This window comes from Ipomoea nil, unplaced genomic scaffold (assembly GCF_001879475.1).
Source record: "Ipomoea nil cultivar Tokyo-kokei standard unplaced genomic scaffold, Asagao_1.1 scaffold1074, whole genome shotgun sequence".
Classification (NCBI taxonomy): Eukaryota; Viridiplantae; Streptophyta; class Magnoliopsida; order Solanales; family Convolvulaceae; genus Ipomoea; species Ipomoea nil.
Genome location: NW_017617502.1, coordinates 1,821,814 through 1,872,587, shown reverse-complemented (window position 1 = coordinate 1,872,587; position 50,774 = coordinate 1,821,814). Strand labels below are relative to the sequence as shown.

At 35.8% G+C, this 50,774-nt stretch overlaps 3 protein-coding genes and 2 long non-coding RNA genes across 7 annotated transcripts; 4 read left to right on the top strand and 1 right to left on the bottom strand.

The window, feature by feature from the left end:
• Positions 1-633: 633 nt before the first annotated feature.
• Positions 634-6,400, top strand: LOC109182619 (TMV resistance protein N-like). The gene is made up of 4 exons (XM_019332768.1): positions 634-1,115; positions 5,021-6,143; positions 6,276-6,329; positions 6,371-6,400. The coding sequence occupies exons 1-4, from the start codon at positions 634-636 to the stop codon at positions 6,398-6,400; spliced, it is 1,689 nt and encodes a 562-aa protein (XP_019188313.1).
• A 1,429-nt stretch (positions 6,401-7,829) lies between these two features.
• LOC109182932 lies at positions 7,830-33,889 on the top strand. The gene is made up of 3 exons (XR_002054468.1): positions 7,830-7,840; positions 12,023-12,028; positions 33,631-33,889. It is a non-coding gene; the product is annotated as an uncharacterized LOC109182932 (long non-coding RNA).
• Positions 16,356-19,142, top strand: LOC109182931. Of its 2 annotated transcripts, XR_002054467.1 has the most exons (6): positions 16,356-16,634; positions 16,805-16,875; positions 17,048-17,100; positions 18,128-18,267; positions 18,617-18,711; positions 18,849-19,142. It is a non-coding gene; the product is annotated as an uncharacterized LOC109182931 (long non-coding RNA). The 2 variants fall into 2 exon arrangements; XR_002054466.1 differs by lacking the exon at positions 16,805-16,875.
• Positions 33,890-33,906: 17 nt separating the features above from the next.
• Positions 33,907-37,772, bottom strand: LOC109182930 (protein root UVB sensitive 2, chloroplastic). 2 transcript variants are annotated; one of them, XM_019333187.1, is made up of 10 exons: positions 37,636-37,772; positions 37,389-37,520; positions 36,781-36,869; positions 36,595-36,679; positions 36,395-36,454; positions 36,205-36,298; positions 35,948-36,045; positions 35,489-35,668; positions 35,210-35,332; positions 33,907-34,497 (listed from the first exon to the last, which is right to left on the bottom strand). In XM_019333187.1, exons 1-10 carry the CDS (start codon positions 37,645-37,647, stop codon positions 34,072-34,074), a joined length of 1,299 nt encoding a protein of 432 aa, XP_019188732.1. In that variant the 5' UTR covers positions 37,648-37,772; the 3' UTR covers positions 33,907-34,071. The 2 variants fall into 2 exon arrangements, with proteins under 2 accessions (XP_019188732.1, XP_019188734.1); XM_019333189.1 differs by lacking the exons at positions 37,389-37,520; positions 37,636-37,772 and having other exon boundaries at positions 36,595-36,701; positions 36,781-36,867.
• A 7,433-nt stretch (positions 37,773-45,205) lies between these two features.
• On the top strand, positions 45,206-46,200 carry LOC109182669 (ethylene-responsive transcription factor ERF098-like). The gene is made up of 2 exons (XM_019332819.1): positions 45,206-45,841; positions 46,051-46,200. Exon 1 carries the CDS (start codon positions 45,358-45,360, stop codon positions 45,829-45,831), a length of 474 nt encoding a protein of 157 aa, XP_019188364.1. The 5' UTR covers positions 45,206-45,357; the 3' UTR covers positions 45,832-45,841; positions 46,051-46,200.
• The last annotated feature ends 4,574 nt before the right edge of the window (positions 46,201-50,774 follow it).

Here is a 50,774-nt window from a genome sequence, read left to right as displayed (position 1 = left end):
TGAAAAATAAATAAATATATAACATATATATGTGTCTTGTGTTGTGATTTTTAATATCTTGTATTATAAAATTTTGTATCTTACAAATTTGAATTTTGTACCTCATAATTTTGATTTAAGTTTCACAATACTATATGAACCCATGTACATGATATAAATTGTCCATTTTCCAAGGGTGGACTTTTTCCATAGAATTCTACTCATGTGAAATATAGTAGAGAGAGGAGAGATGAAGACAGTATAATGAGAATATTATTGATATTTTCCTAGTGATCTTTGTTACACGAAAATTAATGTAGTGTATAATATTCTGTTTTAAATAAAAGACAAAAATTACATTTGAATGGTCGGAGTAAGATTGAACTTGGATTTCTTAATTAAAATAAAAAGGTTAATGATGTTACGGTTCAGGTTAATTATTAACTAAGAAATTTGCTTTAAGTTTGGGAATGGCTGGGAGGTATTTTCCTATATTGACTTTGAAATGTCTAAGTCACTGCTCTTTAATTTAAATATTTAGTTATTATTAGATAGGCAATTAAGCTGCTACATACACGCTGGAATTTTGCTGCTCACTAGCTAAATCTTTAGTGCAAGAAATCGAGAGAGAAGATAGTGTACTCCGCTTCAAGAATGGCATCATCATCGTCTTCATCGCATCCATGCAAGACATATGATGTTTTCTTGAGTTTTAGAGGTGAGACACGAAGATTCTTTACTGATCATCTTTATGCAGATTTGAGGAGGGCTGGAATTAACACTTTTCTTGATGATGAATCAATTCGGAGAGGTGAGGATATTTCAGTTGAGTTGTCTAGGGCTATAGAGGAGTCACGGATATCCATCATTGTATTCTCCAAAGACTATGCTGGATCCAAGTGGTGTCTAGATGAGCTTGTGAAGATCATGGAGTGTAAACAAAAGTTGAATCAAATTGTTTTTCCAATATTTTATGATGTTGATCCTTCAGAGGTTCGCAAACAGACAGGCATGTTTAGTGACGCATTGACTCTACACAGAGAACGATTTGGGGATCAAAAAGTTAATGAGTGGATAGTTGCGCTCACTGCTGCTGCTAATTTATCCGGATGGGATTTGCAAACCATGGCAAACAAGTAATCCTAACTCTTAAATTTCCTTTTACTTTTGGATATTTGTAACAATATTATATACTTACTAACATAGTCAATTCATATTTGTGGTAATTTTTTAAAAAATTTGGGTGACGAGCAGGGACGGAGTCAGAAAATATGTTGAGGGGGGGCAAAGAAGTAGGGATGGATTCAATGGCGGATTCAGAATTTTTTTTAGTGAGGGAAAAAAATTAAAACAAAAGAGAAAGTTTAAAAAAAATTTGAAATACTTAAGTATAACACTAAATATTGTTGGACATAGCGAAAAATAAAACATATTAAAACTTTATAAAAATATTTATAACAAAATATGAAACATAATTAATTTGATAAAACAATTCGAATATAAAACACATTATAAATTACACATTCCATTATTAATATAAAGAAAGTTATAATGGAAGTTATATATATCATGCCAAAATTTAATTGCATGTGTTAATAAAAAAAGTGAAGAAGACTGTAACATTGCCAATACAAAGACTCAAACCCAAGTCATTCTGAAACTCATATACATTAGCTACCACCTTGTCTATCACAACTTTTGTTTACACAATCTGTTTTATAATACTTATATGAATAATGTCCTATATATACATATTATATATAATATAGGGTAGGGGGTGGGGTGGGGTGGGGTGAGGGGGGGGGGGGGCAGCTGACCCCCCTGCCCCCCATCTGGCTCCGTCTATGGTGACGAGATAACCCGCAACCACTACTCGAAGATGTACACTGAGTTAATTATGCCTTGTGATTCTAATCGACAAAGGATCACAAGAAGGTAAACCATCCTAGATTGTCATAGTAGAAAAGTTTAAATCAAGAAGGTTAATAAGTTGCTCTCACAATGAGTCTGAACATGAAACCTTGTGGTAATCTTTTAAATAATTCAAGTATAACTAAGGAAGGAGAAGAGTAGAAATTTTATATTGATTATTCATAAATACGTAGTAGTGTTTTACCTATACAATCCACTATATAAAGCTATTATGAATTTAAGTAAAACAATTAGAAAAATATAAAGATGTTAAAGTATAATACAATAATATAGTTGGTCGTATGGTGCATGTATTTTAATTTCATAGCAAACAAAATTAAAATTAAAATTTTACATGGTTAATGTAGTCTCTAATCATGTACATATTAAAGTGATAGATCCATCTATCTAGAGATGAGACATCATTCTTAAATATGTGGGTTTAAATTAATTTAATAATATTATATTTAACTGTGAGACAACATTACCCAATAATATTGGGTTTATTCAAGCTCCCCAAATGTAAGTTAGTTCAGTTATTTTTTTTTCTTTATGCTAGTTTTTATCTAATTATGCTATTAACATAAATAATCAATTTGTTTTGAGCTAGTGATATTTAACTAATTTAGATTATTATTTTAGATTTTTAAAATTTATAATTTGTCATACTTTATAAATTTATTTACACCATTTGTATAATAATTTTCTTTAAATCAACACAATAATACTTAAATTTGTCATTAATAGCAGAATGTTAAAATCATAATATTTATATATTTAAAATAATTGCTAGATTAATATGTATTTATAATAAGACTCCTAATATTTGAAAACTCATAACAAAATGAGAAAATAAATTAACAGTTACGTTCAACAATATGATATAGATTTAAAATTAGTAAATAAAGTAATAATTGTCTCACTTGAAACTCAAAAATTAAAATGATATACAATTTTTAATATATATGTCTAGTAATGAGTACAACTCAAAAAATTTACAATTGCCATAAGCTAGAAATATAGTAAAATAGATTTTAAAATAAAATTAAAAATTTTAAATTTATGAAAATAGACAAATATATGCATGAAACCTCACTAATGAACTAATGTAAATTGCAATATTTTGTTGGTATCTCACATGTTAACACAAAGTGAATTATCAAGACGCAAAAACATCTATAATCTATACATACTTAATTATCGTGTGTGTGTGTATATATATATATATATATATATATATATATATATATATATATATATATATATATATATATATATATAGGGTCAGGTTCCTGTGAGGTCAGGTCTTCCCGTGCGGTCAGTGCGGCATACACCATTATGTATGCATAAATGCACCACACAGTGTTCGTAAATACACCATTATGTGTGGTGTATTTTTTGGCATTTCATTTTGGTGTATTTTCGAACACTGTATGGTGCATTTATGCATACTTAATGGTGTATGCCGCACTGACCGCACCGGAAGACATTACCTCACAGGAATCAATATATATATATATATATATATATATATATATATATATATATATATATTGTTGAGTCCGTTGGTAGAAAACACAAATAATAATCAAAAATAAGATTATTATTTTCTGGAAAGAAGGGAAGAAAAGATGAAGAAATTTGGCTAGTGTTTGGTGTTGGGTTTTTGCAAGAGTCAAGTGAGCACTCTTTCCTTAAAACCTTATTTGCCACCTCCCAAAGATGCTAGGAGCGTTGTGGCCTAGGCTTCCCAGGATAAAACTTGCTAGTGATTCAATGTTTGAGCACTCAAACAAGGAATCCGGCGAGCAAGACACGGTTATGAACACAGTATGGCTAAGAAGAGGAGTAGAAGCAGAATTTTGAGGTTGGAAAACAAAAGTTTCGTGCAGTGTTCTTGCTGTTCTCACTGTGTGTAAAACTCTACTGCCTCTACCCTCTCTTATATAGGGTTGAAGGAGCCAATAGCCTTTATTATGGCAATTAAAAATGACATTAAAGCTGCCTTCCAACAGCTATAACAGCATGCCACTACCTGGGAATTGAATTCAGAATTCAAAATTGGAATTAATAGACAATTAATTATGTAACAGATGAATTCAATCCCCTCAACAGTCAGAACTTTCGGGTTCCAGACCGTTAGCGTACAGGGTTCGGTCTCAACTTTCGACCTCATCCAGTTTCGGCCCTTGCACCTCTCGTGGACTCTGTTGCACGAGAGTTGTGCTCTCGGTGCACCACAACCTCTCGTGCTCTTTGGCTGTTGCACGAGAGTTGTGCTCTCGTGTGCACCAGTTGGAAAAAGATACCGAAGTTTGGCATAACTTAGCCCAACCAATTTTCGGACGACATTCGTGCCCCCAGGTGCCGGCGCACACGAGCTCGGGCTTGAATCAAGCCTTTTTCAATCTTTGCGAGTTGGAATTTGCCCAAGTGCCGGCGCACACGAGCTCAAATCAAGCCTTTTTCAATATCTGCTAGTTGGAATTTGATTTGCACACCACCCCGCGCGAGAGAGCCTCTATGCTATACAATTCTACAAGCTTCAAAAGAACTCTTGTATATAAGGGGGGAAAATCTTCATTCCAAAGCAATGTGGGACAAAAGCCACTTTTTCCCTTCATTTTCCAACTCAAATGGGTCTACTTTGAGAATCAATATCTCATTCACCCATTATCCGTTTTGAGCGTACAATATATCGATCTCTTCGTCTCACTACGAAGAATCCGAATCCACTTTAACCCGACCCAAATCGGAAGTGAACCCCACTGATAATTGTACCACAAAATAGTCACTTAACATGTCATTTTATGCCATTTAAGCTATTTTTTCCAACATATATATATATATATATATATATATATATATATATATATATATATATATATATATATATATATATATATATATATATATATATATATATATATATATAGTTACAAATTGTATACATTGGCAACAAAATTTAATTAATAGAAAAACTAAATTTGTCTGCAAAATATATTAAATTGTTTCAATCTTTTAGCCTACAAGTATGCATGCATCGTACTTACATCTTGAATCACGTAATTCTTAAATCGGTCGTATAGCCTACTTTGTTTTTAATACAAACAATGTAAAACTTCATCAGGTATGAGTCAAAATTCATTGAGGCCATTACTAAAGATGTGCTAGGGGTGCTGAATATTATGCCCATGAATGTTGCAAAGCATCATATTGGAATTGATTCCCGTGTTAGAGCTGTACTTGATTTATTACAAATTGAAACAAATGGTAGTGTTCAGATGATTGGAATTTTTGGCATGGGTGGTGTAGGGAAATCAACCCTTGCTAAAGCCATATACAATCACTTTACCATGAATTTCCAAGGGTTTGAAGGTAGTTGCTTTGTTGCAAATATTAGACAAGAAGTTTCTAATAAGGGACACAATGGTCTGGTTTGTTTACAAGAAAAACTTCTTCGGAAAATACTGAAGAAAAATTTTGAAATTGATAACGTTGATGAAGGAATAAGTTTGATCAAAACAAGATTGCAATCAAAAAGGGTTCTTATTGTTCTTGATGACATAGACCACATAAGTCAACTAGAATCATTAGCCGGACAACGGAATTGGTTTGGTTCAGGTACTACAATTATAATAACAACTAGAGATGTTCATTTGTTGAGTGACCTTGGAACACGAGAGAAGTACATGGTTAAAACATTAAACATTGATGATTCTTTGCAACTCTTAAGTTGGCATGCTTTTGGTGTTCCAATACCATTAGAGGAGTATACCGAACTATCCAAAAGGATAGCAAGTTATATTGGTGGACTTCCATTAGCCCTTACAGTTATAGGTTCTCATTTGCGTGGAAGATCAGTGCAAGAGTGGATCGAAGATGTTGAGAAATTAAAAAGAAATTCTCATGATGATATTCACAAAATTCTTAAAATAAGCTATGATGCACTTGATGGTGATACTCAAAACATCTTTCTTGATATTGCTTGTTTTTTCGTTGGGCATGGCAAAAAGGACACTGCTATGATATTGGAAGCTTGTGGTTTTTATGCTGAAAGTGGAATCAGAAGTTTGATAGAAAAATGTTTGTTAACAATACATGGAGGTGGAGAATTTGGTAGGCTTGAGATGCATGATTTAGTACGGGATATGGGAAGAGAAGTTGTTCGAAAAGAATCTCCAGGAGATCCTAGCAAACGAAGTAGATTGATGGACCCAAAGGATGTGTTTGATGTTCTTCAAGGTAACAAGGTAATTAAAGCATTTCTTTTGTACTTGAGTTATTAATCTAGTTAATTCATTTGGTTGCAATACTTTGCTTTATTAAAATATGAATGATTTTAGAGTATCTAAAATATTTCTATCTAAAATTCTTTGTTTTAGGGCACAGGAAGAATTGAAGGGGTGTTTGTAAATTCAAATATCTTAAAGAATGTGGTTTTGAGTACCAAAGTATTCAAAAGGATGGTAAATTTAAGAATACTTATATTGGATGGTGTACTTCTTAAAGGACCCTTTAAATATTTGTCCAATAAACTTAGGCTATTTAGATTGCATAATTGCAATTTGAGCCGCATACCATCTGATTTTAGCTTTGAGAAACTTGCTGTGTTAGACTTGAACGGTTGCAATATCGAAGAATTTCAACCTAACATGCAGGTTAGTATGTCTATTGCTTCTTTTAAGTTTGCATATTTCATAAGAAGTTTGACTAAAAAAATAGAAATTGATTAAAATTCTCTAGTTACTTTAATTAACATACAACACTTTGTTTTTTTTTTTTGTTTTTTTTTTTGTTTTTTGTTTTTTTTTTTTGTTTTGTTTTTTTTTGTTTTTTTTTTCTTTTTAAATATGAGAATATCTAAAATATTGCTATATGAAATAAATTTTTAGGCCACATAAGCAGTTAAAGCGAAGATTGTAAATTCTATCTAACATGCATGCATTTCAAAGTATATTATTTTGAGTACCAAAATATTTACAAGGATGGTAATGAAATTTATGAATATTCAAATTGGATGGTGTGTTTATCTTTTAAATATTTGTCCAATGAACTTAAATTGTTTAGGATGCAAGATAGAAATATCAATGAATTTCTTCCAATATGCAGGTTTAATTTATATTGTCTAATCCTTCTTTTAAAATTACATATTCCCTATGTACTGTGAATATAAAAATAGAAACTGATTAAAGTCTACTTTATTACACAGCATTTGAGGTGCTTGAAGATCTTAAAGTTTGTTAGTTGTAAACAACTTAAGAAAATGTCGGAGTTCAGTGGGGCGGAGAGTCTTCAGATATTATTATTTGAATTTTGTTCAAATTTGGTCAAGGTGCACTCATCAATTGGAAGTTTGCAGAAACTTGTTGAGTTATATTTTGAAGAATGCACGAAACTGAAGGAACTTCCGAATAGCATTTGTAATTTAAAATCACTTGAAGTTTTAAGTTTACGTGGTTGCAAGAAACTGAAACAGCTTCCAATTGAGTTGGGGAAATTAGAGCAACTAAGAGAATTAGATGCTTTTAGAACTGGCATCTCACATATACCCTTTTCTTTGGGATGTTTGAGAAATCTAAAGACATTGTACCTGTGGTCACACAAGGAGTTAGTAGCGTCAAAATCAAGACCTCATCAACTTCTTGACACTTTATCACCTCAGTTTTTATCAAGAAGAGTTCGCAATCCTAATCCTGATGGTTTTCTACCTTCATTTGCGAATTTATGCTCCTTGGAATATCTAAGAGTGTCTTACAACTATCTGCATGGAGTAGATCTTAGGACCTCTATTGGGTGTTTGACCTCATTGGAATCTTTAGATTTATTGGGAAGTTGTTATCTTCAAAGCTTACCCTTCGACCATTGTCATCTTTCCAATTTGAGAAGCCTCTGCTTGGACGATTGGCGGAATCTTAGAGCACTTCTAGACCTTCCTCCAAGTTTAGAAGTACTCTCCACAAAAAATTGTGTCTCATTGGAAAAAATAACAGATTTATCAACCTTGAAAAGACTTGAACACTTGAATATTGAGAATTGCAAAAGTTTAGTTGAGCTCCCGGGCCTCGAGAGTCTTGAATCCTTACAAAATCTTGCGGTAGCGAATTGTAGTTCTTTGAGTATTCCTTTGATCGAGAACTGGTACCAGGTTAGTTATATATCCTCCCCGGCCTGATTTATGATGATTTAAGGTCCGTTTGAATTGGAAAATATTTTTTAGAAAGAGTAATATGCTAGATACCCCTCCTATTTTTCCTTCCAAGTTCATCACTCATGATGTGTCATTAGTTAATTGGTTACTAATTTTATTTTTAAAATTAGTGGTGGGTTAGCCAATTCATGACACCCAATGAGTGAAAGCCACATCACGCCCGAAGGAAATCTAGGAGGGATAAAAAACATTTTCCTTTTGGAAATTGATTTTCTAAAAATATTTTAATTTTCTGTTGTTTGACTGAGGGTCAAAAAACTTTTTTTTGGCAGAAAATTAAGATTTTTTTTTTTTGGTTCATTTTCTTAAATATGAGCATATTAATTATTTGTTTAGAAAAAGTAACAACAACAACAATAATAATAATTGGTGGTGGTGGTGATAATAATAATTGAAAAACTAGTTTGGAGAGAGATGATAGAGAATAAAGACACAGACAACTAAAGAATCTAAAAAATGACTCCTGACTAAAAATTTAGGAAGATATTTTCGGTCAACTTGGACATTTTCGTTGACCAGAATAAGTATTTTCTTTTGATTTTTATTTTTGATTATCTCAACACAGAAAAATCTAAAAAGTGACAAATAATTTTTCAGGTTTCCAATAGTGTTTTTATGTAGTATTAATAATTAGATTAGATGGCCTGGTGATGGTTTTGGTATTAATTGTTAAATTGTACTCCGTATTTCATAATGTAGGCATGTTCTGGAGGAGGTGATACTGTCAAGATTTGGGTTCAAGTATGTGGGTATTATGTAAGTTGCAGTATTCCAACACTTTTGAGCTGAGGCATGAATTTCTTGATATCAATTTCAACGTGTGCCAAAGTGCATATGCATGCATGCATGTAATTTATTACGTGGTATCATATCTCTCTGATTTGGTGTTTTAATTTGTTATATTATTGTATTTCAAAATGTAGGTAGGTTCTGTAAGTTGCACAATTCCAACACTTTTGAGGCAGCATGGATCCTTTGATATCATTTACAGAGAATTGCATGGAGATCACTTTAATGGAGTTGGTGTTAGTGTGAAAAACAAAACCACTGGTGATTGGGTTGTGAAAGAGCCTCAATATATTAATATTAAGATCATTGAGCGTGAAAGAATTGAATTTGAGGTGCCAACAAAGATTGGGGAAGTAATGGAGGTTTATGCACATTTCCATCCTCTGCAGAACATACTTTGTGTATTTGAAATTCATAGAAACACAGATGGTGTAGTGCGCTTCTTCCCATCCACAAGGGGGTGGATTCCTGCAATTTAATTAATTTGATGGAACAAATAGGCCAGGATTTGTTTTCATTTTCTCATTTATTTTTTTATTTTTTATTTTTAGATGTTGTCAAAACTCCTCTTTAAAAATATTTTGTAAATTGTCTTTTAAGAGTCTGTTTGGAAAGCAGAAAAATGACTCATTTTCTGGAAAACATTTTCCTTTCCGGTGTTTGGCTGCACAACAGAAAACTGTCTTTGTGTGTTTGGTTCATTTTTCAAAAAATGAGCAAAATTGTATACTTCACCATTTTGATTGTTATAATGAGAGTGATTTAGCTTGTCTAGGAGGGTATAATCTTCAAATCTATTTAAAAAACCCTAAACAATAAATTTATTTAAAAAAAAAAATTGGACTGGTTTGGAATCCTTATCGCCTTTCTGTGCAGAATGGTTTCCAAGGAAACCAACCAGATCTGTGGGTTTCCAAGTCAGAAACCATTACGTTTCCAGCTGTGGGTTTTCATACCCACAGCCGGAAATGGTTTCTGGTGGTCGAGAAGTTGGTGAATGTCGCAAAGAAGGCATTGGTGGTCTCTATAGTCTTTATGCGAAGAAGAAGGCGTTGGTGGCAGGTCTCTGTAGTCTTTATGCGAAGAAGGAAGCATTGGTAGTCTGTGGTCTGTGCGAAGAAGAAGAAGCGGAAAATGACTTCCCCCTCCCCTCCCAAAAAAAAAGGGAAAGTCATTTTCTGAAAAAATGGGATCATTTTCCATTTACCATAATTGATTTTCCTTTGACTTCTTATTTTCCTGCCTAGCGAAACATCAGAAATCATTTTCCGAGTTTCCAAACAGACCCTAAATTAAAGATAATGAAGGTGTCAATAAATAACTTATTAGTCAAACTTTTTCTTATTTTAACGCGCGATAGTTTTACATAAATACATGTTTGGCATAGCTTATTGGGGCTAATAACTTAAAAATGAATAAGTTCCTCAACAAGGGCGATCTTGAAATTTTCTTCAGTGAGGGCAACCAATAAAAATATGAAATGGTTGAAATAAATTTCATATAATCTCTATTAATATGACATTCATAAATACTTTTTATTTTATTTAGATAATTTAAATACGATAACGTACATTTGAAACTTCTAGATTACATTACTAAATAGTTTTTTAAAAAAAGTAAATTTTCTTTTAAAATATTGTTTAGAGTTAATTGAAAAAAAACTATAACTCTTGATTTCTTATCTCTCTAGAAATTCTCTCTAGGGTTTTGCCTCCTTGCTAGGATTTCTCCTAGAACTTCCAGCGTTTCTTGCTCTTCTTGATTACTGAACGGACGGATCTTGCTGCGGGGTTACGGTAGATGAGCGACGGGATACAGCAGGCCAGCACCACTGATTCTCGCTACTGGTTCACGTCGGCAAAAACGTTGTGTGACGGACGAATGGATCCTTCGACGACGGAACCGGTCGTTCATGGGATTGACGAGGAACCACCGATCCTCGAGCGGGCGGAGGAGGTTATCGAACGACTAACACAGCGATGGGGTGATATAGCGCTTGAGGAGGAGGAGGAGATCGGCTTTGAGCCGGTGGGGGAGGGTGTCGGGGTGGTGGCGGAGGAGGAGGAACATCGGTGGGTGTGTGTTGGTAGATTTTTGACAACGAAGGTGGTGAAGTTGGAGTATATGCGGCAAGTGATGGCCTCGGTTTGGCAACCGGTGTGGGGTATGCATGTAACGGAAATTCAACCGGGGTTATTTATGTTCATCTTTTACGATGAAACGGATATGCAGAGGGTCCTCAATGAAGGGCCGTGGTCTTTTGAGAACAACACCCTAGTCTGTAAGCAGGTGGAATCGGGTGCAAGGCCGGCTGCGGTTGAGTTGAAATCGGTGGATATGTGGGTGCAGCTTTATGACTTGCCGCTGGGATATACATCGGAAGCGGTTCTTGAACAAGCGGCCAATTTTATTGGCACGTTTGTAAAAGTTGATGACCGTTATCCGGGAGCACCATGGAAGACGTTTCACCGGGTTCGTGTGTCAATACCGGTAGAAAAGTCGCTAAAACGAAGGATGAAACTAATTAAACGAGATAAGTCAAGCTGCTGGGTAAATTTCCGCTACGAACGTTTACATAATTTTTGCTTTTATTGTGGTTTATTGGGGCATGCCTATAAGTTCTGTAAGTTGGCAAGGAAATCAGGACTCACTGCGGATAAATTTCCATATACGGCGGACCTGAGGGCGGGGGGAGGTAGCCGGGGGCCAAGGCAGGTGGGAGACCCGTGGTTGAGATCACTGGACGGGAAAGGGAAAGATGGGATGAGAAGGGAGGGGGGTGTGGGGGCTACGGCTACGGCATTAGGGGGTGGTGTGAGTGAGGGAGGGGTACGGGTTGGGGTGACGGATGTGAGGGTGGGTGAGGGAGTGGTGGTAGCGGCGGCTAAGAGAAGGAGGGGGGATGGGATGGGTGGTGGTGGTGGTATAAGGATGGATGCAGGAGATGTGGTGATGTCTGAGCTCTCAAAAAACGGATTTACGGCGGGTCCTGTTGGTCAGGCCCGCCCATCTCAATGAGTACAATAAGCTGGAACTGTCGTGGCTTGGGCAATCCACAGACAGTTCGTGAGGTGGTGGACATGGTGTCCCGTAAGAAGCCCGATTTCGTCTACTTAATGGAAACAAAGGTAGATCGGAGTCATGCAGAAAGATTGCGAGTTAAAATTGGTTTTGAGGGTCTGTTTTATGTGGATCCAGTTAGGGGAGGAGGTGGATTAGCATTATTATGGCGAAAGAATAATACTGCTAGACTGTTGAGTTATTCGAAGAGTTATGTGGATGTGGAGGTGGCTGTTAAGGAAAAAGTATGGCGGATGACATGCCTCTATGGATTTCCACAGAGACATAGACGCAGGGAGGCGTGGCAATTGTTAAGTGGGTTAAGGGATAAGTCTACACTGCCATGGGTGGCGTTGGGGGATTTCAATGATTTATTATACCAACGTGAGAAGAGAGGCGGGAATCCTCACCCGGATAGTCTGTTGAGAGGGTTTGGGGATACTGTTTACAATTGTGGGCTGGTTCAATTGCCAATGCGGGGTCACCAGTTTACATGGGAGAAGGGGGAAGGGACTGATAGATGGATGGATGAAAGGTTGGATAAGGTGTTGGTGTCTACACGATGGACTACACTGAATACTGAGGCGTGGGTCGAAAATATTCTAACCCGAAAGTCTGATCACTCTGCTCTCTTTTTAAAAATTGATGTAGTGCGTTGCCGCAGATATGGGGGACCGAAACGATTCCGCTTTGAGATGGCATGGATTCATGATGACGGTTGTCGGAGGGTGGTGGAGACAGCCTGGCAGGATGGTAGGGATAAGGGGCTGTTGAATTGTCAGCAGCATTGTGGGGGAAGGCTAATGCGGTGGGGTGGGAGCATTGGCATAAGTTTGGAGACCGCATCAAGCAATTGAGGAAAGAGCAGGATGAGATACGGCACAGACGAGATTCGGCTGCATTGGCTGAATTTCGCGAGATTGAGGAGAGACTAGTACAGTTGGAGATGCAGGAGGATGTATTTTGGAGGCAGCGGGCGAAGCAGCACTGGCTCCGCGGTGTGGACTGCAATACCAAATTCTATCACAGGTACGCTTCTGCTCATAGAAGGAAAAATTATATTCCTAGATTAAAAGATGATATGGGTGCATGGGTGGAGGGGGATAATATGAAGAAAGTTGTCTTAGAATATTATGCTGCTATTTTTACATCATCAAACACTGAATGGTGGGAGGATCCCATGTTTGATAATTTTGCCCCCCGTGTGACTAGTGAGCAGAACACTAAGCTCCTCCGCCAGTTTGAGTTAGAAGAGGTCAAGTGTGCTTTATTTGCAATGTTCCCTGACAAAGCACCAGGACCGGATGGTATGAATCCTGGATTTTACCAGGAATATTGGGATATTGTGGGGGGGAGATGTGTCTAAATTTATTGTGAATTGCTTGAACTCACGCTCGTTGCCTGAAGGATTGAATGATACTAATGTGGTCTTAATCCCGAAGAAAGATGTGCCTGAGACAGTAGCTGATATGAGACTAATAGCTCTAAGTAATGTTCTGTACAGGATCATGGCAAAGGTAATAGCCAACAGGATGAAACCGCTCATGGGGAGCCTCATATCTGAGGCCCAAAGTGCTTTTATCCCTGGGAGACTTATTACTGATAATATTTTAATAGCTGCGGAGGTGGGGCATTACTTGAATAGAAAACAGTGTGGAAGGAGGGGGTGGGCAGCGTTGAAATTGGATATGGCCAAGGCGTATGATAGGATGGAATGGCAGTTCCTGAGACGGATGTTGGAGGTAATGGGTTTTGAGGACCGGTGGATTAATTTGTTAATGCAGTGTGTTACTACTGTCCAGTATAACATCTTAATTAATGGTGTTCATAGTGGAGGTGTAACGCCAACCAGGGGGTTGCGGCAGGGGATCCTTTGTCCCCATATTTATTCCTCATATGTGCAGAAGGGTTATCTGTGTTATTGCAAAGAGCGCAAATGTCTGGCTCAATACATGGCTGCAGGGTTGCTAGGGGAGCCCCGCAGATATCACATCTATTTTTTGCAGATGATAGCCTATTATTTTTTAGAGCAGATGGGGAGGAGGCGGGAGTAATTAAACAGTGTCTGGGACGATATGAGGAGCTCTCAGGACAAAAGGTAAATTATCACAAGTCCACTGTCTGTTTTAGCAGAAATACCAGTGTGGAGGATAGGGAAGAGGTGGCGATTTGCTTGCAGGTAGACCAGGCACCCAATTTTGGGAAATATTTGGGATTACCATCTTTTGTGGGGAGGAACAAGAGGGCAGTGTTCTCATATATTGAGGATAAGATAAAACAGAGAATAAGCTCATGGAACAAGAAATTTCTGACGCAGGCAGGAAAGGAGATTTTATTGAAAAGCGTGGCACAATCTATGCCTACCTTTTCAATGAGTGTCTTTTTTATCCCGGACTCAGTATGTTTATCAATCCAGAGAACAATGAACAAGTATTGGTGGGGCACTGGTATGGATAGAGGAATACACTGGAAGGCCTGGGATAAGTTAAGCATCCCAAAGAAATATGGAGGAATGGGATTCAAAGATCTTAGGAACTTTAATTTAGCAATGTTGGGAAAACAGGCATGGCGCCTACTCACAAGTCCAGACACACTTGTTGCAAAAGTCTATAAGGCAAGGTACTATCCTAATACCACTTTTATTGATGCCAAAGTAGGAGGATGCCCGAGCCACTCATGGAGAAGTATTATGGCAGCTCATGACATAGTGGTGGCACGGGTGCGCAGGAGGATAGGGGATGGTAAAACAACACTGATCTGGGGACACCCATGGTTGCCTGATAATCCTAGCCCTTTGGTGCAGACTGATATGCCTGTGGAGCTCAGGCACGCTAAAGTGGTAGGTTTAATAGATGAGCATACTGCTACCTGGGACCCGCATATTTTAGCAGATTTATTTGAGGAGGAAGATGTGAGTAGAATATTGAGGATACCTATTAGTCCAGGATATGAGGACTCATGGTATTGGCCTGATGACCCCAATGTGATATACACAGTTAAAAATGCCTACAGACACATTATGGGAATTTATGATCACTCGCCTGGGAGTTTTGAGAAATGGACTAAAATGTGGGGAATGAAAATACCCCCAAAATGGAAGACTTTTTTGTGGAGAGCAGTTTGTGATATTCTTCCAACAACTAACAACTTGATTATAAAGAGGGTGGAAGTGGATCCCACATGCCAAATGTGTGGGATAGAGCATGAGAATGTTATGCATACATTCATCAATTGTGATTATTCTAGACATGTTTGGAATATTTCAGGATTGCCAATAACAAATATTGTTGTCAACTCATTCCCCGAGTGGCTAACAGTTGTGCTTACAATGTTCACAGAGGACCAAAGTGCAGCGGTGGTGGCATTGCTTTATTGCTTATGGAGATGCAGGAATTCAGCGGTATGGGACGGCACACTGCCGCGACCTACCACGGCTTGGAGACAGGCCACGGCGGCGCTGCACTCCTACCGGCAGGTGGTGTGCCGTGGCACGGCGGCTCCCACGGTGGCTACGGCAGATGGCGACACCGACACCACCACACGGTGTTATGTGGATGCGGGGTATCGGGAGGACACGGGGGAAGCTACGTATGGTATTGTGCTGCTGTCTCCGGAGGGATCTTTTATTGCCGCAAAAAATGGGAGACTATCGAATTGTTTGTCACCATTCATGGCGAAGGCACTAGCATGTAAGGAAGCTCTATCCTGGCTTTTGGAGAAGAATATAACAACGGTAACGATTCAAACAGATTGTTTACAGCTGAGAAATGCGATACGGCAGAATACAACTATCATAATGTCTTATGTTGGAGTAGTAGTTGACCAGTGTAGGACTTTAGCTTCGTCTTTTAATTATATCTTGTTTAATCATGTTTCTAGGCAGATTAATGCGCATGCGCACACGTTAGCTTCGTTAGCTTTTATTCAGGATCAGGCTATGTACTGGGATTCTATCCCTCCAGACTGCATTGCAGCTTTGATTCATTAATACAATCATTCATTGGTTGGCTTTCAAAAAATTGTTTAGAGTTAATTACCAAAATGGTCCCTCAATTATAGCGAAAGTACCGACTTGGTCCTCGACTTTTTTTCTTAACCAATCAAATCATCAACTATTCAATCTATGACCCATATGGTCCTTCGTCTGTTTGGGGGTCACTGCTGGAATTTGTCAAATTTCTGACCACTTTTCTGACCGCTCACAAAAATGGTCGAAAAAGTGTTATTTTTTTATTTTTTCGTCCAAGAGTTGAGTTGGGCATAAAAGAGTAGGAATTTCCGATCACTTTTAAAGTGTGGTCGGAATTTAAGTAAAAATAGTCAAAACATTTTTTTCGTCCATTTAGCAGGTGGTCTCACTCCAACAAATTGTTCTTTCAGCAACATCTACTTAAATAGTCTTCGCACTTCGTCTTCACTTCATCAACACACGAACCCTAAACCCTCGTCCTCACTTCATCACTTCATCACTTCATCAACACACGAGCCCTAAACCCTCGTCCTCACTTCTTCACTTCATCAACACACGAGCCCTAAACTCTACCATCATCAGCCCTCGTCCTCACTTAATCACAACCTAGTAGCCTACTCGTAGAATGAAGCAAAAGGAAGAAGACATTGCAAATCACAGCCTAATCGTAGAAAGCAGCAGAAGGAAGAAGACATTGCAACAGATTTTTTCCAGGTTCTCCTATTCTATATCCTCCTCTTTCTCTCTATATATGCATATATTTATGTTTGTATCTAATTTCTGATTAAGATTCATATATATTTTTTTCATTTTATAATTACATTTATTCAGAAGAATCAGTAAATAATTTCTATGAATTCTTATCCTTTTGCGCGAAATTTCAGTGAGCTGCCGATTTGTTTTTGAATTTTGAGTGTCAATCTGGCTAATTTGGTGGGAATTGTGTTTCTTCTATGTGAGTACCTTTTATAATAGACTTGATGCCTATACATCAATTACGAGTTAGAAAAAAGTTCTAATTTTGTACTATGATTCATGGTATGCTTAAATTAAATTATTCTCCTATGAATTGGTGATGTGTGGTTTGAAAGAAGTCATAGTCATACTGACCATTGATATCATTTCAGAGAAGTAAGGAGAAAAGCATAAAAGTAAAAGCCACAAGCATAAGGATTCATCAGTGAGTTCTCTTTCTATTCCTATCTTTACAAAAGTTCAACATTCTAAAACATGTTTATAGTTGAAATGAGCCTAAAATAAACTCCCTACTTGCATTTCATTTTCTGTTTATCTTTGAACTAATTTTTTGGACCATAAACATATGATCAGTCCTATTGGAAATAAATGCTAGACCCATCCCCTAATTTCAGTTTGATTGAAAATGAAATCTTGAATTGCCCTCCGGACACCTCCCGTCTCCTATTGCATCGAATAGGATTTATGTTTGTGACTATTGGTGTGCTAACACTATTGGTGGCCTTTTATACAAAATCTAACCCTCAATGTTAATAAGTTTACAGAAATAAAATGAAAGGTTTAGTTGTGTTTCAAACTCACATTTGGTATTGTATTTAGCTGCAATTTTCTGATTGATTTACATCAACATCATTTACATTGTGATGTACTTGGTTCAAATTAGGAGTATATTCTTCTAATTTCTAAATCATGAGTTATTCATAGTTTTAGAGATTTATGAATCTCTAATTACTTCCTGTGAGGGTCAATGGCATGCTGGTGATTTTGGATTTCCAACTGCTTAAATTAGTAGTAGTTTCTTAAGTTCGAGTCCTTGTTTAAATGTCCTAGAATTGACCTTTTGAAGTATTGAGTCTAAAACCTTTATAATGTTCTTTTTGTATTGAGCCCTCTTCAGGGTATCTTTTTCAGGGTATTGCTGAAAACTTCTCTCTAGGATTCCTAGATTGTTTTCCCTGTACTTTTTCTGTTCACAAATTTCTGTTTTTGTCTGGATTTTTCACAACTGTCGGACAGTCCAAATTTTGCATTTAGCTCAAGAACTAGTTAGCTTTTGTTTATTTTGAATTTAAAATGTAAAGAAAATATATAGCAAAAGTTGCATTGGAAAAGGCTATACTCTAAATAATTTGGCATTCCTATTAATTTGTACCATACTTTGAGGACATAATATTTTGGGTCTTGCTTTCATTTTGTTATTTATCTGACAGATTTCCATTCCCCCTTGGCAGGTTCATTGATAGGGAAAATGAACTTAGACAATCAAAACCACCCACTCCACAGCTACCACAAAGACCAGCCATGGATCCCTGGACAAAGTCTCGACTCAGTGGTCATTTGTGTACACAATCACCTCTGCTATTATCATCAGGTTAATACCAGCAGTATCTCGGTACTCTCTAGACTTACATTCTTACAATTCTTGGATGTCTAACCTAATCTATACAAGAATTTCATATAGGACTGCAATTTTAGTTTTCTAGCCTTGTTACTCTCTGGACTTACATTCTTACAATTCTCGGCCATCTAATATATTTCCTTGAATATTTTTCTGGAGCATTTTCTCAGCAACTCACTATATTAGTAAGTGATTAGATGAACTACAGGTTAACATGCTTGCTCTACTAGAGTTTTGCTCTTTTTCTTCTTATTTTTTGTTCATTTCTGTTTTATTCTTCTCTATTATTTTATTATTCATTTGTGTTTGTTTATGTTTGTAGGAGTATATGATACATTGCAGAAGAAATATCTGAAAACACTCTTATTCTCTGTGTGTGAAGCAATAGATGGGCCCATATGATTGAGGAATATGCTTGTAAGATTTCAAGATATGTGTCATTCTAAACTTTTCATTTTATATGCACGTGTATATAATGTGTGTATTTGGTATAGATGCATGCTCATACATGAAGAATTGAAGTGGTTTCTAACATACTTCCTTTTCTGTGTCAGGCCTTCCATAATTCTTATATACATGTGCTAATGTGGGTTCTATGTCTATAGCATCGCTGCCCTCCTTGTCTGGGAAACTCGAACGAAATATTTTGCAGTAATGATGTCTCATCATATAGTCACTGTCATACTGATTTCATATTTGAGATTCCCATGTGTATTAACCTATTAGATTTTTGGTTTAGAAGTATTATTTTTGTTTCATTTTGTCATGGACTCTCATAGATGGAAAGCAACATTCATCCTCTCGTGGTGCTGAAATTTGTATAATTGTAACAGGTCAAATTCATTTGATATTTGTAGAATTTTATATTTTATATTTTTGGTTAGTAAATCTTACCGACCACCTAGTGGTAGGTGGTCGGTAATTGAATTTTTTTTTATTTTTTCTTTGTAAATTTTACCGACCACTAGTGGATGGTAATTCCGACCAATTACCGATCACCAATGGTAGAAAATATGCTCTCTTTATCCGACAACTAGTAGTTCCGACGTCCTCAAAATGAAGCCGGTATTTCCGACCACCTTGAGTAGTTGTCGGTAACAGCTAGGGCTTTTTTTTCCTGAATTCATGAAATGGTCGGAAAGTTGGTCGGAAATTGCATTTCCGACCGGAAATCTCCCTTTTCCGACCACTTTTTGGTGGTCGGAAAAATGCAAATTTCCAGCAGTGGGTTAAGTTGTCATTTCTTTTGAGGGAAAAATAGGACTTGTCGTTTCTTTTGAGGGAAAAATAGGACTTTTACTTTTTTATCTCATTCTCATATTTAAGAGGAAGAAGATCCATTATCGTCTCTTCATCCAATCGACGGCGGCGATCGGATTGTCTGCCCCACCGGCCGAAAAGGCCGTCACAGCAAGGTCTGCACCGCCAGGAGAACTCGGGACCGCCGTGTGCGGCTAAACACCGCAATCCAGTCCAACGATGTTTAGGACCAGCAGGCAAGACTGAAAGAAGATGATCGAAGAAAGCATCTGGGATTCCATTTCATAAATTCCAAAATAGCCATTTTCACTCTTTCAAGATTTTATTTCGAAAACGGTGTTTGAACTAAATTTTTTGAACCGAGTTTTTGAATAAATTCAACACTGAGATTTATTCCATTTCGAAAATTCTAAATTTTGGGTACATTTATGTACAAAGTTTTGACCCGAAAAGTCAATCTGAGTGAAACAGGAAAGGAACCTGTGAAACCTGAACCAAGTGTTTTAACTAGAAAACATTTTTAGAAAATCTATTTTTGACCCCAAGTTATCCAAAATCCACTTTTTAGACCTTGGTCCATGATGCAAGGTGAACCAAGAGCATTGTCTGATTCCTTGTTAGAAGCCAAACACAAACTTACTTCTTTGCCTTCCACCAATCATTGGTGATCAACCTAGGGTTTTGCACCCTATATATTCATCACTTTTCACCTTGTTTTTCCTGATCTCCTTCTTTGGCATCTCCACTCTTGAGCTCTGTAGACAAAGAAACATTGCAGTAAGTTTTCCCCAAGCTCTTCTCATCCATTCATTCATCTTTCCTCCGGATTTTCATCTTCTTTGCTTCAATCTCTGAGGTTCCTTCCTTGTGTGTAGTTTGTGTGGTTTGTTTGAGGAGTCTAGGAAGTGGAAGTGGTGGAAGTTGAGTAGAGAGGAAGAAGGAAACCACACAAGAAGAAGAACAAGCAAAGGTATAAACCATGGATTCCCAAACTATTATTTTTTTTTTATCTCTGTTGATTTCTAGATTGTGGTTAAATGTGTAGAAATGCTAGATAGATGATGTGGTTGAGTTATTTGTGTGATGTAGATGATCTATTATTGATTTATTGTGGTTTATATTAGAAGTGTTGGTTTTTGTGTTACAGGGAGGAAGAAGGTGTCTGGTACACACAGATGGTGCACCAGATCACTCAACAGTGCTAGCCAACGGGCCATGGCATGGTCCGTTGGCCAGTCCCGTTGAGAGGTGGACCATGGCATGGTCCGTTGCCAAACACCGCGGCTTGGCGGAGCCAAGTGGCGGGGCTTCCCAAGCCCCGTCACCAAGCTCCGCTAGGCCATTTTCAGTACTGGCCGGGCCCTTTGTGGCTCAGCTACATGTTGTTCGGACCGGGACTCATGGGCCCTTGATGCTCGGACACTCGGGCTCGTTACGACGTACTAGTAGAAGTTTGTTTAGTTGATTTTGGAGTTGTAAAACATGATTTATAGTTGAAATTGTTGAGGTTGAGTTCTCTGTTAATGTTGTTGCTGCCTGTGAACCATTCCAGTGAGTGTGTTTAGAGCATCTGAGTATGTTTTGAGTTGAGAAGCATGATCGACACATGTTAGAAATTGTTGAGAAGCATGCCTAATACTTGTTAGTATTTAATGAGAAGTTTTACTAAATGTTTGAGAAATTGGCATGTACAGTGTATGATTCCTTAGTTTACAGAGAATGAGATTTGAGTATAATTGCGCAGTAAAGAGACTGCTTAGTATTTCATTGAGTTAAGTGCATCATTGGCTCTAAGTAAGTCTAAGTTCTATTTCAAAAATCTATATCTATTTTGGAAAATCATTATCTATTTGCATTGAGATTTGCATGATTTTTTATTTCCAAAGTTGTGATAAAAGGGAAGTTGTTTGAGAATATTTGTGCATGAGTTTGCATAAGTAGAGTTTGTGGCTTGAGATATATCTATATATTATCTATTGTGAGGAAAATAGGTTTTTTGATGACCGTTAGGACTATGTCCTTTCGGAAGAAAAGAGAAAGAAAGAAAGTTTGAGAAATGAATCGGACATTGTGAACCGAATGAGATATTTTAGAAGTAACAAGGTCGATATTCCCGCGTTACTAGGTTGGATACTACCCGGGCTTGGAATCCTGGTTAGGGGGTGTGCACACTAAGGTACGATACCTGATTCCACAGAGAAAAATTTAAGAACCCAGGACATGGTTCTATGGGCGAGTTGGTTATGTGGCCGGCTAGATTGCCGAGCCGGTTAGGTCAATTCACGATTCGTGAAGACCTACCTCCCCACGAGTTAGAGGTTCCGTTGATACGGATGTGGCGGCTGCACGAGATTGCACCGTTCGCTAGGGCTTCGCTGCGGCGGAGTACCTGCTTTGCCCAAGAAGAGAAATGAGAAAGTTTGAGAAAGCAAGTAAGAAAAAAAGAAGAGAAAGGCGAGTCTGTGTGACTCAACAGAAACCTCCACAGAAAAAGTATACCTTTTTGAGAGAGAGTATATCTATATACTTATAGCATCATGTCATTTATTGTTACATGTATTACATGACTTGCATGTGTTGCATTTAGTGTATGTTGAGTTGCATAGCTTGTTGTTGTTGTTGAGTTGGCATGATAGCTTTGAGATTGATTGTCATTTAGCATGAAAGTATGAGATTGTTTGTTATGTTATTTAGTATCTCTTTGTCTATAAGTTGAGCATGAGATTGTATATTGAGTTATGTTTAGTTGTATTTGTTGAAGCATGTGAGTTGTGTTAGGTTGAGTACTTGAGAAAGCATAATTATGTGTTGATTACTTTTCGGCTAGTTCGCAAGTATATAGAGTTAATTATGGGTTTGTTGAGAATGTTGTTTAAGTGTTGAAATGTTTGAGCTTACGTGTGCTTGCCAAATGATTTTCAAAATCTATATTCTATAGTACTTTACAGGGTTGAGTGGTTTTATACTTAACATTGATTTGCTAACGGGTTTATTTTCTACTTGTTTTTCTTAACCCCTTTCAGGTGGGCCCTGTGTTTGAGCGCGCACGAGTAGTTTTAGTGCGTAGACTTTGAGTTGGTAGATCCTAGATAGACTCTACTTTAGACTTGTGATGTTTAGTTACAGTTGATGAACTTGATGTTAGTTGTTTGACTGTTGGAAACTTAGTTTGATCTTTTGATCGGGGATGTACCCCAAGTTTTAAAGTTGTTAATGAAGTTTGACTTGAGTTAGTTTTTTTTTTTTTTTTTTTCTTTTTTAGCCTGTGCAGTCATCATGGGTGGTGACTGTGGCGGTAACACCCGTGGTTGGTTTTGATTGAATTAAGTTATTAATCTTACCTTTAATTTCTTACTTAGATTATCTTGCTAAATTAAGTTTCGGGATTTAGATTAAGAAAAAGTGGGGTGTTACAACAGTGACGCGGCTATGGCGGAGGATTTGGATGACTGTGAGTTTTGGCTTTCGCCACAATTTCTCGCCGATGATGACCTCAAGAAGGGTGAGCCCGGTGCTGGGTTTCTGTATGGTGGGTTTCCGATGAGGGAGCTTGGGATTTGCTTTTTGTTGCCGCCGCCGCCTACGAGCTTTTGAGAATTGTCGGGGCGTTTCGTGCGGTGTTTGTAGAGGTAAAATCCGAGAGCGCAGAGGATAACATTCCCAAGGTGACAATCCTAACTGATAACGCAATTGCCACTTTCTTGACCGGCCGCGCTGCGAGGCGATTGGGCTCGACATCGGTGACTCATTCTGCTGAGCTGGCGGCGGCAGCTGTGGGTTCTGATATGGCTCTGCTTGCCGAGAACTTCCGCGAAGAAGGGCTGCTCAAGGCTAGGCAATACAGGCTCAGAAGGCAGGCGGCGGAGGGGCCGAGTCTGTTCCCGGCGGCGGCTTTGGACCCACCGAAAACAGCGGCTGATGCAGAATTCTTTGCTATTCTCCACCCTTGTACTGTATTCCGGCGTGAAAAATGTTGTGTCGACAACAAAAGACACAGAATGAACAAATGGTGAATAGAAAGACTCTAATGCCCTCAAATTGGAGATTGAAAGGACTATTTTGCCCTCAAAAGAAACGGCGACTTAACCCCAAACAGGCGGAGGATAGATTCTACGCCAAGACTAACTGTGAATATGTCTTTTGGATGTTCAGAAACTGATGATGTTGTTGTGACTAGTATTGAAGTTTTATGCTAGAAAATAAGTCAGAGTATTTGATTGAATATACATTTCAATTCCAATATATTAGAAGTTGTTATACTAGGTAAACTAATCTATTTCCTTTACAGCACGTTTGGTTCACGGAATGAATTTTGGGGTAATAGAAATGCTATTCCATAAGGAATGGAATATGTAAGGAATAATATAGGAATTGTATTATATTGTTTGGTTCGTGTTGGGCGTCGGCCGGGTTGGTCGAGTTCAGCCCCTGCTCGATTCGAGACGTGGCGCTGTGGCTTACCATGGAGAGATGTGATTAAATGGTTAATGTCCACCAACCTATCACCAATTGGTTTTAAGTAGGATATGACAACCAGGTACCATAGAACTCTGTGGTTAAGCGTGTTTGGCTTCCGGCAATCCCGGGATGGGTGATCCCCTGGGAAGTGAGCATAGTGCAGCGCTGAGATCCAACATTTGGTATCAGAGCCGTGGTCACGGGTTCGAATCAATGGCGAGGCGAAAGCTGAGTCCAGTCCCAGGTGGGATGTGGGCGCTGGGAGGGGGATTGTTGGGCGTCGGCTGAGTTGGCCGAGTTTAGCCCCTGCTCGATTCGAGACGTGGTGCTGTGTGCTGGGAGGGGGATTGTTGGGCGTCGGGCGGGTATAGTGCAGTGCTGAGATCCAACATTTGGTATCAGAGCCATGGTCACGGGTTCGAATCAATGGCGAGGCGAAAGCCGAGTCCAGTCTCAGGTGGGATGTGGGCCCTGGGAGGGGGATTGTTGGGCATCGGCCGAGTTGGCCGAGTTTAGCCCCTGCTCGATTCGAGACGTGGTGCTGTGTGCTGGGAGGGGGATTGTTGGGCGTTGGGCGGGTTGGCCGAGTTTAGCCCCTGCTTGATTCGAGACGTGGCGCTGTGCGCTGGGAGGGGGATTGTTGGGTGTCGGCCGGATTGGCCGAGTTTAGCCCCTGCTCGATTCGAGACGTGGCGCTGTGGCTTACCATGGAGAGATGTGCTTAAATGGTTAATGTCCACCTACCTATCGCCAATTAATTTTAAGTAAGATATGACAACCAGGTACCATAGAACTCTGTGATTAAGCGTGCTAGACTTCCTGCAATCTTGGAGCGTGCTTGACTTCCTGCAATCCTGGGATGGGTGACCCCCTCGGAAGTGAATATCTTTAAAAAGTGGCGGAAAGTGGCGGTGGTGAAATAGAAAATATATATATATATATATATATATATATATATATATATATATATATATATATATATATATATATATATATATATATATATATATATATATATATAACCTGTAAGGGTATTTTTGGTATTTGTAGTATGAAAACTATTCCCATAAACATGGGAATAGCTAATACCAAGGCTCCCCTAGGAATGACTATTCCCATGACAAAGTGACGAACCAAACAATTGAATAGGTCTATTCCAAGGAATGTCATTCCATTTCTGACCTATTCCATGAACCAAACATGCCATTACAGTTGGGGGAGTATTGGTTGGCAGCTAAGATCGTTGGAATTGAAAGCTTGGTGGAATGATATTGGCCCTATTTGGTAAAATAGTTAGCATATCCATCCATTTTGATTTATTTAACCACTATTAGTTGTTTGACTTGATTAAAAAATCAATATCAGTATTTGATTAATTAGTTTTTTGTAACAACTTATTGCTCCAAAATGCTAAAATTCAAAAAGCTGCTCAAAATAACTTTTTTGATCAACTTTTTGAGAAAATCATTTTGTATGTAATCAACTAACAACTAACAACTAATTTACCAAACACTTTTCTCCAACTAAATAATACTATCAATTAATCAAACCACTAATATAATCAACTAAGAGTCATTTACCAAACATGTCATTACACTTCCTGCAAAAGGCAGTTCATGCCACAAAAAGGTCATTGAGCGTGATGGGCTAATGTACTATTGCAAGTGCAACGAATCATGGCAAGAGGGCAGTGTTTTACATTTATACATACACTTATATTATTTAAATTTCAAATTCTCAAATTCCATGTAACATCTAATAACGCAATGCTTTGTAGTATGTATTGGTAGTATGTTGTGATGTTCAATATTAACAACCAATATCGCTAAGAAAAAATACACTTCAAAGTTAATTTTGAAAATTAATGCTTGGTTTTACCATTTTTTAAAACATGATCAACAATATAGTTATTTAAATTTTTACTATGTGTTTCATGCATAATCAATTTAACAATTTTTATTCTAACATAACTCTGGTCCCTAAGAAAGCTGTACTTGAAAACATGGGTGATTTGAGACCGATCGCGCTTTGCAATGTCACCTATAAAATTCTGGCAAAAATGGTGGCGAATCGTTTAAAAGAGGTCATCGACAAAGTTATATCTGAAACTCAAAGCGCATTTCTCCCGGGTCGGTTGATAACAGATAATGTTCTTATTGATTTTGAAGCTATCCATTACTTAAACCGTAAAAGAGAAGGTAAGGCAGGGTGGTGTGCACTAAAACTCGACATGGCAAAAGCGTATGACAAGATGGAGTAGAATTACCTTCGTATCATTATGGAGAAACTGGGTTTTCATCATCAGTGGATCGAGTTGGTAATGTTATGCGTCTCTACTGTCCGCTATAAGGTTAATATGAACGGGGCTCTCACAGATTTCATCACTCCTACGAGAGGTTTGCGTCAGGGAGACCCTCTTTCCCCTTATCTCTTCATTTTATGTGCAGAAGGCTTGTCTCATTTGATATCAAAATCTGTTGGTGCTGGCCATATATCCCCTTGTATTGTGGCAAGAGGTGCTCCAGGCATTTCACACCTCTTCTTTGCGGACGACAGCCTCTTGTTTTTTAAGTCTTCCATTAATGAGGCAAATGTGGTTGGTAATTGTTTACAGGCCTATGAAGCTATGTTTGGCCAAACGGTGAATTACACAAAGTCTTGTATTGTGTTTAGTAAAAATGTTGACAGTCCTAACAGATTTGCAGTAGCAGCCGCCCTTGGAGTGAGTGAAACGGAAAGTATTGGTAAATACTTGGGCCTCCCATTGGGTATTGGCAGAAATCGTAAGGAGGTCTTCTCTTTTATAGAAGCTAAGCTTAAGCAACGGTTGGGTGGTTGGTCGAAAAGAATATTATCTAAAGCTGGGAAAGAAATTTTGTTAAAGAGTGTGGCTCAATCCCTTCCTACGTACACTATGAGTCTGTACTACCTCCCCGTCACCTTCTGTGAGCATATTGAGCGGTTGATGAATAAATACTGGTGGCTTTCTAAATCTGAGGGTGGTGTGCGCTGGTTAGCTTGGAACCGCATGGCTTCTCCAAAATCTGAGGGTGGTTTAGGATTTAAGAACCTCAACAAATTTAATATTGCGTTGTTGGCAAAGCAGGGTTGGAGAATGCTATGTAATCCTAACTCTATTGTTTCCCGGCTCTATAAAGCCCGTTATTTTATTGACACAAACTTCTTGGAGGCTAGACTGGGATCTAATCCTAGCTATTGTTGGCGCTCGATTCTTGCAGGCATGGATGTGTTGAGGCGTGGCTGCTTTCGTCGCATTGGTGATGGCAGAACAACAAAAATTTGGCACTATCCTTGGCTGCCGGACAGGGATCATCCATACATTCAAACTCCAACTTCGGCTGTGCATGAAGAGGCAGTAGTCAATTCCCTTATTAATTCGATCACTGGAGATTGGGATACAAATTTACTCCGTGATCTCTTTCTCCCTCGTGATGTTAATCTGATCAAGTCTATACCCATCTCAATAGACTTTGCGGATACGTGGAGTTGGCGAAATGACCTTCGAGGAATTTACTCTGTCAAGCAAGGATACAGACTCCTTATGGAAAATGGGTTGCCACCAAATTCTGCCTTCACTGCCTGGAGGGCCTTATGGAAATCAAAGCTTCCTCCAAAAATCTTGAACTTTGCATGGCGATGTGCTAGGAATGTTTTGCCTACTGTTGTTACTCTAGCTGCTAGGGGCATTGGTGTGTGTGGAAAATGAGAAACGATTGGGTGTGGAATAGAAACCAATGGACTATGGAGATGTTAAAGAAATGGGTAGAAAGCAGTATACTGGAATGGCAACCCACTGCTATAAGCTCTGGACCCAGTATTAGTCACCATGCAACGTCAAACACCAGCTCTGCTATTCCCCCTTCGACTTGGCTGGTGGAGGTTGATGCGGCTGTCCAGCAAAATGATGAATTTGGATACTATGGTGTTGTGGTCTCGTCGGATGATGGTGGTTTTGTCGCGGCAAAGAGTGGCCCCATTCGTTGTCTAAAAGATCCACACCTTGCTGAAGCCATGGCTATCAAAGAAACTCTATCTTGGACCATCTCTCAAGGTTGGAACAAGGTAATTATACGCTCAGACTGTCAGATGGTGTGCAGGTTTCTGAATCAAAATCTCCCGGATAACTCCTACACAGGCAATATTATTAATCAATGTCGGGTTCTGAAACGACACTTTGAAACAGTGTCTATTGAGTTTATCTCTCGATCAGCGAACAAATGCGCTCATGCTTTGGCTCGAGCTGCTAGTTCTCATCCTGGTCATATGTCTTGGTTTTCTACTGTCCCTTCATGTATTGAACAATTCATATCTTAAGTTTGAATAAAATCCTTTTTCCTTCAAAAAAAAATTTAACAATTTTTATAAAAGATTGAAATTACATTAAATGACATTACTTATATCATTGATCATTATTCCTACCGTGCAACATTCGGGTGGCATACTAGTTAGCTATATATCAACTATGTTAACTGCTTTTACGATTTCCTTGCCCCACATCTTTACATTGGTTAAATTATAATCATACACGTTCTTAACTGTGAACAAATATTTTAAATAACTATGACGTAGATCTGAGTCATCTCATATTCTTATTATCTGTGGCAACAACCGCAACATTAATTTTATTTGTAACGTAAACCGTTAAGTTTGAAATATATATCCGTGTGCATGTAAATATGTTAATGTGTGCACGAGTTTAAGTTTGTATTTTAAAGGGAGTTTGTATTTTAAGGGAGTTTGTATTTGAATGCAACATAGGGTTGTATTCACATGCAAACACCCTTAAAATAAAAAAGTGTGGACTGTTTTGGGCCATTAGATTAGAGCAAACGGACGGATTAGATGATTTGAAAGTTAGGAATTAAAGAAACTACGTGTGATTTAAAAAGGGTAATTATGGGAATACAATCACAATATAATTATGGATTATATTTTTTATGGATAATTAGCCGGATTTGAAGAAGTGTAATTACGGTAGAATTTAACTAAGCAATTGGTATCGGACAAAGCTTTTAGAGACGTGAATCAGACATTGCATGGCGTAGAGAAGCGAATGAAGACAATTCTGCGGACATGGAGATGCCTCACTCAGTTAATGAATACGACCAGTTGATCACCATTATGGGACGGCCAAGGTGTGAATTTGTAGGAAATTTGTTTACTGCATGTGGTTTGGAAATTTTGATGGGGGTGGGACTTTGGTCTTTAATATTGTATGCATTCTGAGTAGAAGGGCATGAAAAGGATGACTTTAGGAGGCATGTTTGATCGGAACAGTTGTAGGTTTAAGGGGAAATACAGAATCAAAGAATATTATCTGTGCACAAACAAATTACCTTCAACGCACCATTGTGCGCCTACTGTATTCTGTGTTCGCAACTTGGATATACTGTGTACGTGCACATGTGCTTTTAATTCAATTTGTAGGCTATTTGTTCACTGCATGCGACTTTGGTGTTTAATACTGTGAGTAGAAGGGTATGAATATGATGGCTTTATGAGGCATGTTTGATTGGAATAGTTGTAGGTTTAAGGGGAATTACATAATCAAATAATATTAGCCGTGAACACAGACATTGGCATGAGTGCACCATTGTGTGTCTAGGGTATTCTATGTGCACAACTGTTTTATACAGAGTGCACGTGTGTGTTTTGATTTTTTTTTTTTAAATGTCGTAATAGAAACGGGAGGTGCGCGGACTGACGTAAGGATGTGTGCAAAGTATTATTATGTACTCTGTGTGTAGTATCCGTCAATTTCTATGACCAGTGTTGTACCTACGACAACTGTATTAAGTTTTAGGTCTGCTATTAAATTGTGTGATAATCAATGGCGTGGCTGGTGTGTTCTGCCAAAGCTGACTGTGTGCATAAATGAACATATGTTTGTGCACTAATAAATCAACAATGGTTTCAATGCAGATACAACAATGGTGCACTCAAAATTGTCAAAATGTCATCCCTGGACATTGAATAACTACTACAGCTCTTTCATGTGCAGGAGTAGTTTTTGACCAAAACGTTATTGCTAATTATAAGATCGTGAGTGTAAGTTGGTTGAGGATTGACTATTGACTGAGAAGTAAAAGAAAGAAGGGCCACCATGTTCAAACTAAAGGACAACAGAGTCGTACCAACCAATCTGTGATTGAATCACTACTTGGAGCTACTCCACCAGGAGAAATACACATAAAAGCACCTAGAATTGCGAAGAACAAAGGTAGTAGGAAGAGATTAAAAAGTAACAAAAAAAAAAAGCAGCCGAGCAGAAGTAAAAAGGGGGGAGGAAGTGCCATACATGTGACGACATCGACCACCATGACAACCGCAATTTTTCGGACATATTAGTATTTGCATAGTATATTTCTGTTTTCAAATTTTTGGGACACATGTTTTTGTTTTTTGCGTTGACTAAGTCCAAATTTATTTACAGCGAACGTAGTTGAGATGTTTGAAAATTAATTACATTATGATTAGGTGGACTGTGTGCATTTAGTAATTAAAAAAATGAAGCATGTTCCCCTGGTGCATAATAGTTATGGTAATTAATGGAGTGCAGACATGTATGACGACGTATACAGGTTCAGATGAAAAATACATATGCAGTAAATTAATCGTGTACTGGTGCAGTACACGTACTAATTAATGAAAGCACGCAGCTGTGTCAAGGAAAAAAGGGTGTCATAAATGTGATGCACACAGCTATACTTGTGAGTGCACACATGCACGAAAACGAAAAAGTAATCCACATGCATTAGATTTAGTGCACACAGTTCAGTTCGTTTGTGCACACGGTATTTATGGTTTGTAACATGTGTGCATGAATGTGATTTAGTGGGTGCAAACCTACTTTAATTACGCATTCTGCAATTTGAAGTGTATGGTAAAACTTCCTTGAGTTGGAGGAATGCACAAAATAATGCTCATGTATGCACAAACATTTCTACATTCATGCACGGGTGTGCACCACATGTGCAAACCCACACACACTGCACACAATAGACTACCTATATGCACACAGTGCAACCTAAAGTAATTGGAGAACAAGTAGCCTCCCAGAATGCAAAGGTTGTGCACACAAATAGAATACAGAAGAAACAAGTAAAAATGTTAATTCAAAATATAATACAAGTTGTAAGCGCACACGGTGACATATTAGAATCTAAGAATACATTGTGAATACCTGATAAGTGTTTGAGCGTGGTATTATTATTATAAAACCGCCTTAAATAAATAAAAAAAAAAAAACAATATGACCATGAGCATTTCACACCGGGTCTTCTTGTAGTCTTGCAAGGAACACCAAAGGTGGCGAAACAAAATCATCTTCGCTCTTGCAACTATGCGAGACACCAGGTTGAGACTGAGATTCCTTTGACTTATTACCTGTAACAACCAGGCAACCAACTAAAATAAAAAAAAAAAATTAATAATAAAAAACTGCACAAATCAGTATATAAAAAAGTGCACACACTTCACCCCAATCATGCACACTACTATTAAATACATGCACTATGTGAGCACAATATGAGACAAATAATGCGTAGAGAAACCATAAACAAAATGACTCATAACATCCAATCTGCAAACACCAAACACATAGTCCGTTGTTAATTTGCCACATAGCTAAGCAGTGCACACACATAACTGTAATGCAATGCACACGACCAAAACCATTCAATACCATGGCTTTCATCGGGCTAAAAAACCACATCCCTTCACCACAATCATGCACACAACTTTCAAATACATGCACTATTAGTAGTTTAGTACCACAAATCACACATTGTTCTAACATGCACATATAACAATGAATAGGTGCACAAACATACTTAATTAAAATCATCATGTGAGTAATTTATTCATTGAAAATTACAGGAATGCACAGTCTAACGCCTTGCAGGCGTATTAATATGATTTAGTGAGTGCATACTGTTTGGGAAGAATTTATGGGGTCTATCTGTTTTAATCTCTGCAAGTGATTACTTGAGTTTGGATCAAAGACACTGTCAATGTATTTGTAAACTTGAGCAAAATCTGGCATTGCTGCATCAAAACAGGGAGGAAAACAAATATATTTAGAACCTTGGTGTTTGAAAATTCACCTTACAATATATAGACTAAAAAGAAAACAAAAATCCCACTACTATGCAAAATTGTTCTAAAATTACATACTAAGGATAAATGAGAGAAGATAGCCAGAATAATCATGTTATCAACAAAGATGGAAAACAGTGATTATTCACAAATGGTGAAAAGATTAAAAGAGATTATCAACTAAATTCAATATACACTATCAGCCTCTATTATATGCATGATGCATCTAAATACACCATACTATGAAACTTCCAATAAAGACCCAAATACAAGCCAAAACAACAAGGGAAACAAGCCAGAAGAAAAATATCAAAAAAAAAAAAAAAAAAACAGAAATAATCAACTCCAAATTCAGCGTACTAAATAAAACACCAAGAATTAATCATATTTAAGAGAATAAGAATGAACCACATTAACACCGTTCAAAACCCTAAACGAACAAAAGCCAATTTCAATAAATTTCTGGCCAAGTCCGCTACTGATGAACAATGTGAATCGAACGGCGTGTGGGAAAGTCTTTGGCAGACGTACGATAGAGGGAGAGAGACCGGGAAAGACGACAATTTTGATGCTGATTGAATTTCCCTAGAATTTGATCCGATTAAAATAATACTAAAAATCCAAAATTACCCCCCTAACATAAAAACAAGCGCATGGTTAATTAAAACTCCATAAAAAAATTAAATCAATCCTATCCATCCAATCTCAAAATCAAACGATCCTAATCAATTTACACGTTTGTATTTTAAGGGCGGTTTGTATTTGAATATAATCCTATATATATATATATATATATATATATATATATATATATATATATATATATATATATATATATATATATATATATATATATATATATATATATATATAGAAGAGCGCTCATATGCGGCGGGGTCTTACCGTGCGGCGGTGCGGCGAAATTCTAGAATACATCAACAGTGTTAACAATATGCACCAACAGTGTAATAAAAACACACCACAATGAAATGCAATAAAACATCACAAAATACACAACAGACTCAAAAAAATACACCATATAACTCACCACCCCCAATGGTGTATTTTCGAACAGTGTATGGTGTTTTTACTCACACCTAATGGTGTGTGTTTGGTGATGCAGGGCTCTGTTTACTCTGTTTTGTGTGGTGTATTTTCCTAACGTTGATGGTGCATATTTGTTGAACTATTGGTGTTGCCGCACCGTAAGAAATCACCGCACCTGAACTCGCCTTTATTTATATATATATATATATATATATATTAATGATACCATTACATTATATTAAATTATTCTATAGAGAATATAATATTATAACTTTTGTAATATATTTGTGTCATTTACATAACAAAGTATATATAAGATGTGTTATATATGTTCATTTCAGTAGGTGTATGAAAATTTAGAATTTTAATCTTAAATTTACAATAACAACAATAATAATAAATTATGAACACCCAATAACACAGAAGTATAAAATCTATTACTTGCACCTGGAGCTTGAATATCTATCGCTTTTCATTACATATTTCACTCCTTTACACCAGAAGCAAATGCCTGACTATGTTATACAAACCTTCCCAAAGGAGAAAACGCCATTTTTTGTCTGCTACAATTATCTCAGCTCGTTATGTTTTTACTTGCATTCTTTAACATCCTAACCAGCTGAGATAATTCAATTTACATTATTTGGTAGGCACTTGGCAGGAATAGAATTGCTAGGAATTGAGAGGGAAGAAGTGAATAGAGACTAAAATGCCCTTGTATAATATTAATAAGGGAAAAATAGTAATATCAATTACTCAACTACCATAAGAATGGAAAAAAGAATTAAAAACAGTTAACACCCGACAGAGAAATGAAATTCAGATTGTAAAGGTGTGTAGAAGAGTTTTCATATTCCCAACAAGCAATAATCTCTTACCAGAAATTGTATGACACTAAAAGGCAAATCGACTTCCTCTACCATCAAGAAACTGGTCAGTATGCCACCCTTTGGCCTGCAGCTCAGATAGAAACGGACAGAATACATCATTCATCTTCTCGTAAGCCTCTTGCAGGACATTTTCCCTCGACCCATGAAAAGATTTCTCCATAGCTGAAGCATATGCAGCAACCAGCCATCCCCTCAGTGCATCTTCACCACTAGCATTGTGCTCTAGTATCATGTCAGTACATCTAGGTCCGGGGCATAAGACAAATTTTTCTTCGGGGAAAACTTCTTTAAAGCGGTGTAGGTGTGATGGTCGAACAACACTACTCAGAGCTCTTCCCACCTTAACGTTTCCAGCCTCCTCTATTATTCGTCCAGGAAATAAGAGATCTTCTTGATATCTCAAGTCAGCTGGGCTAGATATTTTTCCTGTCTGGTTAAGTTTAGGTTAAATTAGTAGACAAAAAGTGAAGATATACATCTCAGGGAAATTACAATTTTCGTCCATAAGTTCTCGGATAATTGTTATTTTTGTCCTTACTTCTTGACCATGCTCGTATTTTTTCCTTAAGCTTTTATCCAAGTTGCTCTTTCCGTCCCTAGTTCTTGGATAATTATTATTTTCGTCCCTAATTTTTGCACAATGCCTTCTACAGTTCTACCAAGATTCTTTTTACTCCCAGACATTTTAATTGGGTGCAATTCTCCACATCTGCATCGTGAATCTTTAATCTAAAAATTTGAGGACAAAGTAGTTGAATTCCCTGAACTGTTAAATATTCGGGAATTCAACTGCTCTGTCCTCAAATTTTCATATTAAAGGAGTGTAAATTGTCAGGGAATTTTGCTGCTTCATCTTCAAATTTTTAAATTAACGATTCGCGATGCAAATGTGGAGAGTTGCAACCAATTAAAATGTCTTATAGAGTGAATAGAATCTTGGTAGAATGTATTGCCCAATAATTATGGACGGAAATAACAAATACCAAAGAATTAGGGACAAAAAAGAGTAACCTGGATAAAAGCTTAAGGATGAAATGCGAACAATAGCAAGAACTAGGGACAGAAATAATAATTATCTAATAACTTAACGATGAAAATTGCAATTCTCCCTACATCTCAACATCTCTGACATGAGTATGTACCTTCACAAATGTTTTCACAATCAATGCAGTACGCTGTGGGTTTAACGTGTTGACGGGAGTAGCTTTCATTTCTTCTGTAACACTGTAGATATGTACAGCAGCAAGTAAAGGTCCAACAACCATCTGCATAATACGATAAAGCAGTTCACATCTGATTTTCAGAAAAACTAATGCCGCAAAAAGAATCCTACTAGATATGTGTTTGACCAACAATAGAAATAGGAAGAAACCCATAAAAAAAAAGGGGATTTTCTTAATGCTGTGGAGGGATCATTGTACCTTTCCTTGCATTGATGAACAAATAGTAGACGCTAACTGAATTCCAGCCCCAATTCCAAGAACATTAAAAAGTGTGGATATGGCTTCACCTTTTGCAAAAAGGTCACTAAGGTTGCCTTCTTTGGCAAATGATGAATATATTGGTAACCTTGTTGCTCTTGCTGCAACAACTGCCATTCCCTGGCAATACAAAAACAAAGAACAGAAGAATCTTTAAATACCGAATGCAAGTAACAAATCCACAAAATTGAAGAGAAATTAACATAAATTTTCAATGGTTATGGCAATACAAGAACCCTTAGACAGCAAGAACAAAAGAGAAAAGTTAATGAGACGCTTTACAGCCAACACTCTCTATCATTGTCTTCCAGCAGCTCAGAGAAGTTAAAATCACAAATTTTAGAAACAAAAAAAAAAATGGAGTTATCCCCTTAGAGCAGTAAATGCATTTGTCATTACCTTTGCAAAATTGCCAAGGCCAGCCATCTCAAGAAACAGGTGAGGACACAAAGGAGATAAAACTTCTAAACCAGTGCCGAGGTCATAAAGAACATCAGCTGCAAGGTAGAAAGTGTATTTCATGTCAGAATCTTGATAAATGACATTGAAACACAACATATCAAATCAAATTATGAAGTATCAGGAAAAATTAAAATTTGAAACGCAATGAAAAATCAATAAAGCAAAGTATGGAAGACTAGATTAAAGATGCAAACCTAAAATTCGCCAACTTTTAGGCTCAGAGTCCATTCTTGCACCTAAGTTGCTACATATAATCTTTCCCACATGCTGCATCCCATCTTTTAGTATCTGCATATGCAAATATGGCTCAACAGTGTCAGAGAGAAGCACCTTCAGGAGTTTATTTGATTAGTTTTTCGAAGATATTTCGCATTAGGATCTTACCCAGCTCACCGCAGTTGCTTGTGCAGGGGTAGGTCTTAAGCCTGCAGCAAATAGTAAGGACTGCAGTGAAGTGAGATTTCAGAGAAAAATCATTGCAATGGTGGAGAGTGTCGGGAAGTAAAGGTCACAAAGATGTTCAAAAGCACTCCACAAAAACTATAATTGTTATGCAAAATTTTAACTCATAGTTAGAAGAAGACCTGAGTTGACAGTACAGATAATGCTGCACTAGAGAAGTGTTGCAATGCTCGAAACTGTGTGTATCTAAGATAGCCCTCATTCACACTGCAGCATACGAGAAGCATAACTACAATGAACCAAAAACATTGAAGAATTTTGCAGAAGTATGAACGTATTTGGCTAATAGAATCACCAGTAGAACTCACCTATATGGGTACCCTGACGGGAAAAATTTGTTTACAAAAGATTCAACAATTCTCTGTGCAACAGGTCTCGAGTCATCAACTATCTTTACCTGCACAAGTGTAACTTTTACTTCAACCATTTCCCCTGGTCACTTTGAGCATTCATTGAGATTCAAGAATACACTATATAATAATGGTTCCAAGCAACACGTGGACCGTAGTAGATATTTGAACCCATGACCTTTGGTTTGTCTGATACTAAATTGAAACATGTGCTCCATCTCAAAGCCTAAGCTGATAGTTAGATTGCTTATATGCTCAACAATTCCTAGAAACAAAGGGCGCATTTGCCTTTAAACAGAACCCACCTATTGGGCATTGCAGATGTTATCTGAAATAATCAAATTGTTTACTCTAGGGACTATAGATATTTAGAGAACTCAGAATGCTATTCCTAACATGCTTGAATTCGTTAAAAATAAATCAAATTAAATTATTCACTCCACTCTGACTTCAATTTTCCTCCTAATTACATATAGCAAGTGACATTATTCACAAAATTGAAAAATCTAAAGTGGATTTTCTTCACTAGAATCAAGTAAACTAGAAGAGTATAGGAAGAGGCTTACAGATAGTTGACCATCGGGCTCGAACTGGAAGCAGCGAGCCACAGAGTTGGATGTCTCAATCCAAAATACAGAAGTTTCCGGCGGCGAAAGATTAGTACCCGCCGCTTCTTTCTTGGGCATCTTTAACTTCTCCTATAGATTGTTGCATCCAAGAAGGTCAGGCACCCAAATGAAAAGGCTAGCAAAGGCAGTGCTGTGAAAATTGAAAACCTTAGAAATGAAAGAAAAGATTGGAGGATAGAGTTACCAGTAAATTCATGTCGATAATTGCAAGAAGATAGAGTGAGTTTTGACTTTTGAGGGAGAAGGCGGGTGCAAAAGCAAGGAAAATGTAGCGAGTATTTTCAAAACTAAAAATTTGAAGGGCGAGGTTGGTTAACTTAACTCCAGTCTGCAACCAATCCTGATACCATGAACCAGGGTTTGTAGCACCTGGTTCATGTGTATTTGTTTTGTGTCGTAACTTTTTATATCTTGCATTATTTAATTTTGTACTTTAATATTATAAAAAATTTTATATGGAACAAATTAGTAATTGTGTTTTATGCATAAATTTTGTATCTTGTGAAATTTTGTGTTTGTAAACACAAATTATTACTTAAATCAGATTTGAAAAATAAGTAAATATATAACATGTGTATGTGTCTTGTGTTATGATTTTATGTCTTATGTTTATGAAATTATATTTTACGAGTATGAATTCTGTACCTCGTCTTTTCAATCCAGCTCGGTCCATAATGCTATACTATATGTCTTGTGTTGTATTTTTTGTGTTTTGTGTTATGAAATTTTATACCTTCCAAGTATGAATTATGTATGTTGTTTTAATTTAGGATCCATAATACTACGTGAACCTTGGTGCATGATATAAATTGTCGTCTGGAGCTCACTATTCTCGTCATATTATATTTTTTTCTTATAAATTATTTTTTAGAATAGTATGAACCTTATAAAAATAAATAAAAAGAATATGAGCCTATGAGGTCAAGGCCCATAAAGGAAGTAATAGTCGAGTTGTTGAAATAATTTTAGGTATTTTTCTGATTTTTGGTGGAGTTTGTGTTAGGCTTAATCCTTGATACATTAGGAATAATAAGTATAATCTTATCGAAACTCCTATGTCTGTCTCGTGCTGGCCAGCCTCTTTTTTGGGCTTCTTTGATCAAGTTATTTTTTTGGGTCAGTACATTTAATCAACTTAGTGTACCATCCATCATTTAGTCAGACGTTATGCCATGGAACCGTGTTCACCATTCATGGTGAACACGGTTCCAACGGTGTTAGTGCACCGTTATCTTCTTTTTTTTTTTTTTTTTTTTTTTTTTTTTTTTTTTTTTTTTAATTAATTACGTGACTGCCTACACATTCACTTTGGAACCATGAGATTATGAATTTTCTGTTATGAGATTATGAATTTTCTGTTATGAGATTATGAATTTTCAGTTATGAGATTATGAATTTTCTGTTATGCGATTATGAATTTTCTGTTATGAGATTATGAATTTTCATTACATTCATAATTTCGGAGTTTCGGACATTCATAAATTATGAATTCATGCATGCACATTCACTTTGGAACCATGCCTACATATTCCCGTCCGAAATCACGGACATTCATAAATTATGAATCCATGCCTGCACATTCACTTTGGAACCATGCCTACACATTCACTTTGGAACCATGAGATTATGAATTTTCTGTTATAAGATTGTGAATTTTCTGTTATGAGATTATGAATTTTCAGTTGTGAGATTATGAATTTTCTGTTATGCGATTATGAATTTTCTGTTATGAGATTATGAATTTTCATAAAATTCATAATCTTATAACAGAAAATTCATAATTTGATCAGTAACGCGCCGTTAACTCCACATTCGCGATTTTTTTTTTTTTTTTTTGCCTAAAAACGACGTCGTTTTGACTTGTGTTCACCATTCTCGGTGAACACGATTCCACGGCATAATTTGCGTCATTTAGTCCCTTACTTTCTTGAGATTTCGTGTAGTCGATGTTTCAAGAAAGTAGATTAACCTATAACTCATCAAAGACAAATAATTACCAATTAATTAGTCCGACCCATAAACCCCAGGCATGAGGTGGCCCACCGGTCTAAGTCCAAGGTACGAAAATACAACCGATCCTATAAGTACTACAAGAAGTTTAGACATGATGTGTCTGAATGCTTTAAATTGAAGAATAAATAAGAGAAGGAAGATAAAAGAAGTCTGTTAAAACTAGTGTTGTTGAAAGTGATTCAAAATGTGATGTTTTGGTATCTGTTAGCTCCAATGATAAATGAAACAAAACTAAGTGGATTCTAACTAGATTCTGATTGTACATTCCACATGTGTCCTCACAAAGATTGGTTAGTCTCTCTTGAACTGGATGATGGTGGAATTGCCTTGATAGGCACTGATACTTAGTGCAAGGTTAGTTGATTTGGAAGTGTCTAGATTTAAACTCATGACAACATTGTCAAAACTCTTACCAATGTTCGGTATATTCCTAATTTGAAACAACACTTAATATCCTTGGACACCTTGAAATCTTTAGGGTGTAAGTACACATCTGAAAGTGGAGTTCTTAATGTGATTAATGGTTCTATTGTTATAATGAAAGCTTCTCGTTCTGAAGCTTGCATGTTCTACATGGATATACTATAACAGGATTATTAGCAATGTTCTCATAAGTGGTTGATGTTGAACTCACTCAATTATGGCATATTTGTTTGGGGTATATGAGTGAGAAGGGCATGCATATCCTTAGCACAAAAGGGCTCATAGCTGATTCAAGTAAGGGTAAATTTGAATTTTATTAGCATTGTGTTTCTAGGAAACAAAAAAGAGTCAATTTCTCTACTACTACACATAGTGTCAAAGATGTATTGGAATATATACATTCTGATTTATAGGGACCAACTAATGTCCAATTTCTAAGAGTTGTTGATATTAAGTGGAAAATACTTGATGAGGTTTAGTTAGAGAAAAATGCTAAGAAACTCAAGACATATAATGGCTTGGAGTTTTATGAGTCAGATTCAACAAGTTTTGTGCAACTAATGGAATTGCCATGCACAAGACATTTCTAGGTAAACCCCAGTAAAATGTTGTTACTGAATGTATGAACATGACTCTATTGGAAATAGATTGTTGTATGCTGTCTAATGATAGGTTATGGAAACATGGTGATTTTTTGACCGATGTTATTTCTACTACATGTTATTTGGTGAACAAATGTCCGAATTCATCTCTTGATTTCAAAACTTTGGATGAGGTTTGGTAAGTTAATTTAATCTTGTTGATTACTTTATCCTGAAAGTTTTTAGATGTCCTACATATGCTCATTCAAGTACAAGTAAATTAAACCCTAGAGATATCAAATGTAATTTTCTTGGTTATGCCTCTGAATCAAAATGGTATCACATATGGTTTCCTCATTCTCAAAAAATCATTCTAAATTGAGATATCATTTTTGACAAAAATATATACATTACTTTCTTCTAGAAAAGATTCTTGGTGGTCCTGATTAAAAGATGGGTAAAAGTCTAGAGAAGGGAATGCATGGGCTATTTTGTTGTTTTTTATAGCAAGTGATGGCTATCAAAGATTTCAGTGGATTGACACAAATGTTTCTAAGCATGCAACAAATTAATTCATGGGTTGCTCAAAAGGCTAGACAAACATGTATGAAGTTGAAATTCAGAGGTTGGAATGTGAGTTCAAGGAGAATGATGCTGAGAGTGAAATGAAGACTTTACAAAATTTAAAGCTTGAATTTCTGTTGGGAAATCAATCATAGAAAAGGAATTTTTTTTGGTATGGTGTTGCCTTTGGAATGTTGGGAACATTAGTTATAATGTATATGTGGATGATCAAGTCATTCAAAAATGAATGTTTTAGTCCATTCCTTTTATAGTTAGCTTAGCTTGATGAATTTTATTGTAGTTATCCTTTATGCTTTCAAAAGTTCATGTCTTGTTATAAAGTGTATGTCAGGGACGGAAATTGTAACATTTACGAAAAGTAAACATGGTCAACAAATAGGAACGAACATTACAATTACCTCATAATTTAAAGAAGAAGAAATTCCTATCATGGATTTGTGTTTTGACAAGAGTGCTCTCAAATTTGACTACAATTATTAAATGGAGAGGTAACATCTATCAAGGACAAAAATTACAACATCCATAATAAGATCATAGGAACGAAAAATGAATCCAATCAACAAGTAAGGACATCATTACAATTACCTATACTAATAACTTTTTTTTTTTTTTTTTTTGAAAAACAATTACCTAATAACTTAAGGATGAAAAATACAATTTTCCTTATTTGTTAATATTAATATATAATAAATTCTTGATAAGTTTTACAAATGAGTTAATTTCATATTTAGTCATTTGACTATCACTCATTTCTAATTTTAGTCATTGACTTTTAAATCTATCAAATTTAATCCTATTGTATTGATCCTTTTCAATTGTAATCCATCGTAAGTTTTCCATGTGTGAATGGTTAACATTGAAGTCGGGTGAAATTAGGACTACTAGAATAAGAAAATTAAGGCTTTGTTTTCCGCTTGTGAGAAACAATTAGCACAATAATCATGACATTCTAATTTTATCCTCAATGTTAACGATTCACATATTGAAAAAATTTAATGGTAAATTATAATTGAAAATGATTCAATACTTAAAGACTAAATTTAATACCTTTAAAAGTCAATGACTAAAAATTAGAAATGAGATATGATAATAGGGTATAAAAGTAGTGGTCATCCAAATGCCACATATGATTAGTATAGGATGCAAACATAATTAAGTTAATTTTAAATTAGAAAAAAGTGCAATTTTGACCTTTCAATATTTCTTAGTTGTTTTAGACCTTGACTATTATGGGTAATGTCATCATCAATATAATTATAATTTTGGTCCTTCTACTAGTGGTTTGAAGAAATTTTATTAATTAATTATGTGGAGAAAGCATGTACACCAAGTGCTGAAATTGTAATGATATACATGTTTTTTTCAATCTTAATGGGTCGGAGTTTCTTCAAATTATATTGTTATTAGAAGGGCCAAAATTGCACTGATTTAAAATAAATGAGGTAAACATATTTGTTTACCTATAATAATTTGAAGTTTTCCTTTCATATAATAATTTGAAGTTAAAATGATGAAATGCTAATGATTGAAGGGTCACCATTTCAAATTTTTAATTTTTCTCTTTACCTTATTTTATATGACTTCTTTATTATTTATTAGTTAAATTATCTCTTCCTTCTTCACTTATGTTCTTTAATATTTTTTAATAAATTTTAAATTTGACATTTTGTGTTTTTTTTTTAGTACTATTTACTCTGTTACAATGTAGTATATGTTCATACATACTTTCTCAATCTATTGAAGCACAAAGAATCAATTGGGTTCGAACTTGTGATCTCCCATGTGAAAGAGTCATAATTATACCGCTTAACATTTTGTGTTTAATAGTATATTTAATATAATACCTAAATATAAATTTTATATATTAATACTAAATTAAATATTAATTAAGAAAAATAAAATCACAAGTAACTTGGATACAATCTCATTAATTGAAAAAAAAAAAGAGAGGAAGGAATGGAGCGAGTATAAAAATATAAAGCAAAAACTTGTGTGAGACAATTTCACAGGTCTCAATTTGTGTGACGGGTTAAATCTTTGATTATGAGGTCAAAGATCCGATTTGTCTTACAGATTAAAACTCATAAGACGATCTCACACAAGTGTTACTCAAAGTATACACGCTTAAAGCATCCAATTGGCAATAGTTAGTCATTAGAATTTGCAAGTTGAGTAGGGACTCCACATTTATTGTTCAAATTCTATGTGTTCACATGTTTCACATGGCGGGATAGATGTGTATAAATAGACTGAAGGATCAAATTGGACCATTAATTTAAATATGCTTTGAACAATCAACAATGACAACTCACATATCAAAAATTAAAAATAAAAAAACCAACATATATGGACCACTCAATAAAAGGCGGCGGAACTTTCTGGAGAGAGAATGGCACAATGGCGAAAATATAAAATATTTGGATAATTAATATATAATTCTACTTAGGAAAATTTAACAATTTTAATTTTAAATATTTTGCCAACTATCATATAGTGTGATGATATCGCTATTTTATTTCGCATTGTATGTTAATAATGTGTATAAATGAACATACTTATGTAATACAATTTTTAAATTGGTAAGTACTGCAATAATTATAATTTAATCATATTTTCAACTTTTGATATTACAAATATAATGGCATTTTGATTTTAGTTATACTTCTGTTTCACTTTCAGTATCCGACCAAGTGAATTTCTCATATATTGTTGAATGTTGATTGAATTAAAGAAAAACATTTCCTGAATATTGATATTGTGGAATTATTAGTCACGTGCAGGTTGGAATTTACATGTTTCATGTATAAAGCATGGGGACCATAAATTCAATGTAGGTAAGAATATATTCAGATAAAGAATGATGTCATTATATATATGTATATATATATATATATATATATATATATATATATATATATATATATGTATATATATATATATATATATATATATATATATATATATATATATATATAGGGTCAGGTTCCTGTGAGGTCAGGTCTTCCCGTGCGGTCAGTGCGGTATACACCATTAGATATGCATAAATGCACCACACAGTGTTCGTAAATACACCATTATGTGTGGTGTATTTTTTTTTTTTTTTGTGTGGTGTATTTTTTGGCATTTCATTATGGTGTATTTTTGAACACTGTATGGTGCATTTATGTATATCTAATGGTGTATGCCGCACTGACCGCATGGGAAGACATGACCTCATAGGAACCAATATATATATATATATATATATATATATATATATATATATATATATATAATATAATATAATATAATGTAAGGATAGAGATAATAATTGTAACAGTAGTTGCTCATCAAAATAATAATTATAATAATAATTAAGGTTGAAAAAATCGCTAGGCGCCTGGGGACCGCCTAGGTGGCCTAGCGCCTAGGCACCGATTAATCAACGCCTAGGCCCGATTTTTACAACACTGACAATAATTACTTACCAAACCATTTGGTTTTATTATAATTAAGATAAAAATGAGAATCCAAATTCAACTATTAAACATGATTGCTAATTTTATAGGATCAGCCTTGGATGCGGGCATGCGGCATGGGAGAGGGTGCAAGATCTCCCTCTACCCTACATTTAATGCAACTTTTTTTTTTCTTTTTTTCGTTAATTTTGCCCATAAAAGAATAAATTTCTTACTTTTAAGGATTCACATCTTAACCCTACAAGATTATGGAGCGGTAAATTACCGTGACAAAAAATTAGATCTTGAGGATGATTAATTTTATCTAGGCATAGACAACAAGGGTGGACTATTATTTAATTTACCCCGGCCCACGTTATGACTATTTGTGGAAGTAATTGACCGGTCAAATTAAGCACACTCGTGAAAGTTGATGTTGGATGGTTGAAGTCAAGGCCAAGAATGTTCGGTAAAATAAGATGTCTACAAAAAAGAAACACTGGTGGGTGGCTGGTATAGTTCTTGATGTCCACGTCCATCCACTCAATCCAAATGCATGCATATTTGTCTTTTTCTTTTTATTATTTCATATATATATATATATATATATATATATATATATATATATATATATATATATATATATATATATATATATATATATATATATATATATATATATATATATATGCATGCACGCTTATATTAATCCCTTAAGTGCCCTGGAACTTTTCTTCCAGATTGAATTCATTCCTGGCATGCTAACCGCCAAAGGCGACCCTCTTTATCATATCTATATCTATATATATTAATATTCATATTTATATATAGTCAGCATCATCGTACTTAGATAGATCGAGGCCGGGAATGCGAAAGCGATCAGGCAACGTGAAAATGGAGAACGAGGAGAGGGTAAGAAGAGAGAACAAATACAGAGGGATTCGAAGACGGCCGTGGGGGAAGTACGCGGCGGAGATACGCGATCCCAACCGGAACGGAGCTCGTCTTTGGCTTGGCACGTTCGACACGGCGGAGGACGCGGCGCGTGCGTACGATCGTGCGGCGTATGCGTTCAGGGGCCACCAGGCCATTCTTAACTTCCCCAACGATGGCCATTACGCTAGCGGTGGTAATGTAGTGGCGGCGGCTCCGGGACCAAGCTCCTCTGGGTCTTACTCCACGCCACCGCCGCCATCGTCCCCGCCGCCTTCTTCTTCTTCTTCAGTTTATGTGCCTTCATTCTCAACGTCCGAGGATAAGATTATTGAATTTGAGTACTTGGATAACAATCTGCTTGAGGATCTGCTTGGGTCACAAGTCAACAAAAGATCAAAGCGATGAAGCTTAGCTCAGTTCGTGTCAGCATGGACAGTTCAATTGATTGAGTCTGCTTAGTTCGTGTCAGCATGGGCAGTTCAATTGATTGCAGATTGAGTCTCATTAGTAAAAGGGTAGCAAATAAATTTACATTTGTTATTTATTAAGTTGAAACTAGCTAAGAGAATGTGGGTTTTGAAGTAGAATTATATTGTTTGATTTGTTTGGTCTATGTGTTTGCTTCTTATTGTGTTGTAAATTCCAAGCATGTATTAATACATGTGAAACTTTCAGTATTATGGCATTATTATCCCACAAGAACGTCTGTACCCATGCATGTATACATGCATGAAGTTTTCACTATTATATTCAATCATTTTACAATTTGGTTTTGCAATCTATAATATATTTTTATTGCAAAAAATTGTTAGATAATAATAAAGCTAACATAAACTGAAATAAACTAGTAACCTGACTCGTTACAGCGGAAGCTTTAGGACCTTTGAACATTCCTAGCCATAGTTGTGGAAATTGCCTCTGGAATGGTAAACCTGTAGAAAGTGTTTTGTCTACCACTTCTCTCCCGAATACGTGATGGTGCGTGTCCTGAACTCGGGAGCTGTGGGAGGACTATTTTGCTTAGAAGCCTACATGTCATCAACATAGGCAGATATTCAGTTAAAACTTAACTGAATATCCTGAGTTGCATAACAGATTAAGTCACTAATTGACTCAATCTCCTACTTGCACCACAGCCACCCAATAATACAATATATTATAATATATTGTATTTAGGGAAAATACTTACATTCTCCCACTTGGTGCAAGTACTGGCACAACCTTCATTAAAGAACAAAATACAAGAACCATAGTAATACGTCATCTACTAATCAAGTGAGTAATATCTACTATGATCACATGTATTTAAATTCTCTAACTTAGGTTCTTTATGAACAAACCCTACGTTTATTCTTAGTCCCTTAATGGATGTTTCTCAAAGTATATTATGTGCACAACTGAAGGAAGAAACCATCCAAATTCACTGTATGATCTCCAAAATCTTAGAAGCATGCCTTAAGTAGAGATCTCTTAATGTTAGTATAATGCTAACTATATTCTATGACTTGTTTATAAGTTAACATAAACACTACCTCTAACGGCTAAGAGCTTGGAGTTGACACGTCTGTCACTCCCACTCATTAAGATAGCCCAAAAGATAGTCAAGTCACAGAAACATTCCAATGACATAAACCATAAGGTCTAAGTCAATAATTTGGAATCTTAAACATACACCAACTTCCCAAATAATCTCAAGGTCCCCCTCGAAATTAATTGAACATTACGAGTCTTACTTATAGGTCTTGCAAAATTGTTTTGAGCCTTACAAACCAAAAATGGCCCAGGATCAATTTTGAAGAAACTAAAGACTCTGTTAATTGCTAAAGAATTTATTAATTGGCAGTGCACCACAAGTTAAATGATTTCGTTCTAATAAATTCATTAATATTGTTACAACATTTTCATAAATATGTTGTACAACCAAACATTCAATGAAATGAACTTATGAATTATAAGAACAAAAATTAATTAATACTTGTGGAAACTTTTGGACTTATTGTTGGACGCACAACCCAATTTGGAATGTATGAAAACAACTAAATCCATCAGCTTTAGTGGAGTATCTTAATAATCTTTTCTAAATAATCACTCCCACTGATTAAGATATTCTTTAGCCAAATTAATGATATAACACTCATAATTGATTTGACCAACTAAATAATGAAGATATAATTCTCCACCATTAGTTGGGCATACTAAATAATCAATATTTGGTTCTAATTATAGTCCAACTAAATGAATAATTAATGAGGACATGATTCTCCACCATAGTTGGACATACTAAAATAATAAAATACGCCTTCCAAAACGAAGTTGGAATTCGGCTAAGAAGATATATTTTATTATTGGAATCCATAAGAGGTATATCATACCACGCAACTTACTATAGTTAGTCCAAATAACCAAGTAAGCTTCGTGAAAAATAATTAAATAAAAGGTGTATCTAAATTTTGGGAAGTGACTAAATACATGTTTTGTCAATGCAAACCACGAAACTTAGAATTATAATTGAACTAAATTTATAAATTCTAAGAAATTGAGATAAAGTTATTATCTAATGGGTTGATGAATTTATTGACATAAAACTTGCCTGTGGGCTAAAGTTTTAATTCTATTAAATTCAATTAAACACTTATGATAGTATTTTATCTCAATTACTAAATAGTTAGAAGAATCTAGTGACATAAAGCTTGCCTGTGGGCTAAAGCTCTACTCAATTAGACCCAACTGAAATTTTATGATGAAATAATTAGCAAATGAGTTGAAGAATCAAGTGACATAAAACTTGCCTGTGGGCTGAAGTTTTAATTCAATTAGATTCATTACAACCATTATGACAAAAAAACTTAAGAGATCATGTTCCTTATCTTAATCCCTGTGGGCAAATTAAGATATATGACCTAAAGTTTACATCATAAAATTAAGCTTCATGATAGAGATGAGAATTATTCATAAAGTAAGTAAAATTCTTTATTTCTATCATTACTGATAAAACTACTAAACTACATTCCGATACATAATTGCCTGTGGGCTAAATTATGATCATAGTTCAGTATTTCATCCTAATTAATCATACAAATATAACGAAATTGCCTGTGGGCTAAATTCCATCATATTACATACAATTAATCACAATTGATATGTCTAAAACTTTATATGACCCTAACATCTCAATATATAATTTTAACTGATTAAGGATGCTGTGGCTACTCCCCAACTAATTAAAATTATAAGATCACTAGACATTTATCAAATTTTATGTGACCCAACAACTCAATATATAATTTTAACTGATTATGGATGCTGTGGCTACTCCCCAACTAATTAAAATTATAGGACCACTAGGCATTTATCATTGCCATCTTTATGTGATTTGAACTTTAGACAATTTTTAGTAAATTAAAGATGCTGTGGCTACTCTTTAATTAATCTAAAAATTGTAATCACTTGGCAAAAGGGGAAGTTAAAGCCTAACAAACAAATTAAACCAACACATGATATACAATTATTAGGTATACTCCCAGGAAAGTTGGTCGAGACGAAGCTCGGTTAAATACCAACTCCTTAGACAGAGTAGCGTCGCAAGGGGACTAGTAGCAACAAGGCTTTTAAGCCAGGGCCATAGAACTAGTATTCCTCCCCAAGAAACTTCCCTAAGTCATGTGTTGTCATGTTTGAAGTAAAATCGTTTGGGAGATCTATACAATTGTAGATTCACTTATGGATAAGGCTTTAAATTGATGAACTAAATTAGCGGACTAAACGTGCTTAAATTCAGGCACTACCGCAGCTAAAGTTTTATGCATAGGTCCAACTTAATAAGGAACTAATATAATTCTATCCTAAAGTATGCATTTCTAAAGGCATAATAAAATTGCATAATTAAAAAAAATAGAATATTATGCCGTGGACAAGTATGCATAAAATCAAACATTAAACTCATATATTCTAAATAAATTGCATAAACCAAAACAATTTTAAATATGAGCAATAACCTCAAAGTATACAATTAATATTCAAAACTAGTATGATTTCTAACCAAAAGAAATCCAAAATTTGAATAATAATGTAATAGATATATACTTGAAAGGTTAAAAACTATAAGCCCACGTGAAAAAGTTTTAATTGCATAAAATTAAATTTGTGAGAAACAGGCTGAATTCATAAATATCAAGCCATAGTATATGTTTTATTCGTAAATAAAATCTCACAAATTCTAATTGCATAATTAAACTTAACATTATACACTTAATGTGATTAAAAGCATAAAACAATTTAAAGAGTATGAAAAACACTAAATGTGTATTCAATTATTCATACTTAACTAAATGTGGGCAATGACATCTAAAATCATAATTCAAATACTAAATAAATTATGTGATAGATTGCCAAGAAAACATGTTTCTGAATTGATTAAAAAGCACACTCCAAAACTCAATTAATAGTATTATTAATGGCATAAAATTGCAAATAAACCAAAAAGCAATAAATAGCCATAATAATATTATTATGTTAATTTGGAGACTAAATATGAAAAAAACAATAGTTAAAACTGTTAAACTTTAAAATATTTTTGGATATAACTTTAAAATGTAATAAAACTTAAGTCCGAAAATAAATGTCACATAAATCAATTTGGAAACAATTCATGACTTAATACCATAAAAATAATGTTATCATTAATTAAAATATTAATAGTAATAAGGAGCATTATAATCACTATGAACATTTTAATAATGACAAACATGGTAATACATATCTTAATGTTTCCATATTCTTAAGGATAAAATGTGACTAGTTCAAAATGGTTAACAGCTATAACAGTAGTTACCAATAATAATAAACTGTAATTAATGATTTGCGTACCTTAATGATGCAAACTGCATCTATCAATAGCACTAACAGCGATAGCGAAGAAAAACCTCCAAAATCTCCCATCTTCACGGAGTGTTTAATTGAATCGCCCAATGGTACACAACAGTTTATTGGTAAGAAAATGAAGTGACATGGGTAATCTTACCAATGTACCAAATATAGTAGATTACCATGAATTAATAATTATTATGAAAGATAATAAATGAGATTAGCCCCTAAACTTAATAACATTAATTAATAATAATTGCAATAAATGTAAAACTGTAATTAAGGGATGCTAAATATTAATCTCAATTTACCACATAATAATTAATCAAGACTGTAATGAGTCGGAGACTAAAATTAAGTTATAACCAAATTACCAATAATGTAAAGGCAACATAACTATGTACATTGCTTACCATTAAGAAAACAGAATATTATTGTTAAGGCCCCGAAAACTATTAATAGATTAAAAAACATAATTAACTTAA

Coding starts and splice junctions, on each gene's coding strand:
- LOC109182930 (XM_019333187.1), bottom strand. Junction 36,046..36,204: donor TAAAAGTTGGCGAATTTTAG/GTTTGCATCTTT, acceptor TCTACCTTGCAG/CTGATGTTCTTTATGACCTC. Junction 35,669..35,947: donor GCCTTGGCAATTTTGCAAAG/GTAATGACAAAT, acceptor TTGTATTGCCAG/GGAATGGCAGTTGTTGCAGC.
- LOC109182619 (XM_019332768.1), top strand. CDS start 634: ATGGCATCATCATCGTCTTCATCGCATCCATGCAAGACATATGATGTT. Junction 1,116..5,020: donor TTGCAAACCATGGCAAACAA/GTAATCCTAACT, acceptor AAACTTCATCAG/GTATGAGTCAAAATTCATTG. Junction 6,144..6,275: donor ATGTTCTTCAAGGTAACAAG/GTAATTAAAGCA, acceptor TCTTTGTTTTAG/GGCACAGGAAGAATTGAAGG.
- LOC109182669 (XM_019332819.1), top strand. CDS start 45,358: ATGCGAAAGCGATCAGGCAACGTGAAAATGGAGAACGAGGAGAGGGTA.